Below are 62753 nucleotides of genomic sequence, written 5' to 3'. Positions count from 1 at the left end.
ATGGTGAAAATTAGTTCTAAGCGAAATTGCTGCATTTTGCTTAGACAAAAAATTTACGAAACCCAGGGAAAATTCACAAAACCACTAAATTTTGCCAGAATCCATTGGTTTTCTATAGAGAAACAAGTGTACATGGTGAAATTCTAGTGCAGATTCAAGTTTGCTTATCCCTAGTGATTACAACTGGGGCTAATTTTACAATGTAAACATTAAACTTTACAAAAGTGAAATCATTCCCCAAAATAATAAAGTCAACATGCAAATTTGCAGTGCTACTTACTGTATATCTGTTAAATCATAATATATAAAGCCCCTATGCATTGCATTTTTAATAAACTACGTCCATGGCCAAATAATTAAAACGTGTTATACTTAGGGGTTAATAACAATACTTATACCAACCTATAAGCGGTTAAAATGTTGTGATTTTTATTACATATAGTAGTCAGGAGGGCTAATGTAGTAAAAAAATTGTACTGCAGGTCTATTCACCTATAGCAACCAATCAGCAGTTACTATTTACTAGTCACCTTTAATAATAAACATCTTATTGGCTGATTTTGGTAAATGCTCCTACACATACTTTCTGCATTTTATTATTTAGTATAAATAAAACAAATAAGCTCTGCACCCCTGCACTTCTCCTTCTGTTTGCTCATCTTGTTATAGTTAGAACTAACTTTATTCTTTGGTGTTCGACAAATGTTTAACCACTTATTTTTACTTCTAATACTGCATTTATTTCAGATATAATATCAGGCCATATTTGATCTTTTTAGCAGCCCAAGCTGGGTCCCAAGCAATAGTTGTCTGCAAAGACAAAAAAATTATTACAATCCTTAATCATATAAATACATTTACCTAATTTCAGTTGAGGTTTTAAGCTTTTCTCTGGAAAGAGCAGAATTTACCTAAAGCACAGATTGAACATCATTTACTGTGTAATTATATATGTAGCTATGGCCTATAGCGCAACATAACTAAAAGTTACTGGGCCCTACTGCGGGTTCATTTTAGGGGACCCCTAAACTTGGGTAATAACACATTATTAATAAAAATATAATAAACTGGCTTAGACAGTAGTCCTTTATTGTGTTTTTATCATCAGTGTAGAATTGTACATAATGGTCCGTTAATCATTTGTACAGATCAGCTACTGTTAAGAGTTCATCTTTAATGGCAACCCAGAATACAAGAATGCCTTTTATGTAGCAGGCAATATGTAAAATGGTTGTTTGTTGCAGTAGGACATGTATTACTCCTTTTGTTTGGAAACTGGAATGAAGTTGACGAAATGAAGTGCCACGTGACTAATACATCTGTACACAAACTTTTCATTAAAACCCAAACCTAAGCACAGAATGCAGTACCAAACTTGTTGATTTTGTTTTAAAAAGATTTAATTCTTGAGTTTGGCATGAATCGTAGAGCTCAGTGATTAGCTGTTATGAGTTTGCTGATTTATTGTTTAAACTCAGGGACTAAGCAGAGTGAATCTAACTAGAAGCAAGATTTGCATGGATGATTTTACTCCAAATAGGTATGACTGGGGAATCGTTGTAACTAGACAATTCCATACAAATAAACACGGCCTTGTTCATTAAACTATTAATATGGAAATTGTCCTAAAGCTGCTCTGTAAAAATAAATAAATATTACACAGACAAAGTAATTTAAACATCTGTATTTTATTGAACTATCAATATAATTGGATTAGTAGAATTCTGAGCTTATTTAAAATCTATTATAAACCCTTCTGAATGAGCCAATTCTGGCGCTTGAGGCTCCCCAGTCACTGTATCTCCTGTATTCTCCAGGTCTCAGGTAGTACTGACGTCCCCTGTAGTTGGGTTCCTCATAGAACATCCAGTGGCCATCAAACACATTGCAGGAGTGAATGTCATGGAAACGGAATCGATCATAAGTATTGGGGCAGTCATCAAAGAACTCCATCATCTGCCCTTGGTAGTCTCCTTTTTCATAGATTCTCATTTTGTATTGGCCATGGTGCTTAAAAAAAATTAAAAACAAAATAAATATAGAGAAATAAATATGCAAGTATTGCCTTTCTATCTGAAAACTATTTCTTTAAACTTTTTTTTTAATCTATTTAATTTTACTGTCAGTGTTGTTGAAAACCTGGGCCCTACAAATATGCAGATTTTGATGACCTGGATTTAATATCAGGGGTTTTCTTTTATGTCTTGTGATAATAACTACATAATATTATTCCAAGGATCTGGGCAAAAAAATAAAGTAACCAGATAATGTGAAAACTGTGAATGCTTCTGCAAAATCCAGTAAGAAGGGCTGCACAGCTTGCATTTTAATTAACAGAAATCATTTTGTAGTTTGTGCATACCAGCAATTTAGATCAATGTTGTTGTAAAGTTTCATCATTTTATGTTACGCAGGTATGGGACCTGTTATGCAGAATGCTTGGGACCTAGGATTTTCCAGATAAGAAGTCTGCTAAAAATAATTTAAACATTAAATACACCCAACAGGATTGTTGTGCCTTCAGTGAGGATTATTTATATGCTAGTTGGGATCAAGTTCGAGGTACTGCTTTATTATTACAGAAAAAAGGGAAATCACTTTTAAAAATATGAATTATTTTATTAAAATGGAGTCTGCGAGATGACCTACCCATAATTTAAAGCTTTCTGGATAACAGGTTTCTGAATAACATATGTATTTACATTAAGATGCATTGTTACATAAAGATATTTTGTTTTATTCAGGTATGGGACCTGTTATTCAGAATGCTTGGGACCTGGGGTTTTCCGGATAAGGGATATTCCGTAATTTGGATCTCCATAACTTAAATCTGCTACAAATCATTTAAATATTGAATAAAAATAGGCTTGTTTTGCCTCCAATAAGGATTAATTATATCTTAGCTGGGATCAAGTACAAGGTACTGTTTTATTATTACAGAGAAAAGGAAGTCATTTTTAAAAATTAGAATTATTTGCTTATAATGACGTCTATGGGAGATGGCCTTTCCATTATTTGGAGCTTTCTGGATAACGGGTTTCCGGATAAGGGATCCCATACCCGTACCACCAATAATGCGCAAATGTTTGCTCATAGTACATTAAAAGTTTAATTTCCAACTGCAAGTTCATCCTTCTACAATGTATGCAAAGTTGTGCCTGTATTGCCCCCCATTCTTAAAATGTTTTTGCACTCATATATGATCCTCCCACTTCAGAATACTTGTGGGGGCACCAGAGTTCCCCACTAGCTTAATCTGATGAATTTTACTCATCAGGTCCTGGATATGGTGGTAATTCAAGGGTTCCCCTGGCAGTTTTTTTTATTAGCCATAAATGAATAGCAAATTCAGTTGCTGATATAAATGCTGCATGCATTGTTGTGCTGGAAGCGACTCACTCCCAAATATTGCTTGTTGCCTTAATGATACTGGAATTATGGGGAAAACATTGTGTTAAAAAATATATGATTTGCTCAAAAAGCACTTAACAGCATGCACTGCATTCGTAAATAAGCCTTGAGTCATTTTGTCCATTTTTGCATTTGTGTGGAACCTCATTCCTTAAACAGATCAGATATCTTGATTGGAAACCCTGTTTTACACTGAATACCAGTTAGGTTCTACCTATAGTGTATTCAGTAAAACTGGTACATTTGGAATGTGATTTATTTCAGAACTCCTACGTAAACGTAACTTTGCAAATACTTACATTGGAAATAAAGCGGCAGGACCTGATGGAGTCATTGAAGCCCATCCACCTCTGAAAGTCTGGGTATTCTCCTTGCCAGAGGTAATACTGGTGTCCCCTGTAACTGGGGTGCTCATAGAGGATCCAGTTACCACCCTCTACCCTGATGGAGTTGCAGCGATTGAAGTATGAGGACATGTCAGAACAGTCTGAGCCGCACTCATAGTGGCGGCCTTGGAAGTTTCTTTCCTCATAGAAGAAGATCTGAAAGAATATATAATGATTTTTTTACATGCTGTAATTGATATTTAATAACAGGAGAGATACAGTGCACTATGGGGTTTTGATACTTTTGCTATAACAAATATGTAGAATTGCTCCAAATTGTTACCTGTTTTAGTGAATGCTAATCATTATTATTGCTATTCATTTTCTTTATTATAGTTGTTTTAGGGTAAGCATGGGTTCATTGCAAACATAAATTCTAAACTGTAAAATTATTCAATATTTTCATTCAATATAATGTGTATATGTATTAAAAACAAATTTAAGTGTAAACATTAGTTCTAAAGTGTGTAATAAAAAACATTAGAATAGTTCATAATTTTTTACTTACCTTTCCCATCTTGATTAAATGGAAGATTCAATGCAATGGAAGGGCTAAAGAAGCAGCCTTTATATATGTCCTGTATTGCTGCTTTCGCTAGAGTTGATTTTTTCTGTCTAGTAAGTAAATGTAAAGATCTTTTGTCTTGCATTGTATTCAGTGTTGTGCTGTGACAGTTGTTTCTCAGAGTTCAGTTGTACCTGTGTTCCATAGTTTTACACAAAGAACTACCCAGCATTTTTAGTTTTCATGATCTCAGCACTTTCAGGGTGCAAATAGTATAAAGAGTGGTGGAACATAGTCACCACTTAGCATACTAGTGATCCCAGCAGGGACCTGCACTTCGTAAGTCTGATCCAGAGGCTCAGTCTGAGCAACTTCATTCTGTTTTCTTCTTCTTCATAGAACAACTAGAGATGCTGAAAGCACAGCCTGCAATGTGAAAGCACTGTTGCACTCAATTATTCTTTACTTTCTGACTATAAAATGGTGGTAGATATCTATGATATGCTGGCACAAGTTACTGCACAACATAAATGGCACACACCATTTAAACATTTTACTCATTCATAAGGGCTCTGGCACACGGGGCGATTTGCCGAAATCGCCTGCGCAGCGTGTACCATCCCACCAGTATATATTTAAGTATAAAATGACAAACTTATAAACATTGTTAATGTCCATTTGTATGAGTCCTTTTTTTTTGCATCTTTTTTTTATTAAACATTCCTGGCACAAGTCAGACTTAATTACCTCAAATTATTCAATTTTATTTAAAGCCAATATATTACACACTACACTACAGTGAATAGGAGTTTTTTTTCACTGAAAATGCATTTAAAGTCAATGGATGTTTTTTCCTTATGCCAAATACATTAAAGAAGAAGGAAAGGCTAATAAAGAGTTAATCTCAAGCTGCAGGCATACCTTCAGTTCTCTCAATAGTGCCCTTAAGTCTCCCCACATTTTGCCTGTTGAGATGATTAGAAGCCTCATAGGAAAAAAACCTGCTGAACAAAATTCCCATAATGCCACGCACCTGCACCAAGACAAAGACCCCTGTACATATGCAGTTTGTAAGACTATGAGGAAGCTTCCTGCTGTATAGCTCAATTTCACTGCAAATCCATGCATGGGAAAAATTTGCTTATCATAATTTATGATGAATATAGTTACATAGGGTTAAAAAAAGAACAGAGTCTATTATCTTCTACCGTTCCAAATTAACCCAGCATGCACAAACCTATACTGACCTATCTATACACTCACATACATAAACCCTATATACTAACATCAATACTAATTGTAGATTTTAGTATCGCAAAAGCCTTGGATATTATGCTTGTTCAAGAACTCTTCCAAGCCCCTCTTAAAGGCATTAACAGAACCTGCAATTACAGCATTTCTAGGAAGGGCATTCCACAACCTCACTGCCCTCGCCATGAGAAACCAACTACATTGCTTCAAATGAATGTTCCATTCCTCTAATCTAAAGGGGTGGCCTTTGGTGCGCTGATCTTTTTTATATGAAAAGAACACCCCCTATCTGTCTGTAATACTCTGTAATGTACTTGTACAGAGTAATCATGTCCCCTCGCACGCGCCTTTTTTTCAGAGAAAACAACCCCAACCTTGACAGTCTAACCTCATAGTTTAAATCTTCCATCCCCTTTACCAGTTTAGTTGCACGTCTCTGCACTCTCTCCAGCTCATTAATTTCCTTCCTAAGGACTAGAGGCCAAAACTGCACTGCATACTCAAGGTGAGGCCTTACCTGAGGCCTATAAAGAGGAAAAATGATGTTTTCATCCCTTGAGTCAATGCCCTTTTTTTTTTATACAAAACAACACTTTATTTTGTGTAGTAGCCACTGAATGACACTGCCTGGAATTAGACAACTTGTTATCAACAAAAATCCCTGATCCTTGTCAATAATGGCTACCCCAACACACTACCATTTAGTGTATAACTTGAATTTATATTATTTCTACCAATGTGCAAAACTTTTCAACATTGAACCTCATTTTCCATTTTGCTCACTTTCAGTTTGTCAAATCGCTCCGCAAAGTGGCAGCATCCAACTTGGAACTTATAGTTTTGCACAATTTAGTATCGTCAGCAAAAATAAAAAAAGTATTTTCTATGCCCACCTCCAGGTCATTAATAAACAAGTTAAAAAGCAAAGGACCAAGGACTGACCCCTGCGGTACTCCACTAACAACACTGGGCCAATTAGAAAATGTTCCATTTACCACCACTCTTTGTAATCTATCCTTCAGCCAATTCTCTGTCCAAGTAGAAATATGTTCTATGCTCCTCAGTTGGGTAGACAGATAAAAAAATATATATATATATAATAAGGGTCCCACCCCTTCTTGCTTCATTTATTTACTATTTACATATTTAAAAAATAATTTTGGATTCCATTTACTCCTAGATTTTCTTACCAACATTGACACTAACACTTATATTCATCCAAAGGTTTTGCTTTGCTATATCTTTCCTTGCTTACAAGGGGAATATACTGACCTGTAAACTTGCTAAGCAACAATTTAAAGATATTCCTTTTTCCTTCTGTGTATAACCCTGTGAAAAGCCTTTCCCAGTTGACACATTGCAGAGATGCCCTTATACTGGCAAAGTCTGCACGTCTAACATTTAATGATTTAGTTACTCCCTTATAGCGCTGTCTCTGCAGCATTATCTCAAAGGAGACCATGTTTTGATCATTATTCCATAAATGATCACCCACACAAATGTTAGAGATGAGTTCAGTGTTTTTTTCTAATTTGCGCAACTTTTTTGTACTTTGCGTATTTGTCGCAACGAGTGCGAAAGTTTCGGAATTCATTCGAGCTTCGGTATCGTGAGTTTCCTTGGGACAGGTTGGACCTGCAGAGTGCCGTTGAGTCCTATGGGAGGCTTCCAAAATCATGCACTGAAGGTTCAAAGTCAGAAAGGTTTTCCCGACGTTCACGATCGTTCGGATAAGAAAATTTCAGTACTTTCGGATCGTACCACAATATTTTTGTACAAACACGACACGACTTTTTACAAAATTAACGCACATCAGATATTTTCATATTTAATGTGAATTTTCGCAAGTCATACTCGTAATGTGGGCTTTAATGAATCGGCCTCTAAATGTACATCACTAAAAAGCAAACAGTAATATGTAATAAAAGGCAACTAATAAGATATTTGTTTTTAACAGATGATTACTAAACACTACCTACTTATTAGTTTTTGTTGGTGAATATAAATGATAAGCAAAATTGCTGAAATTTGCTTGGACAAAAATTTGCGAAACCCAGGCAAAATTCACAAAACCACAAAATTATGCATTGGAGTCTAGGCAGAGAAAAAAATTACATTTCTGTTAAGGGATTTTTAGCTCTGTAATAACATATGCATTGCCCAGTCTTGTTAGCGTAGCTACAAAATGTCTTTATAGAAAAAAAAGGCTTCCATTTTGCCAATTTTTTCAAAACCTGTGCCCACACAGCTCCTTAAATAGACTGAGGGAAGGCTGGGAAGGGCTCTTATTCAAGCACAACAGACCACTTTGTTTATAGAGAAACAAGACTACATGATGAAATTCTAGTGCAGATTCAAGTTTGCTTATCGCTAGTGATTACAACTGCAGCTAATTTTACACCTTTAGTTATATAACATATAAATGTTATATAACTTGTAATATATGAACTTCCCCTAGAAAATATTGTGTTTTTAAATCCTTCAAAACATTAAACTTTACAAAAAAGAAATCATTCCCCAAAATAATTATAATAATTCCCCAAGTATACATCCAACATGCAAATTTGCAGTGTTACATATATTTCTAAAATCAGGATGTATAAAGCCCCTATGCATTGCATTTTAACAAAGTACGTCCACAGTCAAATAATTAAAACATGTTATAACCTATAAGCAGTTAAAATGTTATGATTTTTATTCCATATAGTAGTTTAAGTCAGGAGGGGTTATGTAGTGAAAATTGTACTGTAGGTCTATTCACCTATAGCAACCAATCTGCAGTTACTATTTACTAGTCACCTTTAACAATAAACATCTTATTGGCTGCTTTTGGTAAATGCACCTAAGCATACTTTCTGCATTTTATTATTTAGTATAAACAAACAAATAACTTCTGCACCCCTGCAGTTCTCCTTCTGTTTGCTTATCTTGTAATCATTAGAACTAACTCTATTTTTTGGTGTTCGACAAATGTTCAAACACTTTTTTTTTTTCTACTTTATATACTGCATTCATTTTAGGTATAATATCAGGCTATATTTCATCTTTTTATCAGTCCAAGCGGGCCCCTATATAAAAAACAATGGTTTGTTTGTTTGTTTACCTGCAAATACAAAAAAATATTACAATCCTTAATCAAATACATACATTTACCTAACTTTAGTTGAGGTTTTTATCTTTACTCTGGATTGAGCAGAATTTATGCAGGTTTTGCCTAAAGTGCAGAAAATTTACTGTGTAATTATATATGTAGCTATGGCCTATAGCGCAGCATAACTAAAAGTTACTCTGTTAAACTACTTTTAAGAGTTCATCTTTAAAGGAGAAGGAAAGGTAAGAACTAAGAAAGCAGCCATAAGCAATCACAGCAATCAAAAGAAACACAGGATTTCTGTCATTCCCAGAGTCTGCGCAGTACTCTCCTCTCTCCCCTATCCTGCTCCCTCCGGCCCTAAAAATTCCTAAAACTCACTCCACCCACCCTTAGGAATGTGTGACCTAAGCACAGAATGCAGTACCATACTTGTTCACTGTGCTTTAAAAAGAGTTTATTCTTGAGTTTGGCATGAATCTTAGAGCTCAGTAATTAGCTGCTATGAGTTTGCTGATTTATTTGTCAAAATCGGGGACTAAGCAGAATCAATCTAACTAGAAGCAAGGTCTGCATTGATGATTTTACCCCAAACAGGTATAACTGGACAATTCCATACAATTAAACACAGCTTTTTTCATTAAATGATTCATATGGAAATTGGCCTAGAGCTGCTCTATAAACATAAATAAATATTACACAGACAAATACTTTTAAACATCTATATTTTATTGAATTATCAATATAATTGCATTAGTAGATTTCTGGGGTTATTTAAAATCTGTTATAAACTCTTCTGAATGATCCAATTCTGGCGCTTGAGGCTCCCCAGTCACTGTATCTCCTGTATTCTCCAGGTCTCAGGTAGTACTGGCGTCCCCTGTAGTTGGGTTCCTCATAGAACATCCAGTGGCCATCAAACACATTGCAGGAGTGAATGTCATGGAAACGGAATCGATCATAAGTATTGGGGCAGTCATCAAAGAACTCCATCATCTGCCCTTGGTAGTCTCCTCTTTCATAGATTCTCATTTTGTATTGGCCATTGTACTTAAAAACAAATAAAAATCAAAATAAATATAGAGATATAGATATCCAAGTATTGCTTTTCTATCTGGAAACCATTTCTTTACCACTTTTTTTTTATTTAAATGTTTTCACTGTCAGTGTTGTTGAACACCGGGGCCCTACAAATCTGTAGAATTTGATGACCTGGGTTTAATAACAGGGATTTTCTTTTATGTCTAGTGATAATAACTACATAATCTTATTCCAAGGGTCTGGGCAAAAAACTATGTGTTTTTAAAATAAAGTAACCAGATAATTTGAGGAATGCTTCTGTAAAATCAGCTAGAAGGGCTTCACTGCTTGCATTTCAATTAACTACAATTATTTTGTAGTTTGTGCATCCCAGCAATTTACATTTTTTCAGATGGCTTGGTGACCTTGTTTTAAAGTAACTGTTGTCCAGTTGTAAAGTTTCATCATTTTATCTTGCACAGGTATGGGACCTGTTATCCAGAATGCTTGGGACCTGGGCGTTTCCAGATGGGAAGTCTGCTAAAACTCATTTAAACTTTAAATAAACCCAACAAGATTGTTTTGCCTTTGATGAGGATTAATAATATCTTAGTTGAGATCAAGTCATGATACAGCTTTATTATTACTGTCTTCACTAAAAATGCGCTGCTTGTGTAAACGTAACTTTGCAAACACTTACATTGGGAATAAAGCGGCAGGACCTGATGGAGTCATTGAAGCCCATCCATCTCTGAAAGTCTGGGTATTCTCCTTGCCAGAGGTAATACTGGTGTCCCCTGTAACTGGGGTGCTCATAGAGGATCCAGTTACCACCCTCTACCCTGATGGAGTTGCAGCGATTGAAGTATGAGGACATGTCAGAACAGTCTGAGCCGCACTCATAGTGGCGGCCTTGGAAGTTCCTTTCCTCGTAGAAGAAGATCTGAAAGTAAATATAATGATTTTTTTACATGCTGTAATTTATATTTAACATTGTACAGATAACTTTTGTAAAGCAATATCACATTGCTGGCAGTTTGGAATAATAGATTTCTGACTAGAATCCTGTTACAGATAGAACAGGAGAGATACATTTCTGAGTGCACTATACGGATCTTGATACTTTTCCTGGGAAAAGTTGCTATAACAAATATATAGAATTGCGGCAAATTGTTTCCTGTTTTAGTGAATGCTAATCATTGTTATTGCTATTAATTTTCTTTATTATAGTTGTTTTAGTGTAAGCATGGGTTAATTGCAAACATAAATTCTAAACTGTGCACAATGATTCAATATATTCAATCTTTATAGTATGTGTACAGTATATGTATTAATAACAAATATAAGTGTAAACATTAGTTCGAAAATGTGTAATAAAAACCATTGGAATAGTTCATGATTTTTACTTACCTTTCCCATCTTGATTGAATGGAAGGTTCAGTGCAATGGAAGGGCTAGAAGAGGCAGCCTTTATATATGTCCTGTATTGCTTTCATCTGCATATGCTGAGTCTAGAGTTTACTATTTCTGTCTAGTAAGTTAAACGTAAAGATCTTTTGTTTTGCATTGTCTTCAGTGTTGTGCTGTGACAGTTGTTTCTCAGAGTTCAGTTGTACCTGTGTTCCATAGTTTCACACAAAAAGCTACCCAGCATTTTTAGTTTTCATGATCCCAGTAAGTGAACAAATGTAATCTACTTTCAGGGTGCAAACAATATAAAGAGTGGTGGAACATAGTCTATTGGTAGTGCAGTTTTTTCTAGCACACTTGTGAATTATTTACTCAGTGCAATTTATACAATAGACATCATACTGTTTGTCAGGGTTTGCCACTCCTGAAGGTGTTCTTTGTTAGATCCAAACATACTAACCAATGTCACCCTAACAGTCAAGAAGCCTGTCTAGTCTAGTTTTCCCACTTACCTTCTACTACATTCACAGTGCAGGAAATATATACAACCCTGTCTTCTGAATATGTGGGCCTGCAATGTGAAAGCACTGTTGCACTCCATTATTCTTTACTCTCTGCCTATAAAATGGTGGTGCTAAAGTGTCACTTTCTGTGATATGCTGGTAGGTGTCACTGCACAAAATAAATGGCACACTTTTATTTTAAAAAAACTTGCAAAAACTTGAACATCTGCAAAACAATATTAAGTTTTAAAGAGTATATATTCAAGTATAAAAATACAAACTTTACATTATAATTGTCTTATTTTACCTAAGTTTTTTTTATTAAATATTGCTGGCACCAGTCAGACTTAATTACCTCTAATTATTCAATTTTATTTAAAGCCAATATATTACACACTACACTTCTTTAATATGTGATTTGAATGTTACTTATTATTAAAATTAAATTAATTAAAATCTATTTCATTAGATTGTTAATAATATAAACACTATCTGTCTGTAACAAGCAATTGACTGCTTAGCTTGTCCTGCCAGCATGTACCATTAAAATTGTTCTTCAGTAATTGCTTTCTAATATCTCCAGCCCAGTAAAAGTCAATTCACTACAGTCCCTTCCATACTTTAGCGTGGGTCATGTCATAAAAAATACAAAGCAAACTAGGTAACCTACAGCAATGAGTCAATGTATCTGGCCTACTTGACCCAGATATTTACATAAATTAAAAGCAAACAGTAATATGTAATAAAAGATTTAATGTTTACCCCAGATTTAGTAACCCATAACAACCAATAAGATATTTGTTTTTAAACATACGACTACTAAATACTACCTACTTATTAGTTGTTGTTGGTGAATACCAGTGATGAACAAAATTGCCGGATTTTGCTTGGACAAAAAATTTGTGAATCATGGTAGCCTTTTTTTCCTATCTGTTGAAAAAAAGGCTACCATGTTGATGATTCCCAGACAACTGGGAAGATATATGCCTTTGGGGACTGAGCTGCTCGGGAGGTATATGTCGCTATTTCTCTGTCCCCCTGGAAACAGGAATTACATAAGACCATTCTATTGGTGATGTATGTAGATTTCTGCATTTTTATCCCTTTTTATTTTATAACTGTTTGCAACTTGTCTATCATTTTTGTAACCTTAACTGTTTTTATATAATATATGCACAGTCCACTGATTATTAAATATAAAATTTAATAAGTTTGTCTTTGTGCTCTAAATGAAACTTTATGCCTTAAGTGGAGTGTGTATGTTAAATGTTAACCCCTTGATAGTTATAAGGAACGTGTGTCTGCTTAACCTTTTGTTTGCTTGTGGGAAAGTTTTGTATTGTCTGTAGACTAACTTGCATTGTCTGTTGGAGTGTCTGCTAGAGTGCTTAGCTAGAAAGTCTAGGCTGATTTGTCTTTTTGAAGTGCCAGTGTGCAATAGAACATCTACACTTAGGTGCTTGTGGCCTTTTAAACACAGTGGTGGCAGTTTGTAAGTTTAGGTGGGTTGGGGCTGTTTGGGGTTGATTGCATGAGTTAGCGAGAAACTGTGTAGTTGATGTGTTAACCCATACAGCCGCCCACCTGGTCATGTGGTGGCGTTCGTGACAATGAACTTCCCCTAGAAAATATTGTGTTTTTAAATCCTTCAACACATTAAACTACAAGTGAAATAATTCCCAAAATAACAAAGAATACATTCAACATGCACAATTGCAGTGCTATTTATATATCTAAAATCATAATATACAGTATAAGGCTCCTATGCATTGCAAAATGCATCCCCTAATAGAGCTTCTCCAGCAGAATCCTGCATTGAAATCCTTTTTTCAAAAACAAAAGCAGATTCATTTTGAAATTTCACATTGGGCTAGCCATATTCTTCATTTCCCAGGGTTCCACAGCCATGTGACCTGTGCTCTTATAAACCCCAGTCACACTTTACTGCTGAGCTGCAAGTTAGTGATATCACCCCCTCTCCCAGCAGCCGATCAGCAGAACAGTGGGAAGGGAGCAAGATAGCAGCTCCCAGTAGATATCAGTATTGCACAATGGTAAGAAATCCAAGTCCGTCTTGGGACTCCTCCAGTTACATGCTAGTAGGAGAAACAATAGGTTACCTGAAAGCAGTTCTAATGTGTAGCGCTGGCTTCTTCTTAAAACTCAGAATGAGGCACAATGCACTGAGATGGCTGCCTACACACCAATATTGCAACTAAAAAAAATACATTTGTTGGTTCAAGAATAACATTTTAAATGGTAGAGTGAATTATTTGCTATGTAAACAGTGTAATTAAGAAATAAAAAGTATACCAACATATAAGCAGTTATAATGTTGTACTTTTTATCAGACTGGTACTTTAGGGGCCCACCAGAAAACCTTAGACCAGAGGTCTGCAACCTTTAAGACATAAAGAGCCACTTGGACCCGTTTTCGAAAAGAAAAAAAAACTTGGAGCCGCAAAACCATTATAAAAAAAATCTAACACTGCATATATTGTTTCTTACCTTAATGCTATATACAGGATCATGCAGTTAGCTGTCAATCTGAAGAAAAAAAGGACTTTTTCACTTAACAATGTAAAATATATTTTTGCACATTAATAGCTAATTAAAATATTTAATTTACCTGGTTAGTGTCTGCACATCAGGGCTGTAAGACGTCACCTTCATTTTCACACAGGCTTGCAAGCTGTCATCTGTGAGGCGTGATCGATGTTTGTTTTTAATATAGTTCATGTTGGAGAAGACCTGCTCACATACATATGTGGAGCCGAAGATCGACAGCACTCCAAATGCATACTTTTTCATGTTTATATAAGTGTTGGGGATGGCATTCCATGTTTCGAATACAAGTTTGTCCTGTTTGGGAAGGTTTTCAATATCAGTCCATTTATGATTCTGAGCCAGAATAGCCTTCTGACGGGCAACATCCTCAAGAGTAGCGGTCAAGCATTTGAACTTGGACACCCATAGACCTTTGTCGGCTATATCGGCCAATTCCATCTCAAGATCAGGTTGACTTACACCTGCAAATGCAGTCATATTCAATAGGGATGGATCGATCTCCAGGGGAGTGACAGGGAAGGATAATGTGTTTTTTTCCTCTCTGAACTCACAGAATCGTTTCCCAAATGAACTTTGCATTGCGGTGATTGCAGACTTGAAATATTCCAAATTGATTGTATCATGGCTTTGTTTGAACTCTCTCAAAGAGGGAAAGTGAGACAGTGTGCCTCTCTGTAAATCTTTGACAAACACTGTCAACTTGTGCTCGAATGCCAAAACCTCCTCCAGCATATGCAGGGCTGTGCCTCCTTTCCCCTGAAGGGTTGTATTTAGCGTGTTTAGATGTGCTGTCATGTCTACCATAAAATGTAATTTTTCCAGCCACTCTGGCTGTTCCAGATCAGCAAAGGTGAGCTCTTTGCTGTCCAGGAAGGTTTTTACTTCTTCCAAACATGTGACAAAGCGTTTTAGCACCTCACCTCTGGACAGCCACCGGACCTTGTTGTGGAGCAGGAGGTCAGAATATTTGCTTTCAACCTCATCCAATAACAAACGGAACTGGCGGTGGTTTAAACCCTTTGCCATTATCTTATTTACAATCTGAATGACCACATCCATCACTTTTGTGCATTCCGGCGGAAATGTTTGAGCACACAATGCCTCTTGGTGCAGGATGCAATGAAATGACAGCAGCCTTCTACCCAACGCCTTCTGCAGTAGAGCCACAAAGCCCTTCTGTGCTCCTCTCATGCTCGGTGCCCCATCAGTAGCTACTGAGACCAGGTGGTTAGTGTTTATTTTTTTAGCAGTTGAAAAAAAGTCCAGGACAGCCTTACAGATATTCTCACCCCTTGTTTGGTCTTTTAGTGGTATCAGCTCAATCAGTTCTTCCTGTGGCCCAAAAGAGTTCACATATCAGCAGAACAGCGCTATTTGTTCAAATATCACCAATATCTTGGGACTCATCACAGGCAATGTCTTGAATTTGCTGTTTGCTAATGTTTTCTGCCATTTTTAGGATTCTGTCTTTGACAGTCTTCGCAGAGAGTGGCATGTTTTTGATTTTCTGCACAATTTCATTTTTGTTTTTGACGTCCATGTATAGATGTTCCGAAATATTAATGAATGCTTCTTTTATATACTCTTAATCGGTGAAGGGCTTCCCGTGCTTGACTATTTCCTTTGCGGCCACAAAACTAGCATATGTTGTGGTATTTGCAGACTTCACCCACTTCTTGAAATTATTTTTGCTCATATTAACCTTACTGATAAGTTCTGCAACAGCTTTTCATCTCTCATCTGCATCTGGATATTTTTCAGCAAAGGCTGTGTGTTTATTCTGGAAATGTCTTGCAACATTGCACTTTTTGTGGTTTGCTAATTTCTCACCACATATTAAGCATACTGGTAAACCAGTAGTCTCGTCAGTAGAGAATGCAAATGATTCTGTCCACGTATCATTAAACACTCTGTTTTCTTCAGAAATTTTTCTCTTCTTGCCTTTATCCATGGATGGCCTACCAGGGGGCTGAAAACAGCAACGTAAGTAGAAATCACAGGGCCCCATCCCAAAATTTGCTATGCCCACTTCCCCTTCCTTTACCTGCAACCTGTGTGAAAATTGTTCGGTGTTTCTGCCGCAATACCACTGTACCGCTAAAAATCACAGATCACCACCATTACTGGGCCAATAAGCCCCCCATATAATGTGCCAGCAGCCACAGGCCTCCCTATAATATGCCAGTAGCCAATAGGAGCCCCCACAATATGCTAGTAGCCATAGCTCCCCCCTACATTGTGCTAGGAGTCATAGTCCCCCCTATAATGTGCCAGAGTCCAGGCCCCCCTATAATGTGCCAGAGTCCAGGCCCCCATATAATGTGCCAGAGTCCAGGCCCCCCTATAATGTGCCAGAGTCCAATAGCCCCCCCATAATGTGCCAGAGTCCAGGCCCCCCTAAAAGTGTGACCTCCTGAGAGCGAATCACGCGCCTTCCTTCAGCCCGGTCCTCCTTACTGCAGTCTGGCTTCAGCCCGGTCCTCCTCTTCAGCGCAGCGGCAGTCTGGCGGCACGATGACGTCATCGCGGTCCGGCGGCCTCTCTGATAGGCAGCACACACATCATCCTCCGCGGTGAGCAGCGCCTGAAAAGCCACTGAAAGACTAGTCACTAGTCTTTCAGTGGCTTTTCAGGCGCTGCTCGCCGCGGAGGATTATAGTCACCAGTCTTGTAGCCTGACCGGAGCCGCACCTAAGGCCAAAACAAGCCGCGGGTTGCCGACCCGTGCCTTAGACCACACATGTCAAACACAAGGCCCGCAGGCCAAATCCGGCCCGCCAGGCCTTGCCATGTGGCCTGCACCGCGCTGTCATCACTGCACGCTGCTGCGTTCCATCACAATGACGCGCTGTGACATAGGAGGCTTGTGATCTCGCCGGCCTTACTTGCTATCTATTACGCATGCGCATAGAATCTATGCGCATGCGTAATAGATAGCAAGTACGGCTGGCTATGCCATAGATAACAAGTCACGCGAGATTCAGGAGGCGTGACCTATAGTCCGGCATCCGATGTGGTTGTGCGGGTGGCAGAGGAGAGAGTGAGTGTGCGGCAGTACCGCCGCTTCCTATACGCAGAGTACGCACTCTGCGTAGGGCACCAACTCCCAGGGGGGCACCCAAACAGTACCGCCGCTCCCTACACAGAGTGCGCACTTTGCGCAAAAACATACCAATTCTTCGCCATCGGCTCCTTCTCTCTTATGCCGGCGGCAACAGGCCTTTTTGTAAGGTTGCGCCCGTGCGTATGATGTCACACGTCAGCGACGAGGCGCTGCCTTATAGTAGTGCCTGTTGCCACGGCATAAGAGAGAAGGAGGCGCCGACATCACTGGTCTGTTGGGGGTACTTTCTGTGGGGGCAATTGGGGGCACTGTGCGGGCTGGCTACTGTCTATGGGGTTACTGTGTATGAGGCAATTGGGGGTACTGTTTATGGGGGCAATTGGGGGTACTTCGTATGGGGGCATTGTGTGTGGGGGCTACTGTCTATGGGGGGTACTGTGTATGAGGCAATTGGGGGTACTGTTTATGGGGGCTACTGTCTATGGGGGGGTACTGTGTATGAGGCAATTGGGGGTACTGTTTATGGGGGCAATTGGGGGTACTTCGTATGGGGGCACTGTGTGTGGGGGCTACTGTCTATGGGGGGTACTGTATATGAGGCAATTGGGGGCACTTAGTGTGGGGGCTACTGTCTATGGGGGGTACTGTGTATGAGGCAATTGGGGGCACTGTGTGTGGGGGCTATTGTCTATGGGGGGTACTGTGTATGAGGCAATTGGGGGCACTGTGTGTGGGGGCTACTGTCTATGGAGGGCACTGTTTATGGGGGCAATTGGGGGTACTTTCTATGGGGGCACTGTGTGTGGGGTCTACTGTCTATGGGGGGGTACTGTGTTCAGTAAACCATTCGGCCCGCGATTTAGGCTGGATTTTAGATTTTGGCCCCTTCTCTGATTGAGTTCGACACCCCTGCCTTAGACCATAGGCCCACTTTCCAAACTATTTTTCCTCCTTTCCTCGCGCAACCTCTTTATTTTCCTAGTCTCTTTTATTTACATGCTAGCATCTATTCTTTCATCTATTTCTCCTCTTTGTTCCCAGTCAGAAATAGAGAATGACCATGAAACAGGCCAAAATATCAGGAGCAGGAGGGCCCACTGACTCCTGAGCCGACCGGGACTTTTTCTGGTTTCCTGGTGGGCCAGTCGGATTTTGCTATTTATTACATATAGTAGTTTAAGTCAGTAGAGGTTATGAAGTGAAAATTGTGTTGCACGTTTATTCAGCAGTTACTATTTACTAGTCACCGTAAAATAAACATCTTATTGGCTGCTTTTGGTAAATGCACCTAAGCATACTTTCTGCATTTTATTATTTAGTATAAATAAAACTAATAAGCTCTGCACCCCTGCACTACTTCTTCTGTTTGCTTATCTTGTTATAGTTAGAACTAACTTTATTTTTTGGTATTCAACAGATTTTCAGACACTTTTTTTTATTTCTAATACTGCATTTATTTTAGATATAATATCAGCCCATATTTGATCTTTTTATCAGTTTAAATCAGGTCCCTATATAGACAGCAATAATTTTTGTTTATCTTCAAATACAAAAAAATTATTACAATCCTTTATCATATAAATACATTTACCTAGCTTTAGTTGCGGTGTTATGCTTTTCTCTTGAATAAGCAGAATTTAGGCAAAGACTGAGCATAATTTACTGTGTAATTATATATGTAGCTATGGCCTATAGCGCAGCATAACTAAAGGTTACTGGGCCCTACTGCAAGTTCATTTTAGACCCCTAAACTTTGGTAATTATACATTATTCGTAAAAATATAATAAACTGGCTTAGACAGCAGACCTTTATTGTGTTTTTATAATCTGTACTTAATAATCCTTTAGTCATTTGTGTAGGTCAACAAGTTATGAGTTCATCTTTAATGACAACCCACAATATAAAAATGCCTTTTATGTAGCAGGCAATATGTAAAATGGTTGTTTGTTGCAGTAGGACATGTATTAGTCCTTCCATTTGGAAACTGGAAAGAAGTTGTCAAAGTGAAGTGCCACGTGACTAATACGCAATCTTTTTATTAAAACCCAAACCTAAGCACAGAATGCAGTACCATACTTGTTGATTGTGTTTTAAAAAGAGTTCATTCTTGAGTTTGGCATGAATCTTAGAGCTCAGTGATTAGCTGTTATGAGTTTGCTGATTTATTTGTTAAACTCAGGGACTAAGCAGAATCAATCTAACTAGAAGCAAGGTCTGCATTGAGGATTATACTGAAATTGGGTATGACTCGTAACTGGAAACTTTCATACAAATAAACACAGCCTTGTTATATTAAAATTGGCCTAAAGCTGCACTGCAAAAATAAATAAATATTACACAGACAAGTAATTTTAAACATCTGTATTTTATTGAAATATCAATATAATTGCATTAGTAGATTTCTGGGGTTATTTAAAATCTGTTATAAACTCTTCTGAATGATCCAATTCTGGCACTTGAGGCTCCCCAGTCACTGTATCTCCTGTATTGTCCAGGTCTCAGGTAGTACTGACGTCCCCTGTAGTTGGGTTCCTCATAGAACATCCAGTGGCCATCAAACACATTGCAGGAGTGAATGTCATGGAAACGGAATCGATCATAAGTATTGGGGCAGTCATCAGAGAACTCCATCATCTGCCCTTGGTAGTCTCCTCTTTCATAGATTCTCATTTTGTACTGGCCATGGTACTTAAAAAATAAAATTAAAAACAAAATAAATAGAGAATAAAATAAATACTCAAATATTGCCTTCCTATCTGGAAACCATTTCTTTAACCATTTGTTTATTGAAATGTTTTCATTGTCAGTGTGGTTGAAAACCTGGGCCCCACATATATGCAGATTTTGATGACCTGGGCTTAATATCAGGGATTTCTTTTAGGTCTAGTGATAATAACTACATAATATTATATCAAGGGTCTGGGCAAAAAAAAATACTTTTTTTTTAAAGTAACCAAATCATGTGAAAACGGAGAAATGCTTTTGTAAAATTCAGCTAGAAGAGCTGCACTGCTTGCATTTCAATTAACTGCAATCAAAAAATAACCATTGTCCATTTGATATTGAATAAAACATTTAATATACCGAACAGGATTGTTTTGCCTCAAATGAAGATTAATTATATCTTAGATGGGATCAAGTTTAATATACATTTTAATTATTTCAGAAAATAAAGGAAAGAATTTTTAAAAATGTGAATTATTTGAGTAAAATTGAGTCTATGTGAGATGACCTACCCATAATTTGAAGCTTTCTAGATAACAGTTTTCTGAATAACAGATGTATTTACATTAAGTTGTATTGTAACATAAAAATATCATTTTGTTTTATACCACCAATAATGCACAAATGTTTGCACATAATACATTAATAGGTTAATTTCCAACTGCAAGTTCATCCTTCTACAGTGTATGCAAAGTTGTGCCTGTATTGCCCACCATTCTTAAATGTATTTGCACTCAAATATGATCCTCTCACTTCAGTATACTTGTGGGGGCACCAGTGTTTCCCCCTAGCTTAATCTGATGAATTGTACTCATCAGGTTATTTAATAAAACTGGTACATTTAGAATTGAAATGTGATTTATTTCCAGAACTCCTACAGTTTTGCATAGAAATGCACTGCTTGTGTAAATGTAACTTTGCAAATACTTACATTGGGAATAAAGCGACAGGACCTGATGGAGTCATTGAAGCCCATCCATCTCTGAAAGTCTGGGTATTCTCCTTGCCAGAGGTAATACTGGTGTCCCCTGTAACTGGGGTGCTCATAGAGGATCCAGTTACCACCCTCTACCCTGATGGAGTTGCAGCGATTGAAGTATGAGGACATGTCAGAACAGTCTGAGCCGCACTCATAGTGGCGGCCTTGGAAGTTCCTTTCCTCATAGAAGAAGATCTAAAAGAAAATATAATGATATTTTAAATGGTACAGATAACTTTTGAAGCAATGTCTAATTTTGCTGGCAACTGGAATAATAGATGTCTGACTAGAATCCTGTTATGGATAGAACAGGATAGACACAGTTCTGGGTGCACTATGGGGTTTTTATTCTTTTCCTGAGAAAAGTTGCACAAATATGTAGAATTGCTGCAAACTGTTTCCTGTTTTAGTGAATGCTAATCATTATTATTGCTATTCATTTTCTCTAGTATTGTCATTTTAATGTAAGCATGGGTTAATTGCAAACATAAATTCTAAACAATGTAAAATCATTCACCAATAATATTATTTGTATATGTATTAATAACAAAAATATGTGTGTAATAAAAACCAATAGAATAGTTCATGATTTTTACTTACTTTTCCCATTTTGATTGAATGGAAGATTCAATGCTATGGAAGGGCTAGAAGAGGCAGCCTTTATATATGTTCTCTATTGCTGCTGTATGCATACGCTGAGCCTAACGCTGATGTTTTTTGTCTAGTAAGGTAAATGTAAAGATCTTTTGTCATGCATTGTGTGATCTTGTGCTGTGACAGTTATTTCTCAGTGTTTTCTGGTACCTATGTTACATAGCTTTACTAAAAGTGCTACTCAACATTCCCAGTTATTCCATAATCTCAGTAAATGAACAATGTCATCTATTTTCAGAGTGCTAACAGTACACAGAATGGTGGAAAATTGTCTTTACTTAACTTCATTCATAGTCTGATGTTTTCTATGTTAATAGGGAATCCCTGATTTGGCATCACTTCATCATTTCCTATCATTTTGTGCCTCAGAGTTTACCACTTTTGAAATGTGTTATTTGTTTGAGTTACAAATAATATCCAAAATGTTATGAAATAACTGGCATTCCAGTGTTTGTTCTAGAGAGTGATATCTCTAGAAGTAATTCTAAAATACCTGTAGCCCAACAATATTACCATAAATGTTGGTGCTACTACACCAAAATGTTAGAATTTACAGAAGGTTGAATCCTCAAAAGGATAAAGTGGTGAATCATTGTTATGACTAATAGAAGCACAGGGAGCTATACACTAGATACAAAATGTCAAGATAATCGATGCTTTATCCATGATGTTTTTAGTATCGTAATATGATGTAATATATCAGTTTTATATCATACTATATGGAGCTTTTAAGTTTTCCAACACACTGTGAAAGTTAAAGATCAGTCCCATGAGGCAGCCATCATAGGTCTTCTCTTCATTGCTTTTGAATCACCGCTTCCTGCATAAAAAAAGCCTTACGTTCTGACCAATCAGTGACACCGGACCTGCACTGCCCTTCTGGCTTCATGCACGATGACGTCATCGCACACATGTCGGCGCTCAGACGCCAGCGCGCAGGTTCCTGGATTTAAAACTTTTGCCTACTTGCCTAGTGCTTTTTATTTTCTGTATATACATGCGAAAAAATCGCATTTCAAATTGGAGTAACAGAGAGTGAGTATTAGTGGCGTCCAAATACACAAGAAATCAATAACAAATATTACATAAATAACAATAAAGAAATAAAAATATAATGAATCAAAACAAAATGCTGGTAGTACAATGACAACACTGCTAGCACAATAACAATAATATATATATATATATGTCAAAATCAATGGGAAAATTGGGGTGTTCGGAGCAGCGCCACAAAAAGACGGGGGGCGGGATCGCTTAGAAAACCACAAGCAACCAGCTCCACTATAGGGCGAAGAAGTGTGGAGAGTTTGGGTGTTGTATCCCTAAAACTGTAGGAGTAGCGTTTAGATAATGGGGGGGCGGCTAAGAAGAAGAAGAAGAAAAAAAAGCGGAAGAATATGTCGAAGAACAGTATGTTGGGTTTTTCAACCCAACATAATAAGGTACTAATAATACAATAAAGGTAACCACTAAAGCAAAATAATTTGCTGGTATACTTGTAGTATATTACTACTATACTAATACTATAGTAATGATAATACTATTATACTAATACTATAGTAATAAAGCCATACTATAATGGTATACTACTACTACACTACTACTATGCTGGTATATTGGTGGTACTGGTATAATACTACTATACTACTAAAGCCATACTATGATGGTATAATATTACTATACTACTACTATGCTTGTATACTGGTGTACTGGTATACTGGTGGTACTGGTATAATACTACTATACTACTAAAGCCATACTATAATGGTATAATAATACTATGCTGGTATACTGGTACTGGTATACCGGTATAATACTACTATACTACTAAAGTCATACTATAATGGTATAATACTACTATACTACCAAAGCCATATTATAATGGTATAATACTACTATACTACCAAAGCCATATTATAATGGTATAATACTACTATGCTGGTATACTGCTACTGATATACTGGTATAATACTACTATACCACTAAAGCCATACTATAATGGTATAATACTACTATGCTGGTATACTGGTACTGGTATACGAGTATAATACTACTATACTACTAAAGCCATACTATGATGGTATAACTCTACTATGCTGGTATACTGGTATAATACTACTATACTACTAAAGCCACTTCTACTATATGTTATAATACACTGACATGCCATTCCTTTTGCTAACCCATGTCTGTGCATGTTACCCCATAGTCTAGTCCCACAGAATCTGACTGTCATTGGATATTGTGCTGTTGGCCATCATTTCAAATTGTTTGAATGTCAACCTAAAATAAATAATTTCTGCACCGTAAACATATTATTAGCTGCAGCTGTTCTATTCAGCGGGTGCAACATTAACAAGATTCCTTAATTCTTGGTTGTTTTAGGGGTGCAACAGATTTCCAAAAGAACCTTCTTTCATTATCAAGGAAAATTTTTATTCCAAACTGTTTACCATTTCTGGGAAAAAGAACGTAAGCTAATAAGACAAAACATTAGAACCAGCCTATCGCACTTGCTGGTGATGGGCAGTGCAATAGCCCCAGTTTCTCTGCCAAATATTGCACCTACAGCTTCATTGATCTTGCCACTAATAAAATTGTGGACTATTAAATAGTGCAGCGCAGTGAAACGTCTTCCTCCAATGCCATGGAAAACTTTTTTGAAGCATTTCAAAGATGCCTTGACAGAATCATAAAAGAAAGAATTGATGTATGTGTAGTTGCAACGGACAAGCACCCCAGTTTAAAAAAAACCTTGGAGAGTGACAAATACACAATCAATCATCAGTTTGACATTTGGCATTATGCCAAAAACATCCGAAAAAAATGTATTGCTGCTAGCAAACGTAAGCAACGTAAGGATTTAGGCTTTTGGGTTGAGGCAATAATTAGACACTTCTGGTGGTGTATTTGTAACTGTCAGGTAGATGATGAACTGCTGAGGGAAATGCGGGTCTCAGTTCTTCACCACACAGATGGACTGGAAGTAAGAAATACTCCAAATGCTCCCATGGCAAATTATTGAAAGAGCAACATGAATCAAAAGAGCCTATCTTCAACTTACTGATATTGTTACCAATCCATTACTTATTGATGACTTAAAAATACTGGTGAACATCTGTCACACAGGAATGTTAGAATGCTATCATACAAAGATGCTGAAATATAGAACAAAACAAATCCATTTTACAATGGATTCTATGGTAGCTACAACTTCTCTTGCAGTCCTTTCTCACAGATTCAGTACTAACAGGCACCAGGCTGTTGTGAAACGGAAAACCACAGGTGAAGCAGAAGTGGGTGAAAAGCGTACCAACCTAGTCTTCCCACGATCCAGCTTAAAGGGCAATTTCAGCTTTTATAGCAAAACTGTAATAACACATAAAACAAGACCCCAAAACCCCCAGAAATGTGTTCAAACTTTGAATAACCTGTCAAATTTAGTCAAATGTGAGTGTATGGGGGGGAAGGGGTATGGTCGCAAAAATGGGCGTGGCCTAAAAAGAATTTCACTGCGGTACACATTTTTATTTTGTCCCTCTTGCCATTTTTAAAATGTTGGGAGGTATACAGTATTACTCACAGGCAGTCAGCAGCATCACTCTAAAGATCCAGAGAGGAAATAACAAGATCACATGTCTGGGTCACATGATTTATGACGCTGCTTGAAGTAAGGGAAAAAGAAAGGGGAGGATCCTTTCAGTTACTGACGTCAGCCTTCTTCTCTTCCTGCGCTTTCAGGAAGAAACAGTTCACATGACTTATGGGTATGTTTGGAGGTAGAATCATTTTTGAAACAAACTATTTTGGTGTCGGTATCACTTTAAGGGTTTCCTTTTATATTCTAAGTGCAGTATAATTTGACAGAAGTAAGCCCAGTAAGCATTTAAGTAGGAGTTAAAATGGTGATAGATTATCCATACCATGAACTGTGCATGTATAGACATTGGCAACACTAGGAATGATCTAAGAAATGGGAAGTTCAAAATACAAACACGAAAATTATACCCAATGCATGTTGATACAATATTTCAAAGGACATTTAAAAGACTGGGCCTTGAAAAGTTCTGCAAAGTTAGAGGGAACTTGCACTATGTTCCAATAACATAAAAATGTTTTATATGATACTGTGAGTGATGGTCTAGGGAGCACATACCTATTAGAGTGGAACTGTATGTTGGCTGTAAATCATTAGCAACTGTTGGTTTTATTGCTCATTTTAATGTTTATTAAGATGATGAATGCTCTGAACTGTTGCTCATGTGTGTATATACTGATTCCCATCTGTCACTAAAATATGGGTGCCTCCTAGGCACTTGGAACAACTTTGGAGCTATTTTCACAATGGATCTGATCAGCCAGCATATTTGCTTTTATCCACATATTTGGTTTATATGGACTGCAAAACATGTTATTAAACTGATTATGACATGGCTATCACCCGCTGGTAACACAGATTACCCATGAGCGCCTACCCTCCTTCCTTTTTTTTCCTAAGTGCTAAAATACAAAGTACCTGTATCTGCAAGTGAATACAATTGTGATTTTTCTACAGGGACACTGCCTTTTCTCCTTTACATAAGCAAAAATAAATTCCATCCCCAATATACAGTTAAAGTAAATATGTCTGCACTAGTGAAGTTATCAAGTAATCGGCAAATAATATTTACAGGTTAAAGAGAACATCTTATTGGTTGCTATGGGTTGCTGCACCTGGGCAAACAGATCCTTTTATTCTATAACTTTAACCTACATAAATGTTTGTGCAATATCTAAATATTATTTTTGCAGAATACAGAGTGATCACATACTGACAATTATATGATATATTTTCTCAAAAATAGGAACCACATGCACAGGGCTTATGAATGTACAAAAATTGTTTTCTCTGGTTCAATAAATTCTATTTGTATGTTTGTGCTGCCCTCATAACCATTCTGTCAGAATACAATGATTGATGGATGTATTGCCACCTAGTGGCCACCTTTATGAAAGCAGTTATAAAAAACCTGCATTTAGTATGTCAGCAGGAAGTGACCTATTTCACAGGAAGTTTCAGTGTTTCAGCCTCATTTTGGATGTCATCTCCTTGTGTGGTGTTTCTTCCTCAGTCCTGGGACATCAATTGTCTGTAAGTGTTATTGCACAAAGACACCTGTACACCTATGTAGAAGTGTATCTAGTATAAATAAATTTGAAGCAACTGGACTTGTTTAGTAATCATTGAAAACGTTTCACTACTCATCCGAGCAGCTTCTTCAGTTCAACTGACTGGTATGGGAAGTCCTAGCATATATACTCTTCCACTAATCCAATCACAATGGCACTATGTAACTCTTCAGAAAGGTGACATCTGAAACTCACAGAGGTGTGAATGCTGTGGAGTTACTTTGAAAGGATTACCCAAGTATCATGCGACTCTTCAAACAGGTGTTACTTGTTAGAGTTGCATGAATGGATGTGTGAAGAGTTCTGAAACTGCCGGGGTACAGATGTTAGAACAGCATTGTATGTAGCAGACAGACATATTGCCATTCATTTTGGAGAGAATACTCTAAAACTGGTTCGGGAATATGAAAGAACAGCAAGAAAACTCGCAGACTATCGGAACCATCTACGCTTCAATCTCAGATGCAGACATCAGGGACTCACTCCTTGTAGCCTACGCCTGGGTTCCACCGTAAAAGGTCACAGAGCCAGCAATATCTTACAGAAGGCCCAAAAACATCTACTAAATGAACGGGTTAGACAGATCAACTTCACCATTGAGGCCCTTAAACAGAAAATTGAACAACTGAAACAGACTCTGACAAAACAGCTACCTGATGTAACTCTGGAAAGGGTGGTTCAGTTCATTGAACATGCACAGATGGCCCAACACATTAAGAGTAAGGAGAGGCAAATAAGCAAGTTCACCAGCTTACTGTCACATAGCAGCGGTTTGAGGACAGAAGAACTAACCTGGAGGCAGAAAGATGAGACATCCAAGAACACCAAAGATACATGGGTTAAGAACCTATCAGACAGGGTACTTACTCAGCCAGAAAAGGACGTGCTAGCCAAGGGGTTAAACTATGCAGTGACACCACAACACATCCCAGTGGTTGAGCTCATCACAGCCACAGAATCTGCCATCAATAACAACCATATAAAGGTGGAGGAAGCAGAACAACTCAGACTAAAAGTGTCAGCTGCATTGTCAAGTGCCAGAGCACCCCCCTCTAACCTTACTACACAAGAGAGGAGAGCTCTCACATCTCTCAGTAAGGACCCGAACATCACCATCCTGCCAGCAGATAAAGGGCGATGCACAGTTGTGCTAAACACAACTGACTATCACTGCAAAATGACCTCGCTACTCAGTGATAGCAATACATATGAACCTTTAAGGAGAGACCCAAGCAGCAGTTACAAGAAAAAGGTGATAGATTGCCTACAACAACTTGAAAAGGAGGAAGCCATTGATCGAGCTTTATACCACCGCCTGTACCCCAGAGAAGCTACACCATGCTTATATGGACTCCCCAAGATACATAAAGATGGAGCACCACTCAGGCCTATTGTCAGCAGCATCAATTCAGTGACTTACAGCATTGCAAAATACTTGGCCAACATCTTAGCCCCATTGGTAGGTAAAACAGTGCATCATATCCAAAATGCCAAAGAGTTTGTCACCAAGATTCAAGGAGTCAAACTAGAGGCAGAAGAAACTATGGTATCATATGATGTCACTTCACTGTTCACATGTATACCTACCACAGAGGCTACTGAGACTGTAAGAAATCGACTGCAGAAAGATGACACCCTCAGCAGCAGAACGAAACTCAGTCCCAACCAAGTATGTTTATTGTTAGATTTGTGCCTGAACACCACATACTTCAAATACAAGGACCAATTTTACAGGCAAAAACATGGCTGTGCAATGGGTTCACCAGTTTCTCCCATTGTAGCAAACTTGTATATGGAAGAAGTGGAAAGGAAGGCCCTACTCACATTCAATGGAACTACACCAAGTCACTGGTTCAGGTATGTAGATGACACATGGGTTAAAATCAGATCCAACGAAGTGGCGGCCTTTTCAGAACACATTAACTCAGTGGACAACAACATCAAGTTCACAAGGGAGGATGTCCATGAGAACAAACTTGCTTTTTTGGACTGTTTGATATCCATTCAAGAGGGGGGTATCTTGAAAACAGAAGTATACAGGAAACCCACTCACACGGATCAATATCTGTTGTTCGATTCCCACCATCCGCTGGAACACAAACTGGGTGTCATTAGAACTCTACACCACAGGGCGGAAAGTGTAACAACTGATACAGAGTCCAAGGACAAGGAATGTAAACATCTCAGAGGAGCACTGAAAGCTTGTGGCTACCCAGACTGGGCCTTTGTCAAAACAAGAGCAACTAAGCCCAACAGGAACACAAAAAAGGAATAACCGTCCTGAGGCAGAGAGAAGGCGCAATATAGTCATCCCCTATGTAGCAGGAGTGTCGGAGAAACTCAGGAGAATTTTCAACAAACACCACATCCCTGTGTTTTTCAAACCTAGCAACACACTGAGACAAAAACTTGTACACCCAAAGGATCCAACACCAAAGGAAAAACAAAGCAATGTTGTATACGCAGTCCAGTGTAGCGAGGAGTGCACAGACCTTTACATTGGTGAGACAAAGCAACTGCTCTCTAAGCGAATGGCTCAGCATAGGAGGGCGAACACTACAGGCCAGGACTCTGCTGTCTTTCTACACCTAAAAGACAAGGGACACTCCTTTGAAAATAGCAATGTCCAAATTTTGGACAAAGAAGACCGCTGGTTTGAAAGAGGTGTAAAAGAGGCCATTCATGTCAAAGTGGAGAAACCATCCCCTAACAGAGGCGGGGGACTTCGACACCATCTGTCTGCTACATACAATGCTGTTCTAACATCTGTACCCCGGCAGTTTCAGAACTCTTCACACATCCATTCATGCAACTCTAACAAGTAACACCTGTTTGAAGAGTCGCATGATACTTGGGTAATCCTTTCAAAGTAACTCCACAGCATTCACACCTCTGTGAGTTTCAGATGTCACCTTTCTGAAGAGTTACATAGTGCCATTGTGATTGGATTAGTGGAAGAGTATATATGCTAGGACTTCCCATACCAGTCAGTTGAACTGAAGAAGCTGCTCGGATGAGTAGTGAAACGTTTTCAATGATTACTAAACAAGTCCAGTTGCTTCAAATTTATTTATACTAGATATACCATGACCTGGATGAATGAAAATCTTCATAGATATGTAGAAGTGTGTTTATACCTGTTCTCTATATATACATCATACTGAATTGTTGTTGTTTGTATTGCATTTCAGTTTCACAAAATGAAAAAGCCCATAAAAATATAATAGAATAAAAACGTTGGAATCGACCAATAAATATTACAAGAAAGGAACTTCTTCTGTTTATTGAAGATTCTGGCTATTGTTTAGCTGACTGTCTAGCTGCACACACACAGTACAGTGCCGTAAGGGCAGTACAGTGAAAAGACAACTACGCAATAGGCTTGAATACAAGAAGTCACCACACGGCAGACATGAGTCTGAGATCAGGAAAGAAGTATAGACACGAGAAAACCCCTAGTGTACAGCAAGATGATGCACGTTCATGTGTCTCCAAATCATCAAGATCCAGTAAGCTGTCCTCAGCAAGTTCCCTAGCAGCCCAAGCGCGCGCCAAAGCAGAAGCAGCCCGCGTACAGCTAACATTTGCTGAGAAAGAGGCCGCCATGATACAAGAAAAAGCAGAACTAGAAGCTAAAATGCACATCTTGCTGCGACAGAGTGCAGCAGCTGCGGCAGCAGCAGAGGCTGCAGCTTATTTAGAAGCAGACCAGTTTGGAAGTGAAGAAGCTTATGAAGGTCCAGAAGTTCCAGAGAAACCTCTTACCCCTGCAGAACATACCAGTAAGTACATCCAGAAACTTACTGACACACACGTAAGAGAACAGTCACCTGGGACTGAACAAGCCAAGTTCAAACCAGAACTAACAAAAGAACAAAATACACCAAATCAGACTTATGGTGTTAGCAGTGCCAGAGCTAAAGATCAAATTCAAAGAGTCCCTACATACAGAAGTGAAGGATTCTCAGTACCTCCACATAAAGACCACGCGCCTGAATACCAAAGTGTGCAAGATGTCACAAAGTACCTCCTTCGCAGAGAAATGGTTAACTCAGGGTTCCTCAAGTTTGATGATCACCCTGAAAATTACTGGGCATGGAAGTCTTCCTTTCTGAACGCCACCAGAGATCTGGATTTACCAGCAGCTGAGACACTAGACTTAATGATAAAATGGCTTGGTGCTGAGTCAGCAGAGCATGCAAAAAGGATGCGCAGAATACACATATTCAACCCTGCTACAGGGCTCAATCTGACATGGCAAAGACTAGAAGAAAAATATGGATCACCAGAAGCAATTGAAGTTGCTCTGTTAAAAAGACTTGAAGTTTTCCCCAAGTTGAGCAACAGAGACAATATACAGCTCCAAGAACTCGGTGACATTCTTCTAGAAATAGAGTGTGCCAAAGAGGAAGGCTATTTGCCAGGACTTGCTTATTTAGATACAGCCAGAGGCACTAACCCTATAGTAGAGAAACTACCCCACAACCTACAAGAGAAGTTGGGTGCATGTTGGAGCTAAACACAAAGAGGATAACAAAGTTGCCTTCCCTCCTTTTTCTGTGTTTTCAAAGTTTGTCCGTCAACAAGCAAAGATCAGGTGTGATCCCAGCTTTTCCTTTGTTACCAGCAGCCAGGCATCACGACTAGAAAGGCCTTCTAGACCATACAGTAAGACCCCTGTGTCTACACACAAAACAACTGTACCTTCAGAAATCACAGACCGTCAAAATAGCCACAAGGTAAACGCTATAGTAACAGGTCACTTGCCAGGTCAGACTTTTTTGATAACTTTAATATTAAAACAAATACAACTCCATACACCCTAAAGACATGTGCAGGGATAATGGAAACTGCAGGAAGACAAGCTACAGGTTTCACTATTGAATCCCTTGACAGAAAGCTGCACCTACCACTCCCCACTCTAATAGAGTGTGACATGATACCCGATGATAAAGCAGAGATTCCTTCTCCAGAGGTAGCTTATCACCATCCACACCTTTATTCAATTGCTCACCTCATACATAAGGTACGTGAGAGAATCAATGGACCCTTTAATGCCCCTTACGCTCAGAGACTTGACCTGGGGTGGGTTGTTGTGGGAGAAGTTTGTCTGGGATCAGTGCACCAGCCAGATAGCATCAGCACATTAAAGACATCTGTGTTGGCAAATGGTCGCACATCTTTTCTCAGCCCATGCCAGAACAGTTTCACTGTTAAAGAAACTCTCAACAGCTCAACACAGTACCCAGTACTGGAAACAGACACTTTGGGGATTTCAGTCGTCCAAAAAACAAAGGACGATGATAAACAAGCTCTTTCTATAGAAGATCAAGCCTTTCTTCAGATTATGGATAGAGAGACCTTTCAAGATGAGAACAACAGTTGGGTAGCCCCTCTGCCTTTTTGCTCACCTAGGCCTTGCTTACCCTCTAATAGAGAACAATCCATGAAACGTCTGCACTCACTTCGCAGAACTTTGCAGAGAAAGCCAGAAGTGAAAAGAGATTTCACTGAGTTCATAGAAAGAATGCTGTATAATGAACATGCTGAAGTAGCAGGACCACTGGAAGAAGGTAAAGAGCATTGGTATCTGCCGATGTTTGGCGTTTACCACCCACACAAGCCTGACCAAATAAGAGTAGTGTTTGACTCTAGTGCAGAATGTGAAGGTGTATCCTTAAATGATGTATTGCTGAGTGGTCCTGACCTTAACAATACACTACTAGGTGTCCTTTTGCGCTTCCGAAAGGAGCCTATTGCCTTCACAGCTGATGTGCAACAAATGTTTTATTGCTTCCTGGTAAGAGAAGACCATAGAGATTATTTGCGTTTTCTCTGGTACAAAGACAATGACATAGATAAAGAAGTGGTTGAGTACCGAATGAGGGTACATGTATTCGGTAACAGCCCTTCACCTGCTGTTGCTATATACTGCATGCGTAAGGCTGCCCAAAAGAGTGCAGAACATTATGGACAAGATGATGGACTTGCTTCTGCTAGCACACCTGAGGCAGCAGTCCACATACTCAGTAAAACAAAACAGATGTTAGCAGAATCTAATTTGCGGCTACATAAGATCGCCTCTAACAATAATCAGCTAATGGAAGCCTTTCCTGCAGAAGACAGAGCTAAGGACCTCAAAGACCTTTGTCTGGGCACAGACACCCTTCCTCTTCAAAAGAGTTTATGCCTAGGCTGGGATCTAAATACTGACAGTTTTGTTTTCCAGGTTTCTTTAGAAGAAAAGCCTTTCACACATAGAGGAATTCTTTCTACAGTGAACAGTCTCTATGATCCCCTTGGGTTTGCTGCACCTGTTACTATAAAAGGTAAAGCTTTATTTCGTGAACTGTCGACTGGAAGGAGTGAGTGGGATACTTCACTCCCACCTGAGAGAATGCATGAGTGGGTCCAATGGAAAGAATCTTTACAAACTCTGAAATATGTAAAGATAGCACGGTGTTATGCCCCTGTTTCATTGTCTGCAACCTGCAAAAGAGAACTGTACATTTTCTCAGATGCATCTACTATAGCTATATAGGTGCAGTAGCTTATTTGAGAGTGACTGATGCAGAGGATATATGTCATGTGGGATTTGTAATGGGAAAGTCTAAACTGAGCCCTAAACCAGCACATACGATTCCACGTCTGGAGTTATGTGCGGCTGTACTAGCAGTTGAACTGTATGAGCTCATCAGGGATGAAATAGACATGGACTTAGACGATGTAAAATTCTTCACAGATAGCAAAACTGTCCTAGGGTACATCTGCAACACTACTAGAAGATTCTATTTATATGTCTCCAACCGAGTAAATCGAATCAGACAAGTGACACATCCTGATAGGTGGTTCTATGTGCCCACAGACCAAAATCCTGCAGATTATGCTACCAGGCCTACACAGACAGCATGTCTTCAGAACTCCATATGGTTCTCAGGCCCATCCTTTCTATACAAAACAGAGAGAGAAAATTCCTGTGCAACAAATACATACCCTATCATAGAACCTGAAGTTGATACTGAAATCAGATCAGAAGTGGCAAGCCTCAGCACTAAAGCTTCTGAAGCCACTCTCCATTCACACTGCTTTGAGAGATTCTCTGACTGGAAGATATTAGTCAAGACTATAGCTAGACTCATTCATGTTGCCAAAAGTTTCCAAAGGAAAGCAGGTAACAATCAATCTGGAAGCTGGAAAAGTTTCCATGAACGAATCAGCTTGGAAGAACTTTCACAAGCAAAGACTGTAATAATTTCTTCTGTTCAACACAGACACTTTGAACAAGAATTCAACTATATAAAAAAAGAAAAGGCACTCCCAAGGCAAAGTTGTCTGAAGAAACTCAGTCCTGTTATAGACAAAGATGGACTGCTGAGAGTAGGCGGGCGCTTGACTCTTGCAGATTTGACAGATGAAGAGAGACAGCCTATTATTATCCCTCATAATCATCACATTGCTACACTGATTGTAAGATATCACCACAACCAAGTGGTTCATCAAGGGCGCCACATAACAGAAGGTGCAATCAGAGCTGCAGGTTTCTGGATTCATGGTGGCAAGCGCCTGGTATCTGCAATCATCCACAAATGTGTTACCTGTCGTAAGCTGCGAGGAAAACTGGAAAGTCAAAAGATGTCAGATTTACCAGAAGATAGAATTAAGCCTAAACCTCCATTCACTAGAGTGGGTATTGATGTTTTTGGTCCTTGGTCAGTTGTAACCCGTCGCACTAGAGGAGGCAGTGCTGACAGCAAGCGTTGGGCAGTTCTGTTTACTTGTCTGTCTACAAGAGCTGTTCATATAGAACTGATTGAGTCTATGACAACATCTAGCTTCATCAACACTTTAAGAAGATTCTTTTTAATTCGTGGCCCAGCAAAGCTACTCCGATCTGACAGAGGTACAAACTTTGTGGGAGCTTGTAAAGAACTGAATATTTGTACAAATGATGCAGAACTACAAAGTTATCTTCAAGACAGAGGATGCACATGGATCTTTAATCCTCCCCACTCATCTCACATGGGTGGTGTTTGGGAGAAACTAATAGGTATAACTAGGCGTATTTTAGAAGCAGTGTTACTCCAAGCTAAACCGGCCCATCTGACTCATGAGACTCTGAGTAAAAAAAAATAAATGCAAGACCGTTAGTACCGGTATCTTCAGACCCAGATGCTCCTATGGTCCTTACCCCAGCTATGATTTTGACTCAAAAGGTGAACCCTTTATCAGCCCCTTCTGGCGATTTTGGATTGGGAGAACTTCACGCAAAACAATGGAAGCAAGTTCAGTGTTTGGCCGATACATTTTGGAAAAGATGGAGAATGGATTATTTGTTCACCTTACAAGGCCGCAGAAAATGGACTGAAAATCGGCCAAATATTAAAATTGGAAATGTTGTGTTGCTTAAGGACAGTGAAGCACATAGGAATGAATGGCCTGTGGGACTTATCGTCAACACACTGCCAAGCAGAGATGGTAATGTCAGAAAAGTGGAAGTAAGGGTTGTCAAGCAAGGAACTGCTAAAGTTTATATGAGACCAGTCTCAGACCTTATTGTTCTTCTTTCAGAAGGTAGTTAGACATGCTATGTTATGTTATGTTTTGCTTAGTATAAGCTGTGTTTAAATGTAGTGGCACAAATTATTATGCCAGGCAGGGAGTGTAATGCCCTCATAACCATTCTGTCAGAATACAATGATTGATGGATGTATTGCCACCTAGTGGCCACCTTTATGAAAGCAGTTATAAAAAACCTGCATTTAGTATGTCAGCAGGAAGTGACCTATTTCACAGGAAGTTTCAGTGTTTCAGCCTCATTTTGGATGTCATCTCCTTGTGTGGTGTTTCTTCCTCAGTCCTGGGACATCAATTGTCTGTAAGTGTTATTGCACAAAGACACCTGTACACCTATGTAGAAGTGTGTTTATACCTGTTCTCTATATATACATCATACTGAATTGTTGTTGTTTGTATTGCATTTCAGTTTCACAAAATGAAAAAGCCCATAAAAATATAATAGAATAAAAACGTTGGAATCGACCAATAATTATTACAAGAAAGGAACTTCTTCTGTTTATTGAAGATTCTGGCTATTGTTTAGCTGACTGTCTAGCTGCACACACACAGTACAGTGCCGTGAGGGCAGTACAACGTTCATTCCTATATTTGAGAATGTCTATTAAATTAACTTGAGGACTGCACCCAGGCATATCTACTATCAGGTGATGTGATTGCCAGCATGCCTAGTTAATATATATGTTTATATATTCTATATATTTTAAGTAGATGGTATTCACTCTTCTTTTAAAATCTGAGAGCTGTCCATAGGCCACATTACATGCAGTTAAGACAAATATCTTCTTATCATCCAAATAATGTCAATCAATCTACTTTTCCCTATGTAGCTTCCCCCAGTATGAAACACAACTATATTCGGCATGCCCCAGTTCCTATGAATTTGAGTGATAACATCATAACCTTAACCCAAATTAGACCTCTAAGGCCCCTTCAAATAATCTTGAATGACTACTTGGCAAAATCTAAATTAAATCTCTCTTTCCTGTGGCTAAAAGATATATGAATCCCCAATAATACAGATTTCTTTTAACACTGGATCTGTTAGTAAAAGAAACTAATTAGGTAAGGAAAAAGTGAATGATGGTCTAATATACAAGCAGAACCTATGTGACTGCCACCTAACAATTTTCTTTATTTGTTCACTTAACCCAAGTATGAAGGCCTGAGTTGCTGCTCCAATTAGGAATGAGTGAGAGCTGAAGCCTGAATCATCAATACACAACACACCCCAGCACATTGAGAACTCATGGTTAAATTGTTATGGGAACCCATCCTTACGATAAAGAATTCTCTCAGAAAATCTCAGGAAATTATTAACTGGGAATATAAAAATGTTCTGAATATGACCCAACCATATGACCTTTCTCAAATCAACTTAATTTAATTTTTTTAATATGATTTTTAATCTGCCTTTGTAAATTGAAATGTAGTTTTTTTTTCCCTTTCTGTAGAATCTTTGTAATGGGACATTTCTATACAAATAAACACAGCCTTGTTCACTAAACCACAAATATAGGATATAACTTTGAGCTGCATCTCATACATAAATAAATACAACACATACAATTTATTTTAAACATGTTCACTTTATTGAACAATAAATATAATTATAGTAGATTTCTGAATTGATTTAAAATCTGTGATAAACCCTTCTGAATGAGCCAATTCTGGCGCTTGAGGCTCCCCAGTCACTGTATCTCTTGTATTGTCCAGGCCTCAGGTAGTACTGACGTCCCCTGTAGTTGGGTTCCTCATAGAACATCCAGTGGCCATCAAACACATTGCAGGAGTGAATGTCATGGAAACGGAATCGATCATAAGTATTGGGGCAGTCATCAAAGAACTCCATCATCTTCCCTTGGTAGTCTCCTCTTTCATAGATGCTCATTTTGTACTGACCATGGTACTTTAAACAAATATAAATTAATATAGTTAAATACAAAATAAATAAAAAATGAACAAGCTTTGTTGATGACTTACATATGAGGGATTATTTATCAATTTTCCAGTTTGTGCAATTGAGTTTGTTTTTCTAAACTTACATGTCTAAGGCTTGCATATTTATTGATGTGGTAAACTCGTGTGATTAAAAAAACTTGAATACCTCGAATAGAACTCAAAATATGAATATATTGAATTGAAAATATGGCTTGACTTTGCCTATGACGACTCCGATTGACTTCTATAGAAACTCACAAGCTTTTAGATGGCAAATTTTTACATTAGGGTTTTATTGCACCAGACATTCAGGTTTTTGAACCACAACACAAATTTGAGGGTTTTTTTTTAGCTTAAAAAACTTGAAACGTAAAAAGTAAAAAAATATCAAAACCTTGTTTTAAATAAACCTCAATAATGGTGAGAATGTTCTTTTGGCAATTGTTCAGATTTTATTCAAAACCAATGTTTAAGGTTTTGCGTGTAGGGTATTCCATGTAACTGGTAAACATGGGAGAAAAATGTAACTTCTTTCCCAGAACTCTTAATGGTTTTCATACATTTGAAGTGGCACTTTAGTCATGGGTTGTTTTGTTGTGGAAGAAGTTGATGTGGGTTGATGCTAGAGACCCTTGTGACCTTGGACAAGTCACTTAATCTCCTGGTTTCCCACTATACGTAGCACATCTATAATGGCTGTCTTGCTTTCATAAAGTGCTTTAAGTCCCACGGAAAATCGATATATAAATGATACCCTTAAACGTACATAACTTTATAAACACTTACATGGGGAATAAAGCGGCAGGATCTGATGGAATCATTGAAGCCCATCCATCGCTGAAAGTCTGGGTATTCTCCTTGCCAGAGGTAATACTGGTGTCCCCTGTAACTGGGGTGCTCATAGAGGATCCAGTTACCACCCTCTACCCTGATGGAGTTGCAGCGATTGAAGTATGAGGACATGTCAGAACAGTCTGAGCCGCACTCGTAATGGCGGCCTTGGAAGTTCTTTTCCTCGTAGAAGAAGATCTAAAAGAAAATATAATGATTTTTTAAATGCTCTAATTGATATTTAACATGGTACAGATAACTTTTGCGATTTAAGTATGATGACAGGCCAGAACAGTCTGAGCTGCACTCATAGTGGTGGCCTTGAAAGTTCCTTTCCTCATGGAAGAAAATGTAAAAGAAATTAAGTTTAAATTAAGAAGTAAATGACTACCATAGTACTGATTTTTTTTTGTAAAGCAATGTCGATTAGTTTGGTGGACATTTGGAAGAATAAGTTTCTGACTCGTGAAATTGTTTCACATTGAATCAAAGTGAATAATTCTTATTGCTATTACTTTGCTCCAATATAGTTGTTTCAATGTAATCATGGGTTAATTACAAATTGTAGTCTAAAATTAAAATCTAAAATGCATAATGTTATTCAGAAATTGTAGCGTTTCTATATGTGTAATTAACATACAAAACAAACCAACTCATGTAAACATGACAGTAATTGCTAAATCTTGATTTTAATAAAAATCAGGAAAATATTTTGAATAATTATGGCTTACCTTTCCCATTTTGATTGAATGAAAGTTTCAGTGCAATTGAAGGGAGAAAAGAGGCAGCCTTTATATATGTCCTGTATTGCTGCTGTCTGCATCTGTTGAGTCTAGAGGTTACTTTTTCTGTTTAGTAAGGTGAATGTAAAGATCTTTTGTCTTCCATTGTGTTTGATCGTGTGCTGTGATAGTTGTTTCTCAGTGTTTAGTGGTACCTGTGTTCCAAAGCTTTACTAAAAGAGCTACCCAGCATTCCATAATCTCAGCATGTGAACAACTGGAAACTGTTTTCAGGATAACAAATGATTGAAAATAATCCATGCTTAGTCCATCCATGGTCTTAGATTACTAATGAATCCTTCTTGATTTACTGTAGCTGCATTCTGTGTGTAAGGACCACTCCCGAGGGCTAAAAACTCACATTTACTAACCAAGAATGGAATAGACAGCATCAACATTTAATTATATTTTAACTCCAATGTAATGTTAATGTTCAAGAAGTCTTATTTCTAGTCACCTAAATGTTTTCTCTACATAACTGATACAACATTCAAAGTGCAGGGCATATACAGCTGTCTCCGTATTACAACGGATGAAGGAAGTAAGGTTATATACCTTTCATACATTTGCATTTTCAGGCTGCTTTAACACTGGGGTGACATCTCTAGAGTAATTTTAGGAGCCCTTTAGCCTGACCTCCTTCCTACTGTGTCTCATACCACATGGTACTTATATATATATATACATATATGTATTTATTGTATTTATTTATTATATCACTCGTCCTCCCTGTGTGTAATTTTGTATTCTGTAAGACTGTACAGCACTGCGTACCCTTGTGGCACTTTATAAATAAAGTTATACATACATACATACATACATTTTCTCCAGTGTTGGTGAAAAAAAATGAAAATGTAGATGATGACGTTTACAGAAGGTTGAACCCCCCCCAAAAAGAAGCTAAAAGGATCAATACATTAAATACAATATCCTCCAAGACTATTTGCAATTCTTCTTGAAAAGCTCTGCTAAGATGGAGAGGAATATAAGTCACAGGTAATTCTTTAGCAGGTGGTGGCTCTATACTCTGTGAATGAGGTCCTGAATTTATTAGTATAACTCCTGGAGATCATAGTTTCATTGTTAAGACTGACAATACAGTAAGACATTTAAATAGTACATTTGATTAGGTTTCTGAATATAATTGTGACTATATATAGATTCCAATCTATCACACTGTATAAAGTACAGTGTGCTATATAGAACTAAGTACTTGTAATCATTTAGATTTCTGGATTACAGATCCAGGTTTCCAGATAACGGATCCCATACCTGTATTAGCCATCATGAACCACCAACATGATAAATTTAGTAATTATTCCTGTAAGGGTTAAACAGCTAATAAAAACATATAATAACCTGGAAAGATTTCTGTGCACATTAACTAAACGGCAAATTCCTTTTTGGGCAATTAAGTTTCTGAATATACTGTAACTGTGATTATATACAGATTCCCATCTATCACACTGTATAAAGGACAGTGTGATATATGGAACTAAATACTGTACGTGTATTTATTATTATATAATGGATTGATAAGCATCTTTGAATTTGACCTTCAGTTCAGTGTCGTCATTTTTATTTACATGTATTGCTTATATAGTCTGTATAAAGTGTTATTATGCTGGTTTAATCCTTATGAATCCTGACTCAGGCATGCCTGTTTTACATTAGTGGGCAAATCTCTATGTTTTAGTGATACAGCCTTTTACATATATTTTTGTATTGACCTTTTATATGTCAGTTGTTATATTTGGCATGGGATTTGGGACTTTGGTGTTTTCACTTTCCTTATGCAATAAAATCCCTCTTGGCTTTTTGGGTTATGTTCTTTCTTTTGGGTATGGTGTATTTCTCCGTACAGGTATAGGACCCGTTATCCAGAATGCTTGGGACCAAGGATATTCCGGATAAGGGGTCTTTCCTTATTTTGGATCTTCATACCTTTAGGGGCACATTTACTAATCCACGAATCCGAATCACAAATGGGAAAAAATCGCATTGGAAACAAAAATTTCGGAAAATCACAAATATCACGAAAATGCTTACGAAAAAATCGTATTAGTTACGATAATATCGTATTGGCGACCCGAAAGTCACGAAATTTTCGTACCAAACAATTGTAAACAGCGGTAAAACCTTTCCGATTTTTTCGTGCAAACGTCCGAAAAAGTTGTGCAGCATACGAAAAAGTCGTGCACCGTACGAAAAAGTCGTGCGGACGCCCAAATAAATCGGCGAAAATATGCTCGGAGCGTTCGTGCTTTTGTAAATGTGCCCCTAAGTCTACTAAAAAAAATCAAACATTAATAACCCAATAGGATTATTTTGCCTCCAATAAGGATTAATATCTTAGCTGGGATCAAATACAAGGTACTGCTTTATTATTACAGAGAAAAAGGAAATCAATTTTAAAAATCTAAATTATTTGATTAAAATGAAGTCTATGGGAGATGGCCTTTCTGTAAATCGGAACTTCCTGGATAATGGGTTTCCGGATGACGGATCCTATACCTGTATTAACTATCATGAACCACCAATATGATAAATTTAATAAATATTCCTGTAAGGGTTAAACAGCTAATAAAAAACATATAACCTCAAGTATTATTTATAGCCTTGAAAGACTTGGGGGCACATTAACTAAAGGGAAATTTGCCAAAAAGACAATTCACAGCTCATACGCTGATCTACCAAAATGTTAAGGAGACATTTTGCTAGGGAAAAAAAATCAGTACTAGAGAATCTTCACACCACGCCATTTTGCCAGGAGAATTTTCGCTCAGGCGAAGAAGAGAAAATTCTGTAATTTATCCGCCTCCTTTTCACCAAAATCTATTTTGCCTTGTTCTGACTTGTAAATTGATGAAGCTAGATCCCCAAAGTGACTGTATCAGTGATATAAAATCCTGCATTTCAACAAAAATGTCTTATCCTGCGTCAAATTGCATGCTTTTTTATATTTTAAGTTCTTTATATAACTTGTAAATGTAAAACATATTTGACTTCAATTTTTTTACCTCCTGTAATGTGGTCACATGCTGCCATCCTCCCACAAAGATGTTTTTTTTTTGTTTTTTGTTTTAAATGCTCAAATGATTATTATTAAGTAATATTATCTTAATCTGTTAATTGTTTGTGGTTCATAAAAGTCATTAACATATCTATACTGTTGGTCCAGGTATTAACGCACTCAGAGATTGCAACCCCTGTGTTGCAGTTTATTAGAAATAGCTTATTAATGTTGTTGTTGAACTGTAACACTAATATTTTTTTCTGCATCTGACTTTCTTACTACAGCTGACAAGAGAGTTAGTCTTCCCTTTGGTTCCATGGACATTTAGAAAAATAATTGGGCACTTTCACTAAGTTTAGCAACATCATTAATAAATACATTTATCTGTCCTGTATATAGCCACTGATTTTAATAAACACTAGCTCATATACGCTAGCATATGAAACTGCTGCTACAGAATTTGCTAGGAAAAGTACACACTAGCGAAAAAACTCTGGCAAAAATTTGCCAGCATTCTCTTGCTGTGATGAAAATTGCTGTTTTAGTGAATAAGTGTATTCCTCATGAATTAATGCCTGACATACAGTATATACTCGAGTATAAGCCGATCCGAATATAAGCCGAAGTACCTAATTTTACCTAAGAAAACGGGAAAAACGTATTGACTTGAGTATAAGCCTAGGGTGGGAAATGCAGCAGCTACTGCTAAGTTTCAGTAATCAAAATAAATACCAATAAAATGACATTAATTGAGGCATCAGTGGGGTATATATTATTAAATATTTATTTCAAAGAAAAACAATTAATTTTAAATTAAAGAATAAAAGCATGGGTGGGATGTAGTGAAAATGATTTATTTTGTCCCCAGAGCTCAGTAAATGTCACTATAACTTTAATTATAACTTTAGTAATAATAATTCAGCTATCTAATTGTATTTTCCCAGTACCTTGAGAAACTGCAGGGGCACACTTCCGCCCTGGGGCGCAAAAGACACTATTAGTGGGGCAGTTGAGGCTGGTGGGGCTGCTGGCACTGATGGGGCTACTGATGCTGGCGGGAATGGGAAGCGCTGGCAGGGGGTCCCAGGAGAGAAGCGTGCACATAGGGGGGGCGCGTGATGTCACTTCCACCCAGATGCGCAGAAGAGCACACTCTTAAGTAGCCTGGCGGGGCTGGTGGGAGCGGGAATGTTAATCGCAGTCGCTGGCAGGGGCTTGTACAGGTGAGATCTTTCTGAAAACCTGCTTTATTTCACCCGACTCGAGTATAAGCTGAGGGTGAATTTTTCAGCATATTTTTGGTGCTGAAAAACTCTGCTTATACTCGAGTATATACAGTACTTGCACGAAGTGTGGCAAAGCTTCCAGAGGTGAAACTTCACACCTTAGTAAATGTACCCCTTGGAGTAAGGTCTGCTGCCTTAAAAGAAAAGGAAAAGGGGGGACTTTTAAGTTTAAAGCACCCCCTAGTTAGCTACTGTGGGCCAGTAATTGTAATTAAAAAGTGCCTTAAAAAGAAGATAGAAACTAGTATGTTAGGTCCTTGCAAACTGAAGAAAAAATTTGTTTTAGGAACAGTGGATCAGCTGTTCAACTCTTTTTGCCACACAATGGCAAATGGCAAAACGCGGAAGTTCGCCACAAATCCATGCCTGGCAAAAAATTTTGCTCATCACTAGTAATATACAATGATCTTTCCACTGCACTTTCCACCAGAAATGAAAGACTTTACTCTGCATATTATTCACTATATATATTTGTGGCTTGAAGCCACATGATTTAGGGCTAATGAACTACAAATGTTTTTTCTTCTTTAGAGAAAGGAATACAACTGTCAGATTAACTATTTCCTTTGTGTTCCACATGTTGTAGGATCCATGGCACTGGTTCAAATCTACCATTGTGCTAATGCCACAGATTTTGTGGTTATAAGTTCCATTATATTCTATACTGTGCCACATGTTTACTGGAAATATGTGGTTTGACAAGACCAAGGGGCACTGGCAGATAAAATGTTAAATATATCTGTTGGTTATTTGCATTGAGGTGCATTACACTTTTATCACCGATTTCAGAGTTTATCTTCAAAGTCAGCCCAAAATATAAGAATATGTTTTGCAGCAGACATATATAATTTTGCAGAAACATATATATTTTCCTTCAGTTTGGAAATGAACAAATTAACATACTATTGCTTACATACTATTGCATACTGTATATGTACAACTGAATGGATCTTTGTAAACAGCTACTTAACTACTTAAGTTTGTTGGTTGAACTCAAGGACTGAGCAATTTGCCATTCTATATAAACAAGTTCCTAGGTCTACATAACCTGATGTGATCTTTCATAGTGAAAGTTAGTTGGATGTTTCCAAACAAGGAAGCACGGCCATATCCATTAAACCACAATGATAACATTTTAGCTAAAGCTTTGCTGCATATATAAATAAACTATACATAAATAGGTAATTTGAAACATTCCATTTTTATTGATCTATTAATATATTTGCATTCTTAGAGTTCTGAGATAGTTTAAAAGTTGTGATAAACTCTTCTGAATGATCGAATTCTGGCGCTTGAGGCTCCCCAGTCACTGTATCTCCTGTATTGTCCAGGTCTCAGGTAGTACTGACGTCCCCTGTAGTTGGGTTCCTCATAGAACATCCAGTGGCCATCAAACACATTGCAGGAGTGAATGTCATGGAAACGGAATCGATCATAAGTATTGGGGCAGTCATCAAAGAACTCCATCATCTGCCCTTGGTAGTCTCCTCTTTCATAGATTCTTAATTTGTATTGGCCATGGTGCTTAAAATAAATAAAACAAATATCAAGACCCTGTCAACACCTATATAAAATAATTTATCTATTATGTATTATCTTTACTGTTTTTTTGAAGTTTTAAACTCAAGGTGTAAATCAGATAGCAAATCATATTGTGACATTTTTCTTTGTAGCTTAGATCAATTCTGATTTGGCAGAATATGTATGTCATACATGGAAACATTGCAGTTTGTACATTATATAGTTATGGCAATACAACAGGAGAATATGAAATTGTATATAAATACTTGTCATTTTATATTTTTATATATATTTAAATGGGTTAAACTAAAATAATACACATTAACCATGTACTTCTAGTCCCATATACCCTTTTTAGCCATATAAAATGTTGAATACTTTGAAAATATTTATATTTTTAAAAATGGTATCTTATTTTTACATATGCTGCATGATTGTATTATGCATTTTGAAGTAAATTAAATCTTCCTGTTTTAGTGAAATCTCTTTATTGTCAGTGCTATTCAAAACTTGAGCCCTACCAGAAGTCTGCCCATTTAGATGACTGGTGTTTAATATGAATCAATCTGTTTTTAATCATGTTATTCCATTGCATGTTTTAGCATGCAATTGTTAGGGATGAGTGAGTTTAATGTAATTCTAAAAGAGTCTTTTAAGGAGAAAGAAAGGCATTTTGGCATTTTATTGTGAATAGATTAGTTACAATAGTACCTGAGTAAACAGCCCTAGAAGCTCTCTCTGTTTGTTTAAGATAGCAGCTGCCATTATAGCTTGGTCTCTAGCTGCTGGTAGCTCAGAATACAGCACAGTTTGGAGGGGGAGAGAGATGAGGTGGAAGGGGGAGGAGGAAAAAGAAGGGGAAGAAAGGAGCAAACGGCGCAGACTTGTGCTATGCCCTTAAGGATTGTTCTTAACACAGGAACTCTGACACAGAAGGTCATGTATACACAAAAGAAGAGAAGAAATCCTGTGTTTTTTTTGATAGAGGACTCATTTCAGCTTTTCTGTGAGTGTTTATGGCTGTATTTACATAGAACTTTCTGATAATGCTTATTTAGTTTTTACCATTCCTTCTCCTTTAAAAGAACTTGCATTATTGCTTCACTTTCCATTTTCATGTTTGTCTTCTTTTATACTTATGTGAATCCGCATCCCTGGGTATGTTGATCAAAAACCCTGTTTTACACAGTTGAACTCTGACAAGACTGAATATGGCCTATTCCAATGATTTCATTTGTAAAACGTTTTTCATGAAAATAGTAAGTTTCAACTAAAATATGACTTTCTATTGTATTGCATGGTGTTGTGGTGGTACTGTGGTCACTGTTTTTAGCTTTCTTCATTGGAAATGTGCTGTTCGTGTGAACATAACTTTGCAAATACTTACATTGGGGAAAAAGCGGCAGGACCTGATGGAGTCATTGAAGCCCATCCATCTCTGAAAGTCTGGGTATTCTCCTTGCCAGAGGTAATACTGGTGTCCCCTGTAACTGGGGTGCTCATAGAGGATCCAGTTAACACCCTCTACCCTGATGGAGTTGCAGCGGTTGAAGTATGATGACAGGTCAGAACAGTCTGAGCCGCACTCATAGTGGCGGCCTTGGGAGTTTCTGTCTTCATAGAAGAAGATCTGAAGAGATGTATTATACATTAAAATATTTTTACAGATTTGTTTTCTGTAGTGATAAAGAATGCAGATCTTCTGGGAAATACCAATATCCAAATTGTGTATCATGTATAAAATCTGATTTTTATCATTCCTCAGATTCCAAAGCTATAATATGTTTTTTTAATAGATAAAAGTACGTGCTGTGCCATTCATCTACATAGTTCTTCAAGATTTTAATCTCAATAACAAAATGGATTGCATTAAAAAATGTTACCTCATTATAGGTCTTGGAATGTTCTTATACAGAGCAAATGCAGGCAAGTAAAGCCACAACTTCCAATATAAGCTTTGGAAGGAAAAAGTCTAAAATGTACTTTACTATATCTGTAAGCTTGAGTGGGAAGAAGTATAAATATAATAACTTATGCCAAGCATCTTTGATGAACCCATATACCATCATAATCACTCTAATTAGTGTGAATATTTTCCAAATATATACAGTATCTATGAAACTTTTGCATACACAATACAATAAATAAAAATCACAGCAGCATGTAAGTGAAATCTTTGGATTTTTTAATATCTAAGTTTATGTGGTGCCTTTGTGGCATTATGACTAAACAGAGACAAAAATAGTATATTTCCATTGTCTGGCTTACCTTTCCCATTCTGATTACTGGCACCTGTGTTCATAGCTGTACCTAAAGAGCTACCCAGGTTTCCTGGTTTACCCATTATTCATTAGTGAGTGAATGGCTGCCATTGTTTTTATAAAGAACACACGATGTAGATCAGAGTGTATTGTCATATTCATCTAGTTTATTGTGTCTATATTTTTAATAAATCATAATATGTTTTGGTTTATTTATCAGGGCTGTGGGTTAGCTTGCCCTTATTCTGATGATATCCTGCTATATATATATTACATTATCCTGATATATCCTGATTGGAAAGTATGCAGCAAAAAAAGAACTTCTAACACAAATTTTGTCCAGTGCAATTCAGAGATAAAACCATACATCTTAAAATATCACAAGCTATAGGGAGACAATATAACCAGTGGCTTTTGACGAACGATATTATATGATTCTTTTGCGTGCAGAATTGATGGTGTTTTAAATTTCCACATTGCCAGTTTCATTCTTTTAAAATCTGCCCAATTTAATTGCCCTTAAATTTAGTGACTCAAAACTGAAAAAAGAACTGTTTCTTGAGGACCTGACTTTCTATATCCCATGTGGGCTGAGCAACAGAGTTTCTCAAATTTTCAGCAATGCTAATGGTTTAGAATATCCTATTCTTTGGATCTTTTCAAATTTTTTTTATTTATTTGTCTTGTCCTCCCTCTTTTCAGCGTACAAATGTGGGAACCAATCCCCACATCCAAAATATGATTGCTCTGTGTGCCAGAGAATTCTATGCTCTTTAACTAGGAGCATTTACTAGGGTGGGACTTAAGTTTACCTCAGAAAACTATATATATATATATATATATATATATATATATATATATATATATATATGTATATATTGTTAGATTTTCAGCTTCCCAGTAGGTTTACAGCATGAAACCATACATATTTGGAAAAACCACATTCTGATGAATCCAGCGTGGTCTTTCTACTGCAAACTGCCCACCAGCAATTCTCTCCTAGGTTTATGGGCTTGATAATCAATTTTCGAGTTTGTGAATTTGAGTTTGGTTTTCTAAAACTCAGTGGGGCTCATTTACCAATGCATCGCAGCGCTATAATAGTCGCAGAGGCAAAACTTTTGCCCTGCGCATAAGCATATTTAACAGTATAGTGCAAACACGGTCGCTTAAAGTTTCATGCGCTAGTTTTGACGCAAACTGCTGTGCCATACAAACATGCACATATGATGTCGCAAAACTGCACATATGACGACGCAAAACTTGTCATAAATTGTGTGCATAGCTGGCGCAAGCTAATGCTCTAATAAGCCCGTACCAACTATATACTTCCTAACTTAACAACCCAGTCAGTTGGTGTTTAAATGGAAAAAAGATATGAAAGGCTCCATCACATTAACAAGGGAAACTGCCTTTATAGATAAGGACAAAGTTAAAAAAAAGGGTAAATGTTATTAAATATTGTAAACAAATTAACAATTATATTTTTCTAATAATGCTAATCAACATATCATAAATTAACATTAACATGGTTTTATTAATGACATACCTAAATTAGGTTATTGTAGCGCAAATCTGCGAATACACTAGCGCAAATGTTGAAGAACGCGCAGTCAGAAATACGCCACAAATGAACAGGCGTAAAGATTTAAATGCAGCCGCGCCTGCGCAAATCTGCCCCTATATACGCGCAAATAGCACATATATAGGCGCAAAGGGAGCACTCTCGCAAAAATTGGGCACTTAAAACACGCCCCTAGCCACACCCCCAAAAAACATGTAGTTGTTTGCGACATTATTGCCCAGTATTTGCGACATGTGCATAAAAAGAACTGGCGGAAAAATAAATGAACCAACGCAACGTAACGCATATGCAATTGCGTGTGCCCACAAAATGGCGCATAATCATAATTGCGTCGGTTTGTGTGCTGCGATGCATTGATAAATGAGCCCCAGTATCTCAAATTAAAAATATGGCTTGGCATTGCCTGGGACAACTCCTATTGATTTCTATATAAACTTGCAAGCTTTTAGTTGGTGAATTTTTACATTTAAATTGACATGTTTTTTTCACTTAATAAATACCAGACATTTGAGTTTTTAAACCATAATTCAAATTTGAGATTTTTGTAGTGTGAAAAAAAATCAAACTTGAATGTTGATAACTCGCCCCCTTAGTGTTTTTTAATTAAGATCTGTAAACATTTTAAAAATTAGTTTGCAATTTATAGGCGCTTGTCTCCCATAGGTCATTAGTGATCAACATAAAACATCCTAGACATAAATGTGAATGCCAGGGTTTTATTGCATTTTATGAGAGGTAAAGCCACAAACAAGTAAGTTTATTTCAGAAAGCCATATATTTTTGGAAATTGCACATTCTCCCAAATAAGTAAATATGTCTCTCTACTCAAAATCAGCAAAATCATGTCAGAAGCCAGTTAGAAGCTTTAGATGAAATTTCTGAAAATTGCCTCAAAACTTGCACTTTGCAGCATCTCATCTCCCACACATGTTTTATGACATACTGAGATAAACCATTGTAAATATGGGGTAAACATTTACCATAGCAAGTGGCCCTAAAATAAAAAATAAGGCATACAAACACATTTACTGCATTTTATGTGGCATAAAGCCAAACAAAATATCAAAAATCCATCCCAGAAATTCATATATATTTTTCTGGATTCTCCTGAATCTAAAATGGCTAAATGTGTCTTTCTACTCCAAACTATTAACAGTGGCTAAAGGTGGAACCTGGTACACCCACCCTGTGGAGATTCTAAGGCCCTATAATATATGTTTAGATTTAATGCCTTCAAAGTTTCAGCACCTATTTGATACTGCAACTGTTGTTTGTATGCATGATTAATAATGTATCCATCACGGCAGTCCTACAAATACCATACTGTATGTACTGTACAGATAAATGTCATAATATGGCAGCATGTTAAATGTTACTGTAATAAATAAAATATTTATTAAAAATTGTGTTAATACAGAGGAGCAGCTTACAGAAGTAATGTTTTAGGATTCCCATCTCTTTATCAACATATTAAGACCCAAAACTGAGTTTTGAGCTAATGTTTCTTCCCTTAAAAATGGAACAGGGGAGATTGTGAGCATAACAATATTCCAGACTTAGAATAACATATAACTAGCTAACATTTATTTACATAATCCTGGTTCATTACTTAAGCCTCTTAGGGCTCTGGTACACGGGGAGATTAGTCGCCCGCGGCAAAACTCCCTGCTCGCGGGCGACTAATCTCCCCGAGTTGCCTTCCCTCTGCCATCCCACCGGCGAACATGTAAGTCGCCGGCGGGATGGCAGACGCGGCGGGGCGATTTCGGGAAATCGCCGAAAAAGCCTCGCGAGTCTTTTTCGGCGATTTGCGCGAAATCGCGCCGCCGCGTCTGCCATCCCGCCGGCGACTTACATGTTCGCCGGTGGGATGGCAGAGGGAAGGCAACTCGGGGAGATTAGTCGCCCGCGAGCAGGGAGTTTTGCCGCGGGCGACTAATCTCCCCGTGTACCAGAGCCCTTAAGTCTCCAATGTGATAAAAAGGTTCTTGTTTCTTTAGAAATTTTTCATAGTTGACATTATGCAATGGTTCAGTGACTTATTCAGTTGTTACATATTACTACTACCAGCAGTGGCGTAACAAGTCAGCACCAGGCCCCCCTGCAAAAAAAATCTTCCGAGGGTCTCTTTGCACACCTGCTCTTACTCAGTGTCTCAACCTATATCCCAAGACCTCCTGTCTGTGTCCCTGGTCCCCATCCACAGGTAAGAATGCAGCTGGGGAGGAGGGGATTTTTTAATCTATTTTTTCACTCTAACTTCATAACTACAGAAGAAGCAGACCCTGCGGTCCAGTCTGCTTCTTGACTACAAGGTATTGTGTCTATCACTTTAAAATTAGATGGTAATATACAGTAGTGATCTTTTTTTCTGATGGTTTAGCGCTGGTTTAGTCAATATAGTTGCTGTTTGGTTGGATCATTAAATCCATATACAGTAACACACATGGTTAATTAATGTAGAAAACTATTTTTATTGTGGAACAGGATTAATAACTTATAACCTTCGATCATATATACACAAAACAGTATAACCTGAATGTGGCTGACTAAACATGGGGCTTTTTATGATGTTCACACATTGCGCACATAGTAAAGGGGCTCTTAGAATGTTTTAATTTGAAGATAAGCATGAGCCTAGAGAGACCAGTGTTTCTTAAATTGTGCAATACCCTCTTCATATTTGGTGTGTACAATTTAAGGAGACATGGAGAATTAACTACATGACTTTCTAATTGAAAAACTGCTTTGTTTTCTAACTTATCCCTAAATGTACCTGTAAAGGTCTTCAAATAATTTGTATGAATGTAGGGCCAGACATTATAGGGCACATGTATGTCAGCATGTGCAGTGAGCAAAGTGCAGTTTCGTGCCCAATCCCCATGTTTTTTTTCACAATGCAAACTTGGTTTTTTTCCAGAATTGGCATCATTGCTATCACAAAGGGGGCAATGCTCTTGACACAACTGTGCTGCACCTACCAAAATTGTGTCTGATTTGCCAACACTGACACATCTGTACATTAATTTTGTCTCAAATATTTATGTTAAAATATTTTTTTGTTTGTTTTCTTTAACTGATGTTAAAAATTCTATACTATTAACTCAAAACCAAAGGAGGTATAGCAAATCTATACAATGTCTTATTGATAATATCTGAAGGTAGGTATGATTTCTTATAATGTAAGGGAATATTGTACCAAGCTGTTTCCTATTACACCTATTGTTCATGTTTTGCTGATGCTACACAAGCACCCCTTTTGTCTGCCTAGTCTTTCCATAGTGGCAAATTTGAAGTGACAGTGTTTACTTTTATTTCTACTTTTTTGTATAGCATTTTGTTATCCTTTGGCAGTGTTAGGAAATCCTACATAAAAAATACATCTTGTAACAGTCATTAAGTAATGGTTTGAGCCAGCTTGAGGCTGTGTACCAAATCATGATCTGGACCATACTGCACTGCAGGCCAAATGTTTGGTGCCCTTGTTATGTTTGGTACTGATAAATAATTATTTCTTATTTGGTGCTTTTTGTATGCAACTTCAGAGGCCAAAATAGGCTCCAATTCTGACTTGTCATACATGAACATCTTCATGAATAGTTTTGAGGAGCAGCATGCTTAAAAAGATTTAAAATTCTAACTGGTATTTCACTGGTGCTGCTATATAGACGATTTGTTGTGCGGTGGGGAGAGTTTAAGAATTATTCTTATTCACCAGGTGTTATGTTTTCTATGCAATTAGATTAATGTGTTAATCTTCAAATGGTAGATCCACCTTAATCTACCTTAATCGCAGAGCATTTAAAATGTGTTGCTGGTATGGTTATTGCACAGGAATTCACAAAGCAACAATTAAAGAAAAAGAAATAGGAAGTTTTACCATCATAATGACATGATGTGCTAAATCAGTAAGTACAAAGAGTGAATTCTTACACGCCTTGTATTTGCCATATGCAGAGATTGAATCAGTGCCATTGCAAGGTGGCAACCATTAGTTATTTTTAAAGAAATGCAGTGATTTTTGGATTTACACATAAAACCTTAAAGCCTCAAGGAGTTAACCAGGATTATCATCTGTACAGTTTTATATATATATATATATATATATATATGATCTAGGATATTTTTGAAATACATTTCTTAAAATTGTTCACTTAAGTTATCAAATTATGCTTACATTCTCACCCGTTTAATTTGTAAGAGGGAAAGGAGATGGGGTAAGCTATGGAAGTTTATAGGGATTTTAAGGATTTTTCTTGAAAGTAACACCTTAACACATTCACAGTGAATCAAACTATATAGTGTTATTTGTCTTTTTTATTAAAACTCAAGCATATTTGCATTCCAATGTTTTTATGTTGTTTAAAACATGTGATGAATTCTTCTAAATGAACCAATTCTGGCACTTGAGGATCCCCAGTCGCTGTATCTCTTGTATTGTCCAGGTCTCAGGTAGTACTGACGTCCCCTGTAGTTGGGTTCCTCATAGAACATCCAGTGGCCATCAAACACATTGCAGGAGTGAATGTCATGGAAACGGAATCGATCATAAGTATTGGGGCAGTCATCAAAGAACTCCATCATCTGCCCTTGGTAGTCTCCTCTTTCGAAGATTCTCATTTTGTATTGGCCATGGTACTTTAAACAAATATTAAAAATTATTTTTAAAAAAGCCATGGATTTGAAAACATAAAATGGAATCATTAGGCAGTCTTACTCTCTTTTATTTGCCTGCTTAATATTGATAACAGCATGTACACATGGCCTTAATGTAAAACTTAACTCCTGCACAGACCACAAACCCCCCCAACCAAATACTGCAAACTGTTTAAAGAAACCCCCATTCAAATCTTGTCAAACACTGTACAACTGTCATTGCGTAGCAGGAGCATGTGCACTAAATGCTTTGGAGTGGTTCACAAGGTGTGATTCAGCCAGACATGGAGGCCACCAACCCAAATTCTTAGCTCTGTATTTGTTTTTTACAGATGGGCCAACAAGGGCCCTTTTCTACAGTACGGGGGGTTGCACTGGGGTGGGGCATTGTACAGGGATGTTTTTTGTGTAGTATTAGGTTTAGTTCTCATTTAGCATTTGTATGAAATGACTTTTCAGCTCTATAGCTTTGTTATATTTACCCATATATCATGCTGCTAGAGTTGTCTTCCCTATTCCTTGGTTAAACACCATATTGGTTAATATTATAAATGGTGTTAATGTGTTCTCCAGGTCGAGTAACCCACAGAAACCAATCACTAAGTAGAATTTTGTGGCCAGCTTTGAAGACAAATATCTGATTGGATTTTATGGCTTTATAGAACTGGAATAATGTTGTTCCCTTTATTACCCCATAATTCCGGTTTTAGGCCCCTCTGCATAAAGATCAATATCTAATTTCTCAGTATCATAAACAAAAAACAATATAACTTAAATGTAGAAGTAATAACTGCTCTTAATGTTGCACCCCTGGGGAAGTACAACATAATAAAATTACATGGGGACTCTTGGCAGAATCTAACTCGATCTATGTATCCCATTAGCAATAAACAGCAGGTGCTTTTTAAGGCAGTGTTACAAAGCAATATTTTTTCCTACTTATGCTTAAGTCTAGAGTGGTATAAGAAAAGCTTTCAAATACTTACATTTTGAATAAAGCGACAGGACCTGATGGAGTCATTGAAGCCCATCCATCTCTGAAAGTCTGGGTATTCTCCTTGCCAGAGGTAATACTGGTGTCCCCTGTAACTGGGGTGCTCATAGAGGATCCAGTTACCACCCTCTACCCTGATGGAGTTGCAGCGATTGAAGTATGAGGACAGGTCAGAACAGTCTGAGCCACACTCATAGTGGCGGCCTTGGAAGTTCCTTTCCTCGTAGAAGAAGATCTAAAGAAAGACATTAGGGTTTAACATTTTATTTTTGTACATCTCTGGAAATGAAAAGTGTATTTATTATATTATTCACACTTATTTATAATGTGCATTGGCAACACTGTACAAATGATTTGTATGTACATGAATTCAATACAAGAAAAAACTAGTATATAGGCACTACTGGGAGTTTAATTTGCACTAAAAAAAATGTAATGAATAATAACTGATGCAGAATATCTAGTGTTTTCAAAATCTTTATCTAAATGGGGCAATATTATTTTTAGAGAAATTAAGTAAATTGTGAACCTTCTTTTTAAAAAGGGTGTATATGCCCTTTAACCAGTAGTTTTGCATAGATAATTAAAATGTTAATCCTGTTCAACAGTTATAATCACAGCAATGGTATCTTTATCTTATGTAACAATGAAATTGTTATCTTTGTATGTCATTGTAGAAGTAGAACTAAAATACTGAATACAGGAGATGAGATTGCAAAAATTGTTCATCTTAGTTAAGAAGGAATTTAGGAATCATCAGAATAATCAAGATATTTTTGTGTTTCTGACTTACCTTTCCCATTGTGAATGGATCGCAGTGTCAGTGCCACTAAAGGAGAGAAGAGGCAGCCTTTATATATGCCCTGTATTGCTGCTGTCTGCATCTGCTCAACCTGGAACCTGTATTTTTGACTAGTAAGTAAAATGTACAGATCTTTTGTCTTCTTTTGTTTCTTTTGTTGTTGTGCTGTGACAGCTGTTTCTCTACTCTTACTGACACCTATATTCCATGGCTTTACCTAAGAAGCTACCCTGCATTATCAACAGTTTAGCCATTATCTCAGTGAATAAATTACTGTCATTGGTTTTATGAAGAACACATTCTCTTCAGAACCACTTACAGTGAAATAATAATGTAAATATTCAAAGATAATAATTAAATATGCCTAGTCTGTTTATATTACGGTTTTATGTTTTTAAAAATGTTTGATTTTTATGTGAGAGTTAACACTTTTAAAAAATAGCAATAAGTTAGTTAAATGAGCTTGGGTTTATGGAGCCCCAGATGTTGCAAATCCCAATCTTTACCATGCAATTAATCATAAATTTTTAAATTTTAAATCATCCTACAGACATGATATGATAAGACTACAAGTCTGTGTTACCATACTATGATCATTGTGCACTACTACTGTGTAATACTGACATATTTTTCAAACTTCAGATAAATTGTTAATCATTTATCTCCTTGCTCCAGTGAAGTTTGCTATTTCCCTAAATTGCTCTGTCATATTCACACGCTATTTTCATTTCTATATGGAGTCAATTTACCTGCCTGTGTGTTTTAGGTGTGGAGAAGAAACTGTAATATCTATAAGAAATACACAAAAAGGAGCTTGTGGCAGCATGCCATGGCAAAGTATATATAACTACAATGGAATGGCAACTGATCTGGCTAAATTAGCATTCAAAAGAGAGGGTATCAATACACATTCCATGGTCCCCTGTTTCACTAGTAATTTATTGTCTGTGCAAGTGCATGTATTTAGAAAAACAGGGTTTTTAGTTACAAAGTTATTGTCATAAAGTTGAAAAGGTTGTGTTTCTTGAGTGTTGCCAAAGTGAAAGTGAGTATCATGGGGAACTCCTTGCAAATAGTGCCCTGGTTGGAATTAAACCAAGGATACCAGAGCTGAAAGGTAGCAGTGATATACAATGCACCATCATGCTGCCCCTAAAGCTACAAACAAAAACTTACCAATTTTTGTAACATTTATCATATGGTTTTCATATAAATGCACTTACAATTTTAAAGATATTATCCCAGTGATGTATGAGACTATCCCAGTGATGTATTCCTATTGGTTTCTACTCCCTGCTTCCCTTCATCATTAGCTAGATGTATGTTCTTTTTCTCTTAGCTATGATATTGGTCTGTTTGCTAATCCAAACATTATGAACCTTTCATGTATATACAGAATTATATTTGAATAAGTACTTCTAAATCTGTCCATTACAAATAATGAAGCAGTATTTTTGGTTTCTAGTTCATATTGCTAAATATTAGTTTTAAATAGTGATGAGCTATGAGAAAAAACGTGAAACACATTTGTCACACAATTTTTTTTTTGTTGCCCGCGGCTATTCTTTTGTTGTCCTCGCAGGCCCTCTTTTTACTAGCAGCTGCTATTTTCTTCCGTAAGGATTTAGCATAGTGCCAAACATCATACTGATGATTTATCGCGTCAGTTTTATCTGCCATCAATTTACTTATGCTTGGATGACGATCTGTGGCAATGATATGCACCTCCAGTTTTTCACTTAGAATTCTGTTAAGGCACAGCTCAAATGCTAATTTTTCCATAGCAATAGAGGATGAACACTGGGTAACTTGGAAAACCTCAAAAACTAACACTTTCTTTGAAGTCAGGTCAATCATAGTATAGATACAGTACTTGGCACTATGCCCTGGACTATCACATTGTCCATCTCCTCCCACACATAGCGCCTGTCCAGATAAATCTTTTTTCACTTTGCTTCTCTCAATAATCCAATGCAAGTCAATAACAGGGAAAATAAACCTTTTCTGATACCTATAAAATGTGCTCTCTGAAAAATGTTTTAATCCAAAAATATTACACAAATCATGCACTTTTTGGTAACCTGATCCACTAAGAATGATTGATGACGCTTACAACAGATTTCCAGCTGATAAATTATTTATCATAGACTGGCTTTGCCAGAGAGGGAAGTTGTGTTTTTTTAAAACAAACAGCATGAATTATTACAACTGAACCTTCAAATCTTTTAATTATGTGTTCTATTTTAGCCGTACATCCCAGTAAAGACTGACAAGTTCATATAAATTAGTTTGTCCAAACAACTTTCAAATACAAAAAAATTCTGCTCTTCTACCATCTGTTCTTCAGTAGACATCGATTTCTGTATGTTTGTCTGCTCACCTTGTATTAAAAATGAAGTACTTGATGGGGAAGTGTCAGGATAGTAGGTTTCATCCTTGTTATTTTTTTCTGGAGTTTGGATAGTGGATTCTTCATACGTAGTCTGTAGGTCTTCACTCAAGGGTTGATGTCTATCTGAAAATAATGGAACAATACCATCACAACTGTCATTTCTTTCACCCTCACATGTATCCACTTTCTTCAAGTATAGGTGAATTTATTCCAGGATTAACTGGTGTTATTTGCAACAGCAATGATTTTTTTGCTTTCCCTTTATGTGGAGTTGAGTGAGCATAGTCAGGTACTGGAAGATGACTAGCGTACGAGTGATCCCGATTCACTACTATTTCTTGAGCACACATTGATTGTTGAAAGTCTGGAATCTGTGTTTCATGGATGTTAATGAACATAGTAGGATCAGTTTGAGTTTCTTGCATAGTAGTTGATATATCACTCCGGTGACATGAACAATTGCATGGTTGGTCTAATGAAGTTGAGGCTGAAGGCAGAACTTCCTTTAAAAAACTTTGTAATGGGCGTTTAGTCATCCATCTGAAAATGAAGTATTATCAAATAGGAGAGTTGGTATTGCATCCTGTCGAAGTAATCTTCTAGTTCCTTTCAAGAATTATGAATTTTTAGTAAAATGTAACTGTCTATGTTTTATTGATTGAAAATTTGATGAACAAATCCGTCGAAGTCTGGAAAATCCTGAGCAGTAAAATTTAGCCATATTTTTATTCTATCCAAGTTTCTAGGAGAAACATGTAATACCACTTCTGGGTATAATGCTTTATTTCCTGTCTTGTGGGGACAGTTTTTTACCTAACACTTCGGCATTCTACAAAAAAAAGTATATTAAGCGATTTTACTATTAATTATGTAATATTATAAAACATTATGGTTCAAATTTTTGTAAATGTTACTACTGATATTAAAGGGGATCTGTCGCTCAGCCATAAAAAGCTGAACAATACAAGTCCTTTTTATATTAAACATAAAACTCAAGGTCCTTTATACGCATTATAAAGGCATTTAAAAACCCCAGCTGCATAGAGGCGGGGCAGACAATAAATTTAACTGTCCATTCAGTACTTCCTAAATGTCACTGCAATTCTAATTTTTCCACTCCCTCCTCGTCATCTAATTGTACAATCAGTGCATGGGTATGGGCATCTGGTCCTCTGTTAAATGACATAAACAAGATTTTGGCATGATGAAAAGCTTGCCTTGGAAGGACATGGAAACCCCACACAGAAAAATGCAATCAGTGAACAGCTTCTTTGAAATCTTTCAATAGCTGCCACACTGGTTGTCCAGAGGTTAATAGTAAGGCTGCAACATCTCCTTAATCACTTAGATTTCTTTCTCCTCCTGTAACCCACTCGCCCCCCCCCCTCGGGAATTGCTTTGATTCCTGGCTTGTGGGCATGCTCAGTTGTTCTAAGCTCAGATTACTAAACACGCCCCCAGTCTAGCAGCCAGTGAAGAGATGGCTTTGCTGGTTCCCATAGAAACTCAGCTCTAGCTGTCTGCTTCAATTTTTTTCTCCTAACTTTCTCTCCTGAGCTCAGCTCAAACAAAGCAGAACTTTTTTCAGACAGTTGTGCCTGTGGGAGCCTGCATTCTTGATGAAATATATGCTGAATAAGGGTCTGTGTGTGTATACTGTTTGCATATTTAAATGTATCTGATGGCCACCGGGTGAAAGCTGCTATTTGGTTTAGGAAAATGTGATGGTGCTGGCAAGCAAAGGGGGTATATGCAGTACAAATGATGCAAATGTAGGCAAATGTAGCCTTTACATGTCCTTTAATAACGATGCCCAAAAAAATGGTGCCTGCCTGCTAGTGAATGTGTAAGTCCAAGACTGTAGGAAACTATATTTAAATTACTTACTGTATATAGTGTAATTATATAGTGTCATTGAAGTTTATTTTGCTCAACTAACAAATAGATCTAGATTTATTTCTTAGGTTGACTGTTCCCCTTATACATGAAAACTCACCCATGTTCTATATATTACCATAGTGTGATTAAATTCCACTTGAAATTTCTGAGAAATATATCTATAAGGTCAATCCTACCCAAGTTGTTCTGCCATGCACACGATGTCAAATGGAAGTTAATCACATCATCTCTCTCTCTTTCTATATATAAATGATGTGATTAACTTTCCTTTGACATTATGTGAATATATATATATATATATATATATATATATATACACAAGCTATATATGAATTCAGTATGGTCATAAAATCACAATAAAAAAAAGTTCCCCTTTATAAATTAAATGCATGATATTGTTGATAAACTTTAGCATAGAAGTAATAAATATATAAAATAAAGGTAAGTCCTGCACAAGTTATTTGGATTAGTTTATTATCCATAAAAACTGAAAAAGAGAATGATATAAAATCGCATATAACACATATGCTTTTTATTGAGAAAATAGTGCCAAATATGATCGCTTCAATAAATGGATTTTGTAAGCTCAAAATTATCTTTTTTACCTTTTAGATATTTAGAATTCAAAGCAGGCTTTATATATTTTATAGGAATCCGGAATACAGTCTATTAGGCCACGTATCGTATTCCCTATGAGGTGCCCAATACAGGGGTCGCACGCACTAGAGATAGGCGCGTGTACTGTAGTCACATGTGTGCGTTCCACTGAAAACTGCACAAGATTAACTAGAGAGGGGGGAGAAAGGAGCGGTGATATAGAGGCATGGAGGCGGAGCAGATTGGATTTGATTGACATTGGGCAGAAATGAGTAGCTGTATCTTGGAAAATACTCATCAAAATGAAAAAAAGGTAAGGTAAGGGTGACAGGTCCGCTTTAATAGTCACATTCTATTAAGGAAAATAACTGTCACTCAAGCTATTTAAAAAAAAGATCATTTTTAACTAGGGACACAGTGTTGGTTCTGAAATAGTGGCACACAAGTATTAAAAGTAGAGCAAATCCCTAAATATAAAAATGGCTAGAGAGGCTGTATTTTATGTATAGAATTTATTGCAATAGTCTAGTGGTTCACCAGCTCTATAGTATAATTGGTTAATGCTTTCAACTTTGTGCCTAGGGGGTCTTCATTTCTGTTATTTTTAAGAGTGTCAGTGACACTCACATGCTCAGTAACTGACAGCAGCACAGAGCATGTGCAGTGAATCAGGAAAAAAGAAGATGGGGAGCTACTGGGGCATCTTTGGTGGCATAGATCTTCCCTGCTAAAGGGCTGTGGTTGGCTTGGGCTGGTACAGAAGCACAAAATAAAGTGTGTAGCATATCTGTCCTAATTCTTTAGTTAGGCTTTACTTCTCTTTTAATGAGAGAGAGTTCTTTTCCCCCACAAGCTTTTCTTGACAGACACAGTGGGGTATATCTATCATGCGTAAAAAGTGGAGTGAAGCATTACCGGTGATGTTGCCCAACCAATCAGCAATTAGATTTCAACAGTTAGAAAACCAAAGCATAACATTTGATTGACTTCTATGAGCAAAATCACCGGTAATGTTTTACTCCACTTTTTACACAGCATGATAAATATTCCCCAAAGTATGTAATAAATCAAGACAAAGGGGCTGATTTACTTACCCACGAACGGGTCGAATGGAGTCCGATTGCGTTTTTTTCGTAATGATCGGTATTTTGCGATTTTTTCGTATGTTTTGTGATTTTTTCGGATTCTTTACAAATTTTTCGTTACCAATACGATTTTTGCGTAAAAACGCGAGTTTTTGTATCCATTACGAAAGTTGCGTAAAAAGTTGCGCATTTTTCGTAGCGTTAAAACTTACGCGAAAAATGCGCAACTTTTCGCGTAAGTTTTAACGCTACGAAAAATGCGCAACTTTTTACGCAACTTTCGTAATGGATACGAAAAACTCGCGTTTTTACGCAAAAATCGTATTGGTAACGAAAAATTCGTAAAGAATCCGAAAAAATCGCAAAACATACGAAAAAGTCGCAAAATGTTCGTTTTCAAGTCGGAACTTTTCCAATTCGGGTCGGATTCGTGGGTTAGTAAATCAGCCCCAAAGAGTTTTGACTCTCAATTACTTCTGGCCAGACAGTTAGAGCCCCAGCATTTTACATCTGACACATTGGTGCTCACCACAAATAAAATCATCCAATTTTTATTCATACCTATTGTTTTTTTAGAAGCATATTTATTAATGGATGTAATAGTTTACCATTTGATAAATGTGCTTTTAAAAATCACATAGAAATTAATATTATTTCATTATTTCTTGTTTTTAAGTAAAACATTTAAATTTTTGTCCAGTAGCTCTCCAGTTTGACCTTTTAGCAGCAATCTGGTTGCTGAGATCCAAATTACCTTAGCAATTAGGGAGTAGTTTTAATGAGAGACTGGTATATAAATAGGAGAGGACCTGAATAAAAATTAACAATAACAATACAACTCTAGCCTTACAGAGTAATAGGTTTCTGACTGCTGGGCTCATTGACCCCCACGTGAAAGCTGCAATGAGTTAGAAGAAGAAGGCAAATAATTAAAAAAACTATTAAAAAAAATAAATAATGACCAACTGAAAAGTTGCTTCAAACTGGCCATTCTATAACATACTAAAAGTTAAGTGTGGAGGTTAACCACCACTTTAAAGGAAAACTATACCCCCAAACAATGTCTCTATAAAAATATATTGAATAAACAAGCTCATATGTAAAACCCTGCTTCATGTAAAAAAAACATTTTTATAAAAATATACTTTTTTAGCAGTGTGTGCTATTGGGTACTCCTAAATAGAAAATTGTAATTTCAAAAATGGGATCATAGGATTCACGGTGCACACAAGCAAGCCAAGGCTCACATACATGCTAGGCCACATCAGCCAAATAATGGACAGAGTTCTGCCTTTTACTCCCACACTACTTCCTGTTACAGTTAGTGCTGAAATGTTTCTGGTCACGTGATCTCTGAGGGAGCACACAGCCCATCACTAAATGGTGGCTCAAGGGAAAGGATGTAAAAGGGCAATATTTACTGATATATATATATTCCAGTTTAGGGAGATTTTTTAATAGGTCACTTAACATAATATAAACTATCTGTTGGTTAATTTTTCACGGTTAAGTAGTTTTCCTTTAAGTCTACTAAAAAATTATTTGAACAGTAATTAAACCCAATTGGAATGTTTTTGCTCCAATAAGGATTAATTATAGCTTAGCTTGGATCAAGTACAAGCTGCTGTCTTATTATAATACAAAAAAACATATTGTTAAAAATGTTAATTATTTGATTAAAATAAAGTCTATGGGACATGGCCTTTCTGTAATTTGAACTTTCTAGCATTGAACAGAATTTTATCTTGATGTTTGTAAGGGAAATCACCACTACAATGAAAAGGTCATACATTTC

At 37.3% G+C, this 62753-nt stretch overlaps 5 protein-coding genes and 1 pseudogene across 7 annotated transcripts; 1 reads left to right on the top strand and 5 right to left on the bottom strand.

The window, feature by feature from the left end:
• Positions 1 to 1669: 1669 nt before the first annotated feature.
• Positions 1670 to 4347, bottom strand: crygdl.40 (crystallin gamma D like gene 40). The gene is made up of 3 exons (XM_012953913.2): positions 4306 to 4347; positions 3711 to 3953; positions 1670 to 2010 (listed from the first exon to the last, which is right to left on the bottom strand). Exons 1-3 carry the CDS (start codon positions 4312 to 4314, stop codon positions 1735 to 1737), a joined length of 528 nt encoding a protein of 175 aa, XP_012809367.1. The 5' UTR covers positions 4315 to 4347; the 3' UTR covers positions 1670 to 1734.
• A 5008-nt stretch (positions 4348 to 9355) lies between these two features.
• On the bottom strand, positions 9356 to 11154 carry LOC116406455 (gamma-crystallin-1-like). Its single transcript, XM_002939791.3, has 3 exons — positions 11075 to 11154; positions 10365 to 10607; positions 9356 to 9694 (listed from the first exon to the last, which is right to left on the bottom strand). The coding sequence occupies exons 1-3, from the start codon at positions 11081 to 11083 to the stop codon at positions 9419 to 9421; spliced, it is 528 nt and encodes a 175-aa protein (XP_002939837.2). The 5' UTR covers positions 11084 to 11154; the 3' UTR covers positions 9356 to 9418.
• An 8402-nt stretch (positions 11155 to 19556) lies between these two features.
• Positions 19557 to 38861, bottom strand: crygdl.39 (crystallin gamma D like gene 39). 3 transcript variants are annotated; one of them, XM_012953901.3, is made up of 3 exons: positions 38814 to 38847; positions 20866 to 21108; positions 19557 to 19898 (listed from the first exon to the last, which is right to left on the bottom strand). In XM_012953901.3, exons 1-3 carry the CDS (start codon positions 38820 to 38822, stop codon positions 19623 to 19625), a joined length of 528 nt encoding a protein of 175 aa, XP_012809355.1. In that variant the 5' UTR covers positions 38823 to 38847; the 3' UTR covers positions 19557 to 19622. The 3 variants fall into 3 exon arrangements, with proteins under 3 accessions (XP_012809355.1, XP_002944365.1, XP_002939839.2); XM_002944319.3 differs by lacking the exon at positions 38814 to 38847 and adding an exon at positions 21514 to 21551; XM_002939793.4 differs by lacking the exons at positions 19557 to 19898; positions 20866 to 21108 and adding exons at positions 36880 to 37219; positions 38038 to 38280 and having other exon boundaries at positions 38814 to 38861.
• On the top strand, positions 27095 to 29522 carry LOC116412066 (annotated as a pseudogene).
• Positions 38862 to 44414: 5553 nt separating the features above from the next.
• Positions 44415 to 46964, bottom strand: LOC116412008 (gamma-crystallin-1-like). Its single transcript, XM_031905083.1, has 3 exons — positions 46956 to 46964; positions 46075 to 46317; positions 44415 to 44690 (listed from the first exon to the last, which is right to left on the bottom strand). The coding sequence occupies exons 1-3, from the start codon at positions 46962 to 46964 to the stop codon at positions 44415 to 44417; spliced, it is 528 nt and encodes a 175-aa protein (XP_031760943.1).
• Positions 46965 to 52832: 5868 nt separating this feature from the next.
• Positions 52833 to 55081, bottom strand: crygdl.37 (crystallin gamma D like gene 37). Its single transcript, XM_018097066.2, has 3 exons — positions 54977 to 55081; positions 54176 to 54418; positions 52833 to 53171 (listed from the first exon to the last, which is right to left on the bottom strand). Exons 1-3 carry the CDS (start codon positions 54983 to 54985, stop codon positions 52896 to 52898), a joined length of 528 nt encoding a protein of 175 aa, XP_017952555.1. The 5' UTR covers positions 54986 to 55081; the 3' UTR covers positions 52833 to 52895.
• Between the last annotated feature and the right edge of the window lie 7672 nt (positions 55082 to 62753).

The sequence above is a fragment of the Xenopus tropicalis genome, chromosome 1, assembly GCF_000004195.4.
Source record: "Xenopus tropicalis strain Nigerian chromosome 1, UCB_Xtro_10.0, whole genome shotgun sequence".
Lineage (NCBI taxonomy): Eukaryota > Metazoa > Chordata > Amphibia > Anura > Pipidae > Xenopus > Xenopus tropicalis.
Note: the sequence above shows the minus strand (reverse complement) of the source record. Positions and strands in the feature narration are given on the sequence as shown.

Excerpts from the sequence above, each read along its gene's own strand:
- crygdl.40 (XM_012953913.2), bottom strand. Across the intron at positions 2,011-3,710 it reads CCTGCCGCTTTATTTCCAAT|CACCATGGCCAATACAAAAT; the intron begins GTAAGTATTTGC and ends ATTTTTTTTAAG.
- LOC116406455 (XM_002939791.3), bottom strand. Across the intron at positions 9,695-10,364 it reads CCTGCCGCTTTATTCCCAAT|TACAATGGCCAATACAAAAT; the intron begins GTAAGTGTTTGC and ends TTTGTTTTTAAG.
- crygdl.39 (XM_002939793.4), bottom strand. Across the intron at positions 37,220-38,037 it reads CCTGCCGCTTTATTCCCCAT|TACCATGGTCAGTACAAAAT; the intron begins GTAAGTGTTTAT and ends ATTTGTTTAAAG.
- LOC116412008 (XM_031905083.1), bottom strand. Across the intron at positions 44,691-46,074 it reads CCTGCCGCTTTTTCCCCAAT|CACCATGGCCAATACAAATT; the intron begins GTAAGTATTTGC and ends ATTTATTTTAAG.
- crygdl.37 (XM_018097066.2), bottom strand. Across the intron at positions 53,172-54,175 it reads CCTGTCGCTTTATTCAAAAT|TACCATGGCCAATACAAAAT; the intron begins GTAAGTATTTGA and ends ATTTGTTTAAAG.